The sequence below is a fragment of the Apium graveolens genome, chromosome 2 (assembly GCF_009905375.1).
Source record: "Apium graveolens cultivar Ventura chromosome 2, ASM990537v1, whole genome shotgun sequence".
In the NCBI taxonomy this organism is placed as follows: Eukaryota; Viridiplantae; Streptophyta; class Magnoliopsida; order Apiales; family Apiaceae; genus Apium; species Apium graveolens.
In genome coordinates this window covers 132,441,731-132,513,819 of record NC_133648.1, presented here as the reverse complement: position 1 = coordinate 132,513,819, position 72,089 = coordinate 132,441,731, and the positions used below count along the sequence as shown (strand labels likewise).

The window sequence follows — 72,089 nt, the reverse complement described above, 5'->3', positions numbered from 1 at the left end:
TATGTCTCTCCGTAGTGCTCCACAGTTCTCAACAGATTAGAGTTTCCAGGGTCTAAATAGTGATATGTTTCTGGTTTGTCCATTTTCTTCTTTATTTCTTCCCATTTACTTCCTTTCCTGTTAGCTCGAAGATATGCTTCTCTCTCCTCTCTGTTCCTTTTTCTTTGAATAGCTCTTTGAATTCTTGCTCTGGATCTTTCTATTTCTTCTTGAATTTCCAGATTAGAGCGATTGATTTTCTCTATGATTCAATAGGATAGACAGTCGTCTGAGAAAGCATCTTCGTCTTCAAATTCTTCATCCTCTGTGATGATTATTCTCTCTTCCGTAGCCACTTTTTCAAATCTTGGCTCACACCCTATCGGAACATCACTTTCATCTATTTCACCTTCTTCTAGTTCTTTTTCAGAAAATAAGGGTCTTGGAGCATATATCTGAGACAGCAGATTTCTCTGTGTTGTAATGATTCGGCTCAGATGCCCTGATTGCTCCCCCTGAGATGTTACGCTTTCCTTAGAGAATATTTCCTTTAGGAGCACCCTTTCATCAATTCTCTCCTCTAACTCTTCCTTCATCTCTACTTCAAATTCATCATACGTACCAGTGGTCTGAAAGGCATCTTGAAGTAGATTAATAGCATTGTCCACTTTTTTTTGTTCTACTACCCCTTTCTACCCCTCAGTTGGGTTATGCTTCAGAGCTGGTGTTGATTGAGCATGTCAGGTCGAGACAGGGATCTCAAGAGAAGCAGGCAGTTGCTTGTTGACTGAGGTCTTTGGCCCAGTACTTGCAAGAGTTGCTTCATATGAAACCGGGATCGGCGCCTGCTTGCTAACTGAGATCTTTGGCTCAGTGTTGGCAGTTGCTTTTCCTTTTCCTGTATGAGAGAGAGATCGCTCAACGAATTCCCACAAACTGGCGAATACTGCTTGTTGATGTTCAAGTTGATCGGAAAGACTGGCGATTTGATGATCTCTGAGAAATAGTTCTGTCTGAAAGTGTTGATCTTTAAGAGCCAGCTATTGTTTGAGATTGCTGTCTTTGAATGCTAGCTACTCTTTGAGATAATCTTTAATGACGTAGTTTGATAGATCTATAGGTGTAGTTTGGATGGTAGGTGTCTCACAGGCTTCCCGCAGTGTACCGCTCAGCACTCTATCACTCGGTTTAGGGTCATGTGTTTCACTCGTTCTCACAAGTTCACTCCTCTCAAAGCTCCGAGTTCCAAGTGTACCTGCAGAAGACACCGGAGCCATCCTTAAGGAGGTCAGCAGTGGTGCAATGGGAGTTCGCAATTCCCTATCCTTGTCTGAGACAAGTTGCATATCATCAGGAGATGATTTATCCAGAGTTTGAATCTCTGGGGGGAACACTGGGGCCTTCATATCTGGTATCTGATCCCCAGCTTCCCCTTGTTTCTGTGAAGATACATTCCCCTTAGGCTCACTAGTTAAATCTGGTTCATCGCCAATGGGTTTCCGATCCGCACCTACGTCGGATCCACTCTCTGCAGATGCATCCAAGTTTATTAGTCCTGGGGAGGTAAGTGCTACGCTTGATTTGGCAGCTATTACAGCACTCTCTCCTAACACATGTGAAGGCAGTTGATCCATTGAAGGACCTTGAACAGGATATTCTAACCGTAAAATGGTTGAATTACCTGTCACCGTCAATACTTCCTCACCAAATAGTACTCTTCTAATTGACTCATTTAAAGCTTCAAGAGCTTGGATATTGGATAAGGTGTTTGACTCGTTACAAGATGTCGTGGCTGACGGGCGAATTTCAATAGACCTACCTTGTTGAGAAGATAGATCTGGTAACTGTGTAGTTTCCTTTTTAGCCAGAGAATCCTTTTGAGAAGATACCTGGAGGTTTACAGTTATCTCAAGATGTTCACTACTTTGCTTCATAGGAGACAGAGCTGCGGGTTCACTCACAGTACCTTCCCTATTTGCTGCATCTAGTGCAGTTTCTCCCTCTACTTGCATAGGGTCCTTATACTCTAGGGTTTGAGCTAGGAGAGATGACAGTGTTTGGTTTGGCTCTAGAGGGTGGTTATGAATTTGTGGCATGCCAAATTCACTCCCTAGCCTAGCAACTTGTTCAACAAGTATTTATGTGTGCTGAGAATCAAGGTGTAATTGATCTATGCTAATGAAATCAGAGCATGCTTCAAAAGTACGACTCATAGAAGAAGTACCCATACCTGAGAAGACTGGTCTATAGACAGAGGTATTAGAATGAGTAGACTCAGCAGCTTGATGTAGTGGACTAGCAGCTTCAGGTTGAGGTTGAGGGGAATCTCCAGGTTCAGCTTCTTGTTCTTGTTCAACTTCAGCCTCTGCTTGGTCACCATGTTGAGAAATAGACTGATCTGCTTCTTCATTCACATCTTCTTCAGGTTCATGATCAATGTTTTCCTATGGGTCATTTTCAGCTTGAGGTTCATCTGCAGCTATAGATGCATCTTCAGCTTCTTCTTCTTCAAATTGAGCATTGATAGTGGCAAATGCATCTATCATGTGGTCTGTTAGGAAAGCAACCTCTGAGTTTGGATAGTTCCCTTTCTTGTGTAGCTTTGTTACTACCAGTTGAGATAGGACAGGAGGATCTTGCATTAAGTCACTGTGAGTGGATGTCTTTTGGGCTTCTGACAGTGTTTCATTTAGCACTATCTGAAGAAACCTTGCATATAGCATAAAGTTCTGATGACTTGATTGGTTCTCCAAAATGTGCTCCATGAATAACCTCCCAAAGTTGATGCGGAGATTATTCGCGATAGCAACCCCAACAACTTGATTGAAAATAGTGAGTCCATGAAATCCAGCTATCTTGAGAGACAAGCAATGAGACAGTATATTGAAGAATAGATTCCATTCCTTCGGAAGATGACTTTTGTTGAAGTGCCTTGGTAAATCATCATTCGCTGTCATTGTGCTCCTTATTGCTCTGAAGAAGCTGAGTAGTTCCCAATCTTCTGGAGTGTCATCAAAGTTATCTCGAGGTAACTGAAGAAGTTCATTGAAATCATCCTCTATAATTCTGATGGTATCATCATCAATGTCAAAAGAAAAAGATAATTTTTCATCTTCTGAAGAGTTTATAGCTGTTGTGTGTACATGCCTGAGAAGCTCAACATTCAATTTCACATTAGTCGTTAATGCGAAGCGCACAATTGAGTGTTCGTTTAAAAAACGGATCCAAGTTTCAAAATGTACCATTTTCACGGGATCACATTCAATAATAGAAATAAAATTTGTTTTTGGAATCTAAATATTATTCACCATTTAAATAAAATGAGAATAAAGTTTAGATTTAAATTAAATTAAATTGAGCACTTCGAATTATTAAGAGAAATAAATAGACTCTAATTAAACACACTGCAATTCTAAAGGATTAACCAAACAATGTCTTAAAGAAGAAATTTAATTAAGATTAAAATCCTTAAATGAGTAACCAAACAAGGCCTTAAACATTAAAAAGACAAGTATCTCGATCTGCAAAATTAACCGATGAAATCAAGTGATTTTGATATCAAACTACTCCTGATCAACTGGGCTTTACAATACTGTAAAAATTATAAATTTCAACAACACTTTGATAGGGTTTTAATTAACAAAAAAAATTCCCTCTCCTGCGATTGTGATGCTGTATGTATATAGAAGATAACCAAACCCGATTGTATATATATTAACAGCAAGACAATAAAAAATAATCAAAGGAGCTGTGTGGCGATCCCTTGCTGTGGCGACCACTCTCTGTGGCGACACAGAGTACAGGACATAGAGAATTTCTAAGTCACAATCCTTTGCTACTGATTTATTTTAACCATCTTTTAAATATTGAGTTATTAAAAAGAATGTTAAAATAATAAATCACAATTATTTTTCACTACTTCTACAAATATTATCATTACATTGATAACACTATATTTTGTGAAAAATGATTATGCTGCAACATATTTAATTTTAATTTCAATGAACCCCTTTAAATATTAATTATCTAAAGTCCACTGAGATCAAATTAAATTGATTTATCAATATGAATGTGCTCAGCCATATATATATTTTGTATGTAAGCACAAAAATGATTGAATTACGAGAAATAATTAATGGCATGTAAATTCAGATGTCCTTAATATATAGAATTTAAACAACAAATGAATTTAACCAGACCAAATTGCAGTTACTGACTTCTGAAATTAATTAGAGATATTTAACATCCCAAGTTCACTAACCAACTTAGAGAAAGTGTTTTCATCAAGTGGTTTCGTGAAGATGTCTGCAATTTGATCTTCTGTGGGTACAAAGTGTAACTCCACAGTGCCATTTGTGACATGCTCTCTTATAAAGTGATACCTGATATCAATGTGCTTTATCCTTAAGTGCTGAACTGGATTGTTTGAGATTGCTATTGCACTTGTATTGTCACAGAATATTGGAATCTTTGACACCAATAGACCATAATCCCGAAGTTGGTTCCTCATCCATAAGATTTAAGCACAATAGCTTCCAGCAGCTATGTATTCAGCTTCAGCAGTTGATGTGGATACTGAGTGCTGCTTCTTGCTATGCCAGGATACCAATCTTCTTCCAAGAAACTGACAGCTTCCTGATGTAATTTTCCGGTCAATCTTACAACCTGCAAAATCTGAATCTGTATAGCCAACTAGGTCAAAACCTATACCTTTAGGGTACCAAATTCCAAGATTTGGAGTTCCCTTAAGGTACCTAAATATTCTTTTAACAGCTATTAGATGTGATTCTTTTGGTTCAGCTTGAAATCTAGCACATAAGCATGTTGCGAACATGATATCTGGTCTACTTGCTGTGAGATAAAGTAATGAGCCTATCATACCTCTGTAGCTTGTGATGTCAACTTTCTTACCAGTTTTGTCCTGATCAAGCTTGGAGGCTGTTGGCATGGGAGTCTTTGCTGGAGCTGAATCTTCTAGATTATACTTCTTAAGAAGTACTCTAATGTACTTGGATTGACAAATGAATATTCCATCTTTCCTTTGACATGAAAAGCTTGAAGAAGTGCTAGCAGTTGTATGAAAAGCTTTAAAATAATCAGACATGGTAACAAAAGCACATGGCATACATCCAACTATACCACAAGGTTCATGAAAACTAGGCATGTTACGCATGGCAGGCATACTGGAAGTTGCAATAGATTCTACTTTACCTTTAGTGGATGCATGTGTAAGATGTGTAGCAGAATTGAAATTATTACACAGCTTCCTAGATGCAGATGAGGACGATGCAAAATCAGATTTTTATTAACACCTACCTTTCCATTCCTGTTCTTCTTAGTCTTAAACTTAGCACTTACAATGTAACATCCGGGATATAGCGAGTAATTTTTTTATCAATAAATAATTTTTATATTATTATTATGTGATTTTTGCTGAATTATCAGATGATTGGTGTGAATATGTGAATGCTTATATGTGATACAGTGAAGTTTGTTAATTTTATTATGACCATAATAAAATATAGATAATTACGGTATTTTTCTGGTAATTTTTGGGCTGTTAAATGATTTTATATTGATTTATGAATTTATTAATTATTTTCGGAATAATTACAAAATTATTTTATAAAGGCGGGAATCGTCCGGCTTCAACCGTTTTTACGTTTTTACAACCCGAAACTCTTCCAAAAACTCCTTCCTAACCTAATCTGGTAATTCCAGACATTTTCGATCCGGATTACGGTTTGACCCGTGCGCGGCTTTGTGCAAAATTTTCGATACAATAATCATTTCGATGAATCAACAAAACCCTTATTCTCAAAGGACGGGATAATATTACATTACTTTCGTATAAAGTGTTTTATAAAAAGCCCGGTTGGGATAATTATCCAAAACTGATATCAAATCGGATCGTTATTGCAGTTACTTAGCGGCTAAGCAACTAATTTAACGATCCAAAACGAAGCAATATTTCATAAATATATATAGCCCTTTTATTATTTCATTTTATTCATATAATCATAATCAGTCAGTAAAATCCCGTAAAATACAGAGAAAATGTCGAATTAAAACCGCGTTCTTGAAAATCAAACGCATGAACGAAGGCGTTATCGAACTCCGATTCGGGCGTGTAATATATCAAAACGAAGCTCTCGAAATCTTCTTTCTGAATCAACCATTTGTTTTTGCCCAGAAATCAAGGTATTTTTCTGATTTAATTATTTTATTTTGAATTAATTATGGATTAAAATAGGAATTTATGTTCTTGATGTTGTTTGTGTGATTTGATGGCATAATCTTGTAGATAATCTCTTCCTGGTCATTTTGGTATATTATATGATGAATTTGGAGTTCAATAACATATAGAAAATTGAGTTTGATTCTCGAATTCAATAATTAGGGTTTATGTTCTTGAATAATTTCAATTGAAATTTGGATACTTCTTTGTTAAGGGTTATTGGTTAAAATTATTGGTACCATGTTGTAGATCATTCAAAAAGCAATCGAATCGTATATACTATGTTAACGAAGGATTACCGGAAGTGGTTCGCCGAAAAAAATCGCATGGCGGCGGCGAAAACTTCAGTCGGGTTTTCCGGCGATTCTAGTGATTTGTTGACAATATAATTTATAGAAACGAGTTCCTGAAAGCTCAAGGATCATTTATTGTTATTTTCACGTGGTTCTGGGCAGACTTTCAGGTCACCGGAGAAGGTCCATGGCGGTAGCCATGGAGTCCGACCGGCGACGGTGGGGATGAAGGGGGGACGGTGAAATTACGATTTCACCCCCCATTTTTCAACATATTTACACTTCTGTCCCTGAAGTTTTAAAAATTATAAAAAAAGAGATTTCAGTTTACAAACTTTCAGAAATTGTATTTTATTTTTATTTTAATTTCAGAAAATCAGTTTTAATTATTTTAAATTCATAAAATTACTTTTGATTAATTATTTATTTAAAAATAAATCAAAATTACTTTATTAATTAATTTTATTTATTTTAATTATTTTAATTAATCGATTAATTTATAATTAATTGATAATTAATTTAATTAATTATTAATTAATTATTAATTAATTTAATAATTAGATTTAATTATTTAAAATTGATTTATAAATTTCGAAAAATAGTATCGAGCTTTAAAATATTGTTTAAAATTATTTTCAAGGCTCGATAATTATTATAAAATTATTTTAAAGTCAGATTCGATTATTCGAACCCTATTATTTAATTATAAAATGATTCGGAGTCCAATTTTTATTCCGAAAAGTGTTCAAAAATTCATATTAAATACCTGAAAAATCATTTTGACCCCGAATCTTTTTGAAAATTTATTTTGATTGAATATCTTGCATGCTATATGCTACATGCTATCTGATTGATGTGTTATATGCCTATATGGTTATTGTTTGACTGTTTTAGTCATAACTTTTAATCTGTAAATCGGATTTGGGTAAAACGAAGGGTAGATGAAAGCTTATGATATCTATGTGATGATTAGAATAATATGAGTATGAATAATTGATAGATACTTGTTATGCCTAGCAGAGTCAGCATGGCATAGAAAAGGAAATCAGTGATCCATAAATAAAATCAAAGTGTCGAAAGAGAAGGTAAGTGATTGATAAATAGAAGAAAGGCATAGAAGGAGAAGGAAAGTGGTTGATGAATAAAACTATTAGATGAGCATAAGTAAATTGGAAATCTTCGGTGATAAGGCAAGTACCTCTGAATCTTTTTTAAGATATATTGCAAATATATTCGAACTGTTTCATAATATGTCGCTATTATTCAAAATAACTCATGTTTTATACTGCAAGCACTTTAAACTATTTAATCTTGAAACCTGATTCTTATTGATCTTGAGCCATAAGCCTTGTTCTTCACAAACCATTGATTGTTGAATTCCCAGATACGATCCAAACACATACTATACTACTCCACAAATATATATCTACCATATACTGATTCTGATATTGAGTTTCCTAACATACCAAACCTTATTTCTTGTTTAACAGAAGGCCAATTCTTGGAACCCTTGAACCCTTGGTCTTCTACTTTCTGATTCTTTCCTTGATTGAAAGCCAATCTTTTTGAATTTCTTGTTATACCTACATGGTATTATGAATCACCCTATGTTTCAAGATAAATGTTGTTTATGATTCAACTTATTGATTACATTGGTTATCATTTTGAATTATTTAGAATTGGATGGTTTTATAAATATGGACCAGATTCGTGGTCGGACCAGATTCGTGGTCGGACCAGATTCGTGGTCGGACCAGATTCGTGGTCATAGTAGGACAATGCGTGCCTTGGATCCAGTATATAGAGCAAGCTGTGAGCCTTGCTCGGGGTTAGTGTGTGACTGATCAACAGCCTAACCTTGTTTTTTTAAAACGAAAAGTGAATATCCAATTCTAATCATTGTTTATTCATAAACTTGATTCTTCTGAATCATTTCAATTAATGATTGTTTAACCTCAATTGCTGCTATTAGTACTTGATGAACTAGTAAGCTCATTCTTGCAAAAGTTTTATATTTTCAACAGTTAAAGAAGAAAGTGTTGGTAACGAGGAGTCCCTGTCCAGTGTGCGAGCTAGGATTTCCGTTTAAGTTGGATCGAGCTAGCAGGAGCTTTATATTATAGATGAGTGGTGTAAGATTGTAAGTACGATATCATTAACAATTGTAAGTTGAACCAGTTGGGTTTTGGTATGATTTTAATAAAGGGTAAGGTTGTAGCTTGTTTTCATACTTTAACCTGTTACGATCCATGGTTGTGTACATAAGGGTCTTTGCATATAATACTTTATATACAGGTTTAAATATTGTGGTATGAGCCCCAAACTTCTAACCCGGGTTTGGAGGGCGTCACAGGTTGGTATCAGAGCTACAGGTTATAAGTCACTGAAACAAGCCTAGATTATCAGGAATGAATAGAGGGTTAGGATTAGGATTAGGAAATAGAAAGATAGAACGTCGAGAGGTTGAATGCGGTCAAATAGTAGGTTTTAGTGAGATTCGTGATAAAATTCGACATCCTTATCTAGCAACGTGATTTTCAGATGGCGGTGATGGAAGGTTCTTTTATCCCTGGATCATCTGATCATTCGGAGCCTTCATTTGGAAGACTATCATCTGACTCATGCCTTGCTCGTCCACCGGTATTTGCCATGTCACCTCCTGTTGCGACGGTTGCAGCTTTTCACATTATTGTCTCATTCCCTGATACGAGGCTATCTATTCGAGAATTTTTTCCCCCACATGCTGATTCTGGTTCTACTGGATATTCATCTATGAGAGCATCTCTTCTGTTTCCCTTACACCTTGTTAATACTATCAGTTTTAAAACTCGTCTTATAAAGTAACAACACCTAGAAGGATTGATTCGAAAGCTATAACATATGGTGAGTATACCAGGCATTAAGAAATGTTAGAAGAATCTAGAGTGAGGATACGTGTATTTCGGAAGATAGCGGCTACTAGGTTATAGGGAGCTACTAATGAGTATGCCACCCACGATTATCTTGTGGAGTGAGCTAGATGAATCTTTAAAGAAACTTGAGAGGATTGGAAATCGAGAGTTTTCTTGAAATTATATGATGATGATATGATCAAACATGATACGTATAGAAGTAATGTGATATAAATCGACCTTGTGTTATAAAATAAATCTGACGATTACTGGATAGATTTGTTATACTTAGTAACCGTAAGAGATGAGGATGGGAATATTACCAGTATGGAAGACTAGAAGTGAAGTTACGAATAAGATAGTATGCAACGGTAACTAGAGTTTTGTTGACCAATGAAGGCAAAATGGACCCAATAAGGGGTAGATGATATATGGAAAGGAATGGGCTCTTATCTGATTATTTTTATAATTGGATTCCTTGTGATAGTTGAGAAGGACGACAACCAACTCATATAGTAATGACGACCATGTGTATGATTTTCAGAAATTTAAACCAGTTTTTCCAAAGTCACAATTTTTTTCTAAAATTCCTTGGAACAAAATAAGTTTTAAAAACTTGGTTGTCCAAATACTACTTGAGTTTCTTGTTCGATTCAGATTATCCAGACAAATACTTGTTTTAGAAATTAGTATGGTTCATTTAGAAGGACAAGTGGACCCGCTATTACGGAGAAACTGTGTATCCAATTGTTGAGACGATTAGAGCACGAGGAATATTTCAATTCACGAGAAGCTGAGTAAGAGTAAAGAAGATTAAGGAAATCTCTAAACCTTCTAAAGGGAGAACGTTATTAGCAAAAGAGGCGACAAGTTGAACGATTAACATTATAAGTGAAATTTGAAGTTATGAGTATAAATCTCGTAAGATTGCAAATAAAATCGTATATGAATGTGGAAAAGTGACGCTAAAGATACAAGACCTAGTAAGTGAGAAATTATTTTAATAATCGATTCAAGAAAGTATTTTTGAGAACTTTCTAAAGTTGATATACGACTCGGCATGAGATATATTGATCGGAAAAACGTTGAAGCTGTAAAAAGATAGAATGCAGATGGCGACCAATGATATCAATCTTTCTTATCATTCTTATAAATCTCGAGTAAAGTATGAACTTCTTTTATGATCAGATTTATTAAGGTGATTGTTGAATCCCTTTCAAATCATTCATTCTTCAAAATATTGTTTCCTGGTCGGGATAAACACTGTTATGGTGTGACGATTTATCGAAATGACAAAGAGTCTGGTGGGACGCCACCTAATCATGTGTTGTGTGCCATATGGTATGAAAGACTGGACATCTTGAGTACTAATATGGTTGTCTCACTCCTATTCAAATCATTATTCATTCTTTCTTCTTAAATCCTGATTTGTTTATTCATGAATTTCTTCGATTGTTTCATTGTACTCTTATCCCTTACAGAAAGTTTCAATCAGAATCATACACACAAATTCCTTCTTGTGTATGGTCTACTCTTTGAATGTTTTAAAAAGGAAGCAAAATGAACCCGTGTAGCAGATGGAGTTACGTAAAAAGTGTGGACAATTACAAGCCGATAAATGGTGGACATTTACGTACAGAGAAGAATTAGTATACCGATAACGGCATAGTTGCGAGAGCATCAAATCAAAGGCGGAAATCTGCATACATGATACGCCTCGAGTCTGAGATTTTAGCGTGAATCGGAGTAATTAGAAAACTGTATGAGATAAATTAACTAGAGAACAAGAGAGTCAAGCTGCATGTATCAGATGAGGCAAATGATCGATTGAACAATGAGGGCGAATGAAGAAATTCTTAACAATAACCAGTTAATCAAGTAATACGTTGTGAAGATGAAGCATACCTTAATCATGTGGGAGATATTTATCATGAAGATTCAAGATCGAAGAAATGCTAGATACGGATAAACTTTAAGTGTGTTCATCAAGGGATGGTTGGGCTTTCCCCAACTCAAGAAAATGAGTTGTGGTAAAAATTCACGCTTGTAGCAGGGACGACAAAGAAGGTTCAATATGGAAAGACATAAGGGAAGATGAAGGTATGGCAGTTTGACTGCAACAATTTTTAAGATGTGACGCTTTAAAACCAAACGTACTCATTCGCAAGATTTTAAGAGTGTTGGTTGAAACCAGGTGTTGGTCATCAAATGTTGAACAAGTTAATTAATAAGGACAAGTGTATACTGCCAGGGTGGACTAATTGTTAAGTAGAGAGCTTGAATTGAAACATGAACTAGAAGAATTTTAGAATAATTTGTAATTGTACTCAGTAGTGATATTCCGTTATAATCAGAAAATATGAGAAAAATGTATGGTATAATATGAGCTGTTCGTTATAACCTTAAGTTGAATTAGAGACATGGGTTGTATTGATTAATATTACATGAGGTGATGAATTGGTGAGTTTGGAAAGTGAAGGTGGACTGGTATATTTGAGGGTTGATTGTTGGTTATTTGGTTGATTGTGAGTGTCGGCTTGAGTCCGACTGGTAGTCAATAATATAAAGGAGATGCTGCCCAAATTTTTTTCAGAAAGTACCCTACTATTAAAAAGGGAAAGCATACTTCTCTGTGTTATAGATATTCACGTTGATACTCCAATTACTTGTGATCTCGATTCTCGAAAGAGGTTGTTACATCTAATTCGACTATATATAATTGGCTTTGATTTCATTTAGCTAGTCATCACTTGGTGCAATTGATCAATTAAGTAAGTTAATTGGCCAATTGTACCAACTAATGGTCAGTTACATGGAGATTGATTCCAATTAAATTAATTCAAATTTTGATGTGACTTTCAAATCCGAAATCAAAACAATGAGGAATTGGGGAGAAGTAAGGACGCTTGTAGAATTCAGAAAATTTCTGCAAATGTCTGAGTTTTTTTTACGTGGATAAATACGCCTTCATAATTGACAAGAGAAATAAAAAGTTAATCGTATGGACAAGTGAGAAGAATGTTTTCAAGAGCTAAAGATTTAAGATAAAGCAACGAGAAGAAAGGAAGAAGGGAGGTAGAATAAAGTAGAGATTAATAACTACACCAATATGGATTTCATAAGACGGTCAGGGAGATTTTATCATCTGCAACAAAGTTTTATCAAAGAGCGTCTTGTTTCAAAATTGTTGTGATAATTATACAATAAATGATCTGTCAAGTATTTCTATTTTGGATTAAGTATGAGATATAGTTTTAATTCAGTTTCCAATTGATGTTGATACTTAGGTTGTTAGATATCGAAAGTGGTATTAATACAGATGATTGATGTTTACTTCAGAATGGGATGTTGTGAGCATCAAAGTTTGTATTAATATCTAAGTTCATATGACAGCAAAATAAGTATTAATGTCAGGAGTTCGGTTTTGAATAAGCTATAAGAATGAAGAACGGAGATAGAAAAGGAAGTGGAATCAAAAGGGTGATAAAGAAACTTTATAAGATGCCAGGAAAAGCAAACGAAATAACATATGCATTAAGAAGAAAGGAAAGACCGAATGTGTTGACCGTGTCAGAAGAATCATACAAGGAATTTCAAAAGTTGAAATTGAAAGCCAGAGCTTGCAAACCTAATAATGCAAAGATGTATAGTATAACTTTTCAGCCAGGATTGCTAGAGAAGGTAAAGAAATGTCAAGGGGAAATAATAGATCAAGATATTATCATTAAAGAAAAAAAATATATATATATATACTCAAAAGAATGATCAAGGCATTCCCGGATTTTATTTCAGAATTTGGGATTCCAATAGTGACAAAATTGAAGGATGGAACTTTACAAGACGCTTACAACTCAAGACATTTGGTCCATCCATGAAGTTCCAATGTGTATAGAGATTTAGAGGGAAATTATTGGTATCGAGGAGTTAAGGCGCGACATCAAAGACTAGACGAATATATTTCGCCAAGAAACGTTATGGTGATGCCAACTGAGAACCAAAGGTGGGTTAGTTGCTGCTTGAAGAAATGGTGGTACGTCATCAATTCCAGGAACTAGTTGTAGATGATTAATATTGTGTGATTTGAAATTTGACAAGAATATTCAGAATACGATAAATTATGTCGAACTAGAATGGTATATACTACTTCTAGAGGAATGGATATTAAGTAAAGCAGAACCAAAAAGATAGGAATTTGGTTGAACAATGATAACTCAAGAGATTCAACTTACTCCGAAGGTATGATACGAGACATAGATGTCAAAGAAGATTCTCTGATAGTATGGCATAAAGAAAGAATAAACGTCATATGTGATTAGATGTTAAGGAAAGCATTGCGATCAGTTTCGTATGAGAACTCCTTAGAATCAAAATAGATGATGATATAAGTTAAAAGTATGTCGGTGATGCCTCCAGGATTAGTGTACTTTCTTTAAAAATGGTAAGAGATCTTCGCTCGATAAACCTCCTCGATTGTGCTTCAAGGAAAATAAAATATAGTGATAAGTCTGTGCGTCAGTCATATTCAGTCGAGATTTTCTCGTTAATCCTTAACTCTGGAGTAATCTCGAGAATATTAGAAATCGAATACGCCATAATTCCAGTATATCATTCGCAGATGGACGAGAAGATTAAAAGAACGACTAAAGTGCCTCGAATGCGATTCGTAGTGATTATGAACTAAGTTAATTGAATAGAGAAAAATGTGGGAAGGATATTCAACAACTAGTAGCTATTGCAAACATTCACAAGCACGAATTAATAGAATTACAAAGAAAAGCTAATTAGTAAGCATTATGCTGGTCCCTTTCGAGACAGTAAAATAGTCAGGATAAGTGTAAGTAAGTTGGCTTCATCGCCACATGTTTAGCAGATTCACACGGTATTTATACGTGTATACTCAGGAAAAGTAATTTAGCTCCATTATAATATAAAATGGAGACTTGAGTTGAATAACATGAGCATTAGATAGATAATGATGCCAATAAGAGGCTGATAAGTAGTGAGTGATGTTGCGAGTAAAAGTTTATGAAAAGCTGTATGGTTGAAAGATCAACCTGAGAAAATGGAAGTGAGATACTTGAATATATCATTACCTGATCCTTAGTATGATTCTAAGGACATAATCCTTTTAAGGGGGGCAGGATGTAACATCCGGGATATCGCGAGTAATTATTTTTATCAATAAATAATTTTTATATGATTATTTTGTGATTTTTGGTGAATTATCTAATGATTGGTGTGAATATGTGAATGCTTATATGTGATACAGTATACGTTTGTTAATTTTATTATGACCAGAATAAAATATAGATAATTACGGTATTTTTTCTGGTAATTTTTGGGCTGTTAAATAATTTTATATTGATTTATGAATTTATTAATTATTTTCTGAATAATTACAAAATTATTTTATAAAGCCGAGAATCGTCCGACTTCAACCATTTTTACGTTTTTACAACCCGAAACTCTTCCTAAAACTCCTTCCTAACCCAATCTGGTAATTCCGGACATTTTCCGTGTTTTGACTTTTTCGATCCGGATTACGGTTTGACCCCTGCGCGGCTTTGTGCAAAATTTTCGATACAACAATCATTTCGGTGAATCAACAAAATACGTATTCTCAAAGGACGGGATAATATTACATTATTTTCATATAAAGTGTTTTATAAAAAGCCCGGTTGGGATAATTATCCAAAACTGATATCAAATCGGATCGTTATTGCGGTTACTTAGCGGTTAAGCAACTAATTTAACGATCCAAAACGAAGCAATATTTCATAAATATATATAGCCCTTTTATTATTTCATTTTATTCGTATAATCATAATCAGTCAGTAAAATCCCGTAAAATACAGAGAAAATGTCGAATTAAAACCGCGTTCTTGAAAATCAAACGCATGAACGAAGGCGTTGTCGAACTCCGATTCGGGCGTGTAATATATCAAAACGAAGCTCTCGAAATCTTCTTTCTGAATCAACGATTTGTTTTTGCCCAGAAATCAAGGTATTTTTCTGATTTAATTATTTTATTTTGAATTAATTATGGATTAAAATAGGATTTTTTTGTTCTTGATGTTGTTTGTGTGATTTGATGGCATAATCTTGTAGATAATCTCTTCCTGGTCATTTTGGTATATTATATGATGAATTTGGAGTTCAATAACATATAGAAAATTGAGTTTGATTCTCGAATTCAATAATTAGGGTTTATGTTCTTGAATAATTTCAATTGAAATTTGGGTACTTCTTTGTTAAGGGTTATTGGTTAAAATTAATGGTACCATGTTGTAGATCATTCAAAAAGCAATCGAATCGTATATACTATGTTAACGGAGGATTACCGGAAGTGGTTCGCCGGAAAAAGTCGCATGGCGGCGGCGAAAACTTCAGTCGGGTTTTCCAGCGATTCCGGTGATTTGTTGACAATATAATTTGTAGAAACGAGTTCCTGAAAGCTCAAGGATCATTTATTGTTATTTTCACGTAGTTCTTGGCAGAATTTTAGGTCACCGGAGAAGCTCCATGGCGGCAGCCATGGAGTCCGACCGGCGACGGTGGGGATGAAGGGGGGCGGTGAAATTACGATTTCACCCCCCATTTTTGCACATATTTACACTTCTGTCCCTGAAGTTTTAAAAATTATAAAAAAAGAGACTTTAGTTTATAAACTTTCAGAAATTGTATTTTATTTTTATATTAATTTCAGAAAATCAGTTTTAATTATTTTAAATTAAGAAAATTACTTTTGATTAATTATTTATTTAAAAATAAATCAAATTTATTTTATTAATTAATTTTAATTAGTTTTTAATTATTTTAATTAATCGATTAATTTATAATTAATTAATTAATTAATTTAATTAATTATTAATTAATTTTAATTAATTTAATAATTAGATTTAATTATTTAAAATTGATTTTAAAATTCCGAAAAATAGTCTCGAGTTTTAAAATATTGTTTAAAATTATTTTCAAGGCTCGATAATTATTATAAAATTGTTTTAAAGTCAGATTCGAGTATTCGAACCCTATTGTTTTAAAATGATTCCACGACCCGTTTTAATTCTGAAAAATGTTCAAAAATTCGTATTAAATACCTGAAAAATCATTTTGGCCCCGAATCTTCTTTGAAAAATTATTTTGATCGAATATCTTGCATGTTATGTGCTACATGCTATCTGATTGATGTGTTAGATACCTATATGGTCATTGTTTGACTGTTTTAGTCATAACTTTTAATCCGTAAATCGGATTTAGGTAAAACGAAGGGTAGATGAAAGCTTATGACGTCTATGTGATGATTAGAATAATATGAGTATGAATTATTAATATATACTTGTGATGCCTAGTAGAGTCAGCATGGCATAGAAAAGGAAATCAGTGATCCATAAATAGAATCAAAGTGTCGAAAGAGAAGGTAAGTGATTGATAAATAGAAGAAAGGCATAGAAAGAGAAGGAAAGTGGTTGATGAATAAAACTATTAGATGAGCACAAGTCAAGTGGAAATATTTGGGGATAAGGCAAGTACCTCTGAACCTTTTTCAAGATATATTGCAAATATATTCGAACTGTTTCATAATATGTCGCTATTATTCAAAATAACTCATATTTTATACTGCAAGCACTTTAAACTATTTAATCTTGAACCCAGATTCTTATTGATCTTGAGCCATAAGCCTTGTTCTTCACAAACCATTGATTGTTGAATTCCCAGATACGATCCAAACACATACGATACTACTCCACAAATACATATATACCATATACAGATTCTGATATTGAGTTTCCTAACATACCAACCCTTATTCCTTGTTTAACAGAAGACCAATTCTTGGAACCCTTGAACCCTTGGTCTTCTACTTTCTGATTATTTCCTTGATTGAAAGCCAATCTTTTTGAATTCCTTGTTATACCTACATGGTATTATGAATCACCCTATGCTTCAAGATAAATATTGTTTATGATTCAGCTTATTGATTACATTGGTAATCATTTTGAATTATTTAGAATTGGATGGTTTTATAAATGTGGACCAGATTCGTGGTCGGACCAGATTCGTGGTCATAGTAGGCCAATGCGTGCCTTGGATCCAGTATATAGAGCAAGCTGGGAGCCTTACTCGGGGTTAGTGCGTGACTGATCAGCAGCCTAACCTTGTTTTTTTAAAAAATGAAAAGTGAATATCCAATTCTAATCATTGTTTATTCATAAACTTGATTCTTCTGAATTATTTTAATTAATGATTGTTTAACTCAATTGCTGCTATTAGTACTTGCTGAGCTAGTAAGCTCACTCTTACAAAACTTTTATGTTTTCAACAGTTGAAGAAGAAAGTGTTGGTAACAAGGAGTCCCTGTCCAGTGTGCGAGCTAGGATTTCCGTTTAAGTTGGATCGAGCTAGCAGGAGCTTTATATTATAGATGAGTGGTGTAAGATTGTAAGTACGATATCATTAAAAATTGTAAGTTAAACCAGTTGGGTTTTGGTACAATTTTAATAGAGGGTAAGGTTGTAGCTTATTTTTATACTTTAACCTGTTGCGATCCGTGGTTGTGTAGTGAAGGGTCTTTGCATATAATACTTTATATACAGGTTTAAATATTGTGGTGTGAGCCCCAAAATTCTAACCCGGGTTTGAAGGGCGTCACATACACCAGTCTTAGAGTTGACTATAGGTTCTGGTTTCTTAAGCATTTCAGGTTCTTTTCTATCCACCTTAGTACCTAGGTCAACTATGGATTTAGCTTTCGTAGCTGGAGCCTTAGGGGTCTTAGGGGATTCCTCTACCTTCTCTCTATCTTTAGCAATCAATTCCTCTTTGATCAGCAAACTTACTTCATCCAAAGGTTCTGAAACAGGCTCAGTGAAAATCAGAGATACAACATCATTAATAACATATGGAACTTTTTCTGAGACAAACATGTTTATCTCTGATGTGCCACTATATTTCTTACTGTCCATATAAACATGTTTATCCTATTGAAGTGTTAGATTTAAATGTTTGACTATCTATTATCTCCTTCTGAGTCAAAGCTGCATTCTTAAATTCCTGTAACTTCTTTTCTAAGTCAGCAATTTGGGTTCTAAGAATGGCCTCTATGTCTGCATTGCGCTTAACCTTATTCTCTAGATACTCATTTTTTTGCTTAAGGTCTTCTAGTCCAACTACAAGCAATTCTAGTTCTTCATTCCTAGAGGTTAAACTCTCAGATTTAAGAACTAATTTATCATTTTCCATTTTATATGCAAACATGCTTATATGGACATTATACAATTCTAAAGTAAGTTCATGCACAGTAGATTTGTATTCAGATACAGAGATTTCTATAGTGGTAAGTTCAGGAACCTGAGATGGTCGTGGTGATTCCTCTGCAGAGTCTGCCATGAGAGCCAGATTTACATGCTCTTCCTCTTCATCCGAATCAGTATCATCCCAGCCTTTTCCTTCAACAATGTAGGCTCTCCCTTTTTCCTTTACCACATAAGCATTCAGCTTCTGTTTCAGCTTCTTATTCTTCCTTTTCAGATTTTCATAAGTTTCCTTCCTTTCGTAGGAATCATTTGGTTTAGCTGCCTTGGGCTTTCTGCAATCAGATGCAAAGTTCCCTAATTCATTGCAGTTGTAGCATCTGGTTTTGCTCTTGTCAACCCAGCTTGACTTGTAGCCTCCTCTGGAGCTTGACCCTGATGAGTGGCTTCCTTTCTGAAATCTCCCTGATGAACCCCTTGGTTTGTAGTTGGGCTTTCTTCTGAATCTAACATGACTAAATTTTGCAACCATGTATGCCATCGATTTGTCCTCCAACTGTTCAAGTTCCTCTTGAGTATAGAACTCACTTTCATCTTCTGGCTCACCATGAGTAATTTCAGCTACGACAATTTCTTTAATTGTTGAGGAGGGTGCAACCTTGTTTTCTTGAGATTCTGGTTCACGAATTACAAGTGCAGTGGTTTTTGCAAGTGCCGTACTCTTAGTATCAACAGAACCAGGTCCATAGATAATGGCTCTTTGCTCTTGCTCCAGCTCATGTGTTCTTAACTTACCATAGATCACATCCAGGGACAGAGTGATAAAATTTCATCTTTCCCTGATTGATGTGTCCTTTTGTTCCAGGTGAACTTGGAGCGTCAGCATAAACTTTTTGTTAGACTCTCGTATGGGGTACACTTTCCCTTGCAGCTTTAACTCACTTAACAGTCTTGTATATCTCTCAAAGAGTGAAGATAGTGCTTCTCTGGGTTGAAGTTTGAATGCCTCATACTGAGTCGTCAGAATATACATCCTGTTTTCTTTGACTTCCTCTGTTCCTTCCATCAAAAGCTCAATGGTCTCCCACATATCTTTTGCACTGTTACTTCCTAGAAGCTGATGACTCATATCATTGTCGATTGATTTCACAATTATGAGCTGAAGGCTTGTGTCCAGATTTATCTACTCCTTATCGGTTTCCATATATTTAGACGGATCCCTGGGAGTAGATGTGGAAGGAATTCTTACACCAGTTGCAGTTGTGGATTCAGCAATTACTTCCATCGAAACATAAGGTCCATTCAGTAGTATCCCAATGTAAAGTGGATTCGAAGCTTTCATAAACAACATCATCTTTTTCTTCCATAGGTTGTAATTATCTCTGTCGAATGGAGGAACCTTTATGCTTCCAATTCTTTGGTTATTCATTTTCTTGGCGGAATTAAATTATTTAAAATTCAAAAAAATTCAGGAAATGAGAATTTTTGAAAATTAAAAAATTCAAGAATTTTTCAAGAACTTGTTTCTTTCTCCGAATCTTGATTTGTGTGTCAATCAACAAGCTCTGATACCAATTGTTAGTCCCAAAGTATCGTAGAGGGGGGGGGTTGAATACGATACCTACAATCAAAACCAATTCAAGGAATATATTGTTTTATTAATATAAACTTTGAGGTTGCTACAACCTAATCAAAGTATTGATTAGCTACAATAAATTCAGCAGCATAACATTCTGTTTACAAGAATAATAAATGTGAAGCTTTAATGGAGCTCTCGTAAACTTTCTGTGTCTGTTGTAGAAGATAACTATTGAATGAATTACATTCAATTAATGCTTTGTAGTCTTTAAAAATTCAATGGACAGGTTGCCAATTATTGTCCACACAATTCATTAATTTTTCTACAAACAATTCTGTGAATAACTCATCTATGGCGACAGCTCTGTGGCGACAAGCTTTCCCCTGTGCTTCCTCTGTGGCGACAGTTCTATGGAAACAAGCTTTCCCCTGTGTTTCCTCTGTGTCGACAAATCTATGGCGACAGAGTTGCCTTGGAGTATTTTCTCTGTGGTTACAACTTTTGTGGCGACAGCTCTATGGCGACAGAGTTGCCTTAGATTATTTTCTCTGTGGTTACAACTTCTGTGGTGACAGGGTTACCTTATAGCAGTTTCTCTGTGGTTACAGCTTCTGTGGCGACAGGTAGAGAGAGCTGTCATGACTTAGAATATTTTGGCTCTGTGTCAAACCATTCTTCAATGTATCAATCATTTTACTTCTGTTAATTGAATCAAAATACTTTCTTGAATGCTGATATTTAGTGCATTGGTCTGGTTCACAAACAACTAGTACTGAGAGCATCTTGATTTAATTTATCTTGTGATTCTGAGTTGATACATACTGATGTTATCCATTGCTTCTTTCACTGAACCCTTGAACTTGTAACACTAGAAGTCAATACATACAACTGATACTTAAAGCCCCTTGATGTCTTATTCTTCATGGCTGCTTGAACATAGTAATGAACTTCTTCCCATGATCTGTAGGAGGACCTAATGAATCAATCATATCATTTTGTTCTTTGTGTTTATCCTGTCTTCATCTGAAAGGTTCTTGTGCCTCACAGTTTAATAATGTTTATCTGTCTTTGTTTTCATGTTGAGTTATAAATCCTCGATAACATGTTACATTATATTATGCTTTACAAGAGTTGTCATTCCCAAGAATTTTGGAAAGAAGAAACTTTGGCATAAACCTGATATCTTGCTGATCAGGCAACTAGTAGATGGATGAATCCCCCACCGGTCATCACCCTGGCCGCATTAGGACCTTGTGCTAGACCGCCACCCGGCCTCTTACGCGTTGATGGACTGTCACCCAGCCACTTACACTTTGATAGACTGTACCCCGGCCTGTCGCTTATGCCGACTCATTTAGAAGGACTTACTTCCCGAATGTTGGGCAGGTAATCAAAAGCTCTTTATCAAATTAGCAACCTCGTTAAGATTATAAAATACACCACAGAGCCGGATCCCTTAGGTTTTGAGCGAGTATTTAAATCCCCTTCGAAAGGAAGATCTTAAATCTGAAAATGAGTTTTGGAATCCGCTCTAACTTTTAAAATCATTTTGAAGACTCAAAAACATTTTAAAGAATGTTTAGAGTAATGATGATTTAATAAAATAAATTATTCCCGATATGTTAGAAAATATCTGAATATTATTATTTACATAATATTCCTATAAGGATAATCTTTATAAAAATAATTGAAGTAGAAGTTTTACAACTCATACTTGAAATGAATAATAAATAACAAAAAATATACTTATACGAAAGTACGATCTTTATTTTAATAATCGAAAATAAGTTTGACTATTATTCAAAACTATCGAATATACCTTATCCGATTAATAGTTATATAGAACTATATATATATATATATATTATACTCGGGAACATCGACTCCCGGTTTAGAAAAATGTTCACATTCGAGTCCCCTATACTAAGGATATACGCAGCTACTGCTTATCTCTAGCATAGGTATTATGCAGTTTATAAGCAATTGAATTGATAATAGAATATCAAGATTACAAAACAGGCATGCATATAAATATCATATCAACATGCTCTAATATATCGCAAGACTTTTCTAATAATAACCATGCACTTATCTCAAGATAATGCATCAATATATTACATCACAACAACAACATAACGGGTAGAAAACTTTCCTGAGCGATTGGGGGTGGTAAAAGGCCTGGGGCGAGTCTGGTAACCTATAAACAACATATAAGTTGGAATTAAACCACGGTCGCTTAAGAAAATAGACTTTAACCCATTGGACCCTAACGTTCGCTTTTGCGCTTAACGATTCACATAAGTCGCTCGAGTACCCTCGGCTCCACCATTTTTATAAAATTAATCGTTTAACTTTTTAAGGCGACTCTTTTGCGAATACTCTACCAACTGACCAATTAATCTTACATAATTGTTTCATACTCCAGTTAGTCATTTAAGGACCTTAACCAAGGTTTCAAAGTAAAGCGAGGTGTAATGGTTCGTTCGTGAAACGCCGTTACTTAAAACGGTCGTTTCTCCTAAATCGTACATCGGATCCAAGCGAATCACATATCAAAATGAAGCTTATGACACGATCTAGATAAGCAAGGCAATGTTACAGATTATTCAGTTAGCTTTCTATCCCGAACTCTAAGAACAAGCAGTTGAATGAAAATGGGCATTACGACGGCTATGTTTACGCGATTACCAATGTTTAAACTACTCCAATCAACCACAAACCAACTCATAACCATCAATACAACCAAACTTCATCCAAAAATTACTACATTAGTCCATAACCTCAAGATTTTCCAACTCATTCAATCACAAGCAAGAGCTACTACCTATACTTAAAGTTCAATAACCAATAAACAAGATTCATAACTCAAAATCACTTCAATTCCAACCAAACTCTAAACAAACAAGAATAATGCTTCTTATAAAATATATTAATCAAAACCACTCCTAAATACTCAAAGTAAAGCTAGGGTATGAGGTTTTACCTTCCTTGGTGAGTAGAAGTAACTAAGAAGCTTGAAATAGCCCTTGAAAGTCCTTACCAAAGCTAGATCTAACCAAAAACATAAGATCAAACATTTATAATTCTTGAAAACACTATTCTCTCTCTTCTTCAATGATTTATTGAAAAATATTGTCAAGGAATTTGTGCTTTAGATTCCTAGGATAGCCATAACTAAGCATAAAGGACCTAGGATAATTACCTTACAAATTAACAAAGCTTGGATCTTGATTTTTGAATTTTTCTTCTTCTTGAAATGGGGGAGGCCGAGAGCTTCTTGCTCTTGAAACAAGAAGTCAACTTTGTTGTTTTATGAAATGAATTAGTTGGTTTATTTTCTTTATGGCTTGACTGCTTTTTAGATTTTACCATGGTAACTTTTACTTGGCTAAAAATCATCCAACAAAACAATCTTACTTGTCATGCGTATGTCATCATGATTGTGTCATCTTTTAACACATGTCTTCTCCTTGTGGTGTGATGAAATCATCATCCACTAATCTCTTTGATTAAACCTTAATTACTTGGCTAATGACCACTTATTTGTTATACGGTTCGCTTAAATTTCGTTCTCGTTTATCGTTTGAGGGATCATACCCGAGATCTTATTACTTGGGTTCCCCTAAACCTTTCTCAATATTTTATTTTCATTTTATGATCCTCTCTTATAATCCTTGAATTTAAATCCTTTTAATCATGTTACCTTATACTCAATTCGTTCGGTATCAGGTGGATTTTTGGGAAAAATCAAAGTGTTCGAATTTGGATTCTGACGATCTTTACATACACTCATATACTTTATGGAGTAATAATATGATGTTAGAATTTGCATAACAGTACTCCTATATAGCGTGGTCTGATAATTTTCCTTAATCAGCATCATCAACAAAAAGTTACTATTCATCAGTGTTTCAAGAATTCCAAAAGTTGGGGTTATTACATGTAGTGTCCCTACCCCTTTTGTTTTGTGCTCTTGGAGATGAGCTATTTTCAATAGTTACATCCATTTGGGAGGATGCAACTAGCAATGTGCTACTTTCCTTATTAATCACCACAGCCTGTTGGGAGACTGTGGTGTGGCTAGGCTGGGATTCACTAACCTCTCTTACCTTATCCTTAGCACTTCTTTGATGTTCACCCTGTCCCTCACTTTTCTCACTATCCTTCACACTCCCTTCATTTGTTGTGGTAGTTTTTAAAACTAGTTTCTTTTGAGAGAAACTAGAGTTTGTTTTCTTTAATTTGAATTTTGATACTTTAGGTTTTATGGCTTGGGTAGGCATCTGTTTGGTCATAGTCAAAGATACCATAACCACAGTTGAATGCAAAGAAACTGGAGGTTGGAAACGAGTTGTGACAGAAACAATTACCTCACTTACCTGAGGTGCCTCCGTGATTGGCAGATAGTTGAGTGACACTTCACTATAAAGATTGTTCCTGTTCAAATCAGCAAGTACCCTCTTTTCTTGGACCCAACAATCAAGCTTATTTATTGGGTTCTCAATCAAAAGGTCCTTAAAAACATGATTTGCTAGAATCATAAGAAACCTAGTATAGTTTATGTTTTTTGACCTTTTCATGATATCTCCTAATTTATACCCTAATTCTATCATGAAAGAATTACTAAAATTAAAGTACTTGTCATTTAAAGCATATAGAGCATGTTAATCATTGAATAAGTAACTGCATCAAAGTTGCTAATTTTACCAGAAAAAGCTTTTATAAAAGAATCACAGAGAAGTCTTCATTCTTTTCTAAGGCCTATTCTCCTAATCTCACTTAGTTTGGCAGTATTGAGAGAATAGCTCATAGACATAAGCATGGTGCTCACATTTGTGTCTGTGTGTGGAACAATAGTGTTATTTTCAGGCAAATGGAAGCAAGCTTGTATTTCATCACAATAATACAGTAATTATTACCTTTAAGAGATAAGGCAATGGTTTTATCCTTGGAGTTTTACACAGCTGTAGTCCAGATCTGCTCCACAACTTCACAGTATATTACTGGAGCTTAGTTTGCAGTTGCGAATGAAGTCCATCATCTTGTAACAGTCCTCAGAAGTAGCAATGTTTTTGTCCACCAATGCGACAAAGTTGTTCTTCTCATAGACAAATCCATATTGAGACATAATCTTGAATACAAGTGCCATTTTTGTGATTGAAAGCAGTTATAGAGAAAGAGGGTTTTTGGAGATGAACAGAGTAAAAATGTTTTGATGATGATGAGAAAGATAAAAATAAAATGAAAAATTGCAAGGGGCTTTTATACTTTCTCAGAAATTAATAAATAAAAAATTTAAATACAATAAAGTACCCAATGAAAATTGCCAAAAATAGCCATTTAAAAATGAAATAAACTGTAGAAACTAAAGATTATCCATCGACATATACATACACATTGTAAGTAAATTTGACGGATAAGGTATAAAATTAATGGCTATGATTAAAGCAATTCAACGAATATAGATTAAATAATTATCCGTCGAGATATAAAGTACCCGTAAAAATATTTGATTTTCAACAGATAATGAAATTCAACGGGTATTTATTTTCAACGGATAATGAACATCCGTCGAGATATAATTTTGACTTAGCCAAAATTTCATCGCTTTAGAAAAAGTCAAATTTATTTCTGGCTGCATTACAAATTTCATAGACATCAAAATAACTTAGGAATAATTAAGCATACCTAACTCAATTACCAACCTAGTGAAAGTTGACTCATCAAGTGGCTTGATAAAGATGTCTGCAAGTTGCTGCTCACTTGGAACAAAATGAAGTTCCACAGTACCATTCATGACATGTTCTCGAATGAAATGGTACTTGATGTCAATGTGCTTTGTCCTTGAATGTTGTACAAGATTTTTAGTAAGGGAAATGGCACTTTTGTTGTCACAAAAAAGTAAAATCTTATCCACATATAAATCATAATCCAATAGCTAATTTTTCATCCATTGAATTTGTGCACAACAGCTACCAGCAACAATGTATTCAGCCTCAGTTGTGGAAGTAGAAACTGAGTTTTGATTCTTACTAAACCAGGACACTAGCTTATTTCCTAGAAACTGTTGAGTGGCATCTATGTCACTTTATAACGCTCCGTATAGCTTTGAATTGGTGTTTTGTACTCGAGTTGTTGGCGTTTTTAACGTATTTTGTAGTGTTTTTGCATTACAGGCAATTAACAGGAATGCAGGTGATTTGGCATTGCTTTGATGCTAATATGATGTTAGGATGGTGTCTAGAATAAAAACTTGTGAAAAGACCAACTCAAATCAGCAAGAAAAGAGGAAAGCAGAAATTTTTCCAGAGAGTCAGCGCGCCCGCGCTGTAGTAGTGTGCGGCCGCGCCAGGATGGCAGAAGTACAGCTCGCCTGCGCTGGTCAAGCACGTGGCCGCGCCGGGTCGGGATTTCAGAATCATGATTCTCCTCTGATTCTGATCCAGAAGACTTCTAATCTGCATGAGCTGCTATATAAACATAACTTAAGGTCATTTTTCATAACAAGACATACCAGAGCTTGAGGAGAAGGCGTAAGAAGACCGTAGAGCACAATTCAACCAAGGCGAAGAGGATCTAGTTTATTCTTGTGATTCTTTATTTTAAGTTGTAACTTTGGATGCTAGTTTTCTTGCTTGTGAACGTATACTCTTGTTTCGTACTTGGTTTATTATTTATTCAGTATAAATAATACGTTTATTATACCATGCTTTCATCGGAACCCACGTTGATGATGATTCCAATTATGGGCTAATCGTTATCGTGGGGTTCTAACTGATTTATTTATGGATTTCTTTAGTTAGTTTGTTTCGATGCCTTAATGTGTGGTGATTGCATGATAACCTAGTATTGGTTGTGCTTATTCATCTTATGAGCGTCGCGAACTTATAAGATAGCGTGTTAATCTTTAATGAAGCGAAAGTGAATTTAAGGGTTTAGAACTTGCCATGCTGGCATCTTACTTTCCCTATGTAATCACGATAGATAACTTGTGCATTAAACAGTTATGTTGTCAAATTCTATAGGCATATAGGGTCTCAATATAATTGGTTTCTATTCAGCTTTTATCTCTTTTATGGATGTCTGGTAGTATGGTATTCGTACAATGAAAGTTGGCATTGTTAAAGTTAAAGTTGGCATTGATGACGAACTAGAATTTTTAGTTTATGTGTTTGTCATCATTTGTCGTTAAAGTTCAGTGACTCGGACATTGTTACTTATTTCCTTGTCATGTTTCGAGGTACTCTAGCGAGCGTGTATGCATACGCGTTATCGGTCTTGTAAGAGAACATCGTATCAAGCTGAGGAAGAAGTTATAGTCGAGGAGAAAGATGAAGAAGATATCTTAGTTGAGAAGGAAGAAGAAGAACTTATTGCAATGGGAGAACCATAAGCGAATCTTAAGGCTTTGATGGATTACTCTCAACCGAAGATTAATTATATTCAGTATAGCATTATCCGACCAGCCATCTCGGCTAATACCTTTGAGATCAAGTCGAGCACGATTCAGATGATACAGAACTCAGTTCAGTTTGGGGGTTCTCCGACAGAAGACCCCAGCATGCACATCATAGATTTCCTCGAGATCTGCGACACTTTTAAGTTCAATGGAGTTTCTGAAGATGCTATAAAGCTGAGGCTTTTCCCATTCTCTCTGAGGGATAAGGCTAAGTGTTGGTTGCATTATCTTCCACCAGGATATATTACTATGTGGGAGGATCTTGCTCAGAAGTTTCTCACTAAATTCTTCCCTATGGCAAAGACTGTTGCCATTAGAAATGCACTTACTCAATTTGCTCAGCAATCCGGAGAATCTTTATGTAAGGCTTGGGATCATTATAAAGAGATGCTTAGAAAGTTTCCTCATCATGGGATGCCTGACTGGATGATCATTAACTGTTTTTATAATGGTTTGGGTGCTACTTCTAGACCTATGCTTGATGCAGCATCAGGAGGAGCCTTGTGGGCTAAAAGCTATGATAAAGCTTATGAATGGATTGAACGGATGACTGCAAATGAATACCAGAATCCTACTCAGAAACTATCTCAGGGCAAGGTAGCAGGAACTCTGGAGTTAGATATAGCTAGTACTATAGCTGCGTAACTTAAGGCTTTGACGATGAAGGTGGATTCTTTGGCTAATTATGGAGTTAATCAGATCACTAGTGTCTGTGAGCTTTGTGCTGGTGTCCATGAGACAGAGGAGTGTGCTATTTCTAGTGAATCAGCTCAGTTCATGAGCAACTTTCAGAGGTCGCAGCAACCTGTGCCAGCCACCTATCATCCCAATAACCGCAATCATCCTAACTTTAGCTGGAGCAACACTCAGAATTAGGTTCAGCAACCTTATCAACAGTATGCAGCGAAGCAATACAACCCTCTAGTTTTTAGCAACCGCAATATGCACCAAGACAACAACTCCAGTTGTAACAGTCTAATGAAAAATCTGAATTGGAGGAGTTGAGGCTCATGTGCAAGAGCCAAGCGGTTTCTATCAAGACCTTGAAAAATCAAATTGGAAAAATTGTCAACGCCTTGCTAAATCATCAACCTGGTACACTCCCTAGTGACACTAAAGTTCTAGGAAAGAGGGAAGCTAAGGAGCAGGTAAAGGCAATTATATTGAGGTCTGGGAAGGTTGCGAATCCCGAACACTCTCAAGTTTCGGATGAAGAAGCTGTAACTAAAGAAGAAGTGCAGAAGGAAGCTGAAGTGGAACCAAGGAAGACTACTGTTGAACACACTCCTCCTGAGGGTAATACAGAGAAGAAATAGATATATCCTCCACCTTCCTTTCCTGAGAGGCTGGAGAAGAAAAAGCTGGATAAGCAGTTTGAGAAGTTTCTGGAGGTGTTCAAGAAACTTCATATCAACATACCTGTCACTGAAGCTCTTAAACATATGCCTAGTTATGCGAAGTTTATGAAAGGTATACTTTCTCGGAAAGTGAAGCTTGATGACTTAGAGACAATTGCTCTCACGGAGGAATGTAGTGCTGTGCTACAACAGAAGTTGCCTCTGAAGCTTAAGGATCCTAGAAGCTTCACTATTCCTTGCACCATTGCAAAAGTGTCATTTGACAAATACTTATGTGACTTGGGAGCTAGCATCAATCTAATGCCTTTGTCAATCTTCAAGAAGTTGGATTTACCTGATCCAAAGCCTATTTATATGACCTTGTAGTTGGTCGATCGATCTATTACATATCCACGAGGTATTGTTGAGGATGTCTTAGTAAAAGTGGATAAACTCATCTTTCCTGCTGATTTTGTAATTCTTGATTTTGAGGAGGATAAGAAGATTCCCATAATTTTGGGAAGACCTTTCTTGGCTACTGGCCGAACCTTGATAGATGCGCATAAGGGTAAGCTCACCATGCGACCGCTGGATCAGGATGTAACTTTTAATGTGTTCAATGCCATGAAATTCCCTTCGGAGAATGAGGAGTGCTTAAAGGTGGAGTTGGTCGATTCTGTGGTTACTTCATAACTTGATCAATTTCTAAGGTCAGACGCCTTAGAAAATGCCTTATTGGGGAATTCAGATAGTGAAGATGATGAAGGCGATGAGCAGTTGCAATATCTGAATGCTTCTCCCTGGAAGAGGAAGATGGATATGCCTTTTGAATATCTTATAATGGAGGAGCTGAACAAATCTCCAAAGCGCCTCAAGCCATCCAAGGAAGCTCCTACACTTGAGCTTAAACCATTGCCTAAACACTTAAGGTATGCTTTCTTAGGTGATGCACCCATTTTGCCTGTGATTATTGCATCTGACCTTTCAGGTAGTGATGAGGAAAAACTCTTAAGGATTCTGAGAGAGTTTAAATCGGCAATTGGATGGACTATAGCAGATACTAAGGGAATAAGCCCTTCTTATTACATGCATAAAATTCTGCTAGAGGAAGATAGCAAGCCCACTGTTGAGCAACAGAGAAGGCTCAATCCAATCATGAAAGAAGTTGTGAAGAAGGAAATTCTTAAGTGGCTGGATGCAGGGGTCATCTATCCCATTTCTGACAGTTCTTGGGTAAGTCTAGTTCAATGTGTGCCGAAGAAAGGAGGTATCACGGTTGTAGCTACTGAGAAGAATGAGCTCATTCCTACTCGAACAGTCACGGGGTGGAGAGTTTGCATGGACTATAGGATGCTGAACAAAATCACGAGAAAAGATCACTTCCCTCTGCCTTTTATTGATCAGATGCTTGACAGGTTGGCTGGGCACGAGTATTACTGTCTTCTGGATGGCTATTCGGGTTATAATCAGATTTGCATTGCTCCAGAAGATCAGGAAAAGACTACTTTCACTTGTCCATTTGGTACTTTCGCCTTTAGAAGAGTTTCTTTTGGTTTGTGTGGTGCACCTGCCACATTTCAGAGATGCATAATGGCTATCTTCTCTGACATGATTGGTCAAAATGTGGAGGTATTCATGGATGATTTCTCTTTGTTTGGTGATTCTTTTGATGAATGCTTACAAAACCTTGGCGACATTCTTAAAAGGTGTGTTGAGACCAATCTGGTTCTCAACTTGGAGAAATGTCACTTTATGGTGCGACAGGGCATTATTCTTAGGCACAAGGTCTCTAGTAAGGGTCTTGAGGTGGACAAATCCAAGGTGCGGGTCATTCAAAATCTTCCTCCACCAATTTCTGTTAAGGGAGTTCGCAGCTTTATTGGTCATACGGGTTTCGATAGGCGGTTCATCAAGGACTTCTCAAAAATCTCTAAACCCTTGTGCAATCTTCTGGAGAAGGATGTCTCGTTCAAGTTTGATAATGAGTGCCTAGCTGCTTTTGAGTTCTTAAAGAAGATTTTGATCATGGCGCCTGTCATAACTGCACCTAATTGGAATGAACCTTTTGAGATTATGTGCGATGCAAGTGACTATGCAGTTGGAGTAGTTCTTGGGCAGAGAAAGAACAACATATTTCATGTGGTCTACTATGCTAGTAAGACCCTCAATAGTGCTCAACTGAATTATACTACTACTGAGAAAGAAATTTTGGCCATTATCTACGTTTTGAGAAGTTTCGATCTTATTTGCTTAGGACGAAGGTGGCAGTTTTCACTGATCACACTGTAATTCGATATCTCGTCTTGTAGAAGGACTCGAAGCCTAGATTGATTAGATGGGTTCTTTTGCTTCACGAATTTGAATTAGATATCAAGGATAGAAAGGGTACTGAGAATCAATTCGCTGATGATTTCTCTCGTTTGGAAGATCCAAGTGCAATTTCACAGGATAAGACATTGATAAATGAGTCTTTTCCTGATGAGCAGCTTTTTGGAGTGGAAGAGGAAGAACCGTGGTTTGCAGACATTGTCAACTACCTTGTAAGTAATATCATGCCTCCAGACTTGTCTTATTCTCGAAGGAAGAAGTTTCTTCATGAGGTGAAGTCATACATGTGGGATGAGCCATATTTGTTTAGGCAAGGAGCTGGCCAAATCATCAGGAGATGTATTTCGTACAACGAAATGGGGGGGATCTTGCGAGACTATCATTCAGCTGTTTATGGAGGCCACTATAGTGGAGAGAAGACAACAACTCGTGTCCTTCAGACGGGATTCTTCTGGCCTACATTGTTTAAGGATGTGCAACACTTTGTTTTGAAGTGTGATCGATGCTAGCGTGTGGGTAATATGTTCAAGAGGGATGAGATGCCTCTTAATGTGCTTCTGGAGGTTGAGGTTTTCGATGTTTGGGGAATCGACTTCATGGGGCTGTTTGTCTCATATTACAATAATCAATATATCTTGTTGGCAGTCGATTATGTGTTGAAATGGATTGAAATCAAGGATTTACCGACAAATGATGCGGAGGTAGTGCTTAATTTTCTTCATAAGCAGATATTTACGTGATTTGGGACTCCAAGAGTCATAATCAGTGACGAGAGATCGCATTTTTGCAATCGCAAGTTCACTGCCATGATGCAAAGGTATAATATGAATCATCGCATTACTACAACCTACCATCCTTAGACTAATGGTCAAGTTGAGGTGTCTAACAGAGAGATCAAGCGTATTCTAGAGAAAGTGGTGTGTCTATCAAGGAAGGATTGGTCTTTGAAGCTTGATGAAGCTATTTGGGCATATAGAACAGCATACAAGACTCCACTTGGCATATCGCCATTTCAGTTGGTTTATGGTAAGGGGTGTCATTTACGTGTGGAGCTTGAGCATAAAGTTTATTTGGCTTTGAAGAAGTTGAACCTTAATTTGGATGCAGCTGGTAAGAAAATAATGCTTCAATTGAATGAACTCGAATAATTTCGGCTTCAAGCGTATAAAACCAATAAAATGTACAAGGAGAAAGTCAAGAGGTGGCACGGTAGGGGTCTACTGCTCAAGTCATTTGTGCCGGGACAATAAGTTCTGTTATTTAACTCCCGTCTCTGTCTTTTTCCTGGAAAATTGAAGTCGAGATGGTCCGGGCCTTTCATAATCAAAAATGTGTTTCCGCATGGAGCTGTGGAGATTTTTGAGAATGATCCAGGCCAAGTGTTCAAAGTAAATGGTCAGAGGTTGAAGCATTATTATGGGGATACGGCAACCCGTGAGGTGGTTAGTTTCGTTCTATTGTCTACTTGATCTCGAGATTCTATGTCAAGCTAACGATATAAACCAAGCACTTCTTGGGAGGCAACCCAAGTTTGTTGTACATTAGTAGATAGAGGAAGAAGGAAAAAAGAAGAAAAACACAAAAAAATCAGAAAAACAGAAAAATTCAGTGCCAACTACAGTAGCACGGTGCGCCCGCGCTAAGAAGCTGGGCGGCCGCGCTGAAAAGTTAGTAGCACGGCGTGCCCGCATTGGCATACGGGGCGGCCGCACTGATTTTCCAGAAGCATGTCGCGCTCGCGTTTCCAGGCGGGGCGGCCGTGCTGAGTCACTATTTGTGAAAAAATATAAGGCAGATTAAAGAGAAAATCAGGGACTTTATTCCAAAATCAATTCAAACCCGATTTTTACTCACCCATATCCCAAATTTCCCTCTCCAAATCAAACCCATTATTCCCATAATCAATTCCCACTCCTTTTCCATAACCAATTCTATTCCTAAACTCATATATATATATACACTTATACACAAACTTCTCCATCACTTCTCAAACTCTCAAATACACAAATCTCTCTTACAAACTTCTATTCTCTCAAACTTATTCAATCTCAATGACACCAAAAAGACAGTGAACCCAAGTAAGCAACAACACCACTGATTCTTTGAGTGTTGGTGGTGTGAGGCCTAGACTTTCAACTCCCGAAGCTGAGGCAGAGTATGTGAGGTTGCTTTCGAAGCCTATAGCCAAGGAACGTGGTTTTCTGCCATCAGGGAAAGATGGTAAGTTGTTGGAGATGATCTTGGAGATGGGCTGGGTTGCTTTTTGTGAGACACCCGCTGCTGTGCCCATGAGTGTGGTGCGTGATTTCTGCGCCAATGCTAAGGTGGAGAAGAATGGTTTCACGGTGGTTAGGGGGATAACGGTGGAGTACAGTGCTGAGACTATTCGTAGGGCGATTGAGCAGCCCGAGAGAAGGCAAGATCAGGAGAACTGGAACGAGAAGACGCCGAAGGAGTTTAACTTGGATTTGATTGTTGTTACCCTGTGTATGCCTGAGACTCATTGAAAGTTCAAGAAGGGCATGAACGAGTATGCCACTTTCCCTGCATCGTGCATGAACAGGTTTGCACATGCATGGAATTCTTTTATTTTTGCTAACATCATGCCATCTTCTCACATGCATGATGTCAGTGTGGAGCGTGCACGTTTGTTGTGGGGCATTCCTCAGGGAGACTATGTGGATCTTGGGATGGTGATTCATCAGGGTATTCTGAGGTTCTTGCGAGGGAGTACTACGGCTTCTATACCCTATGCGTCCATTGTGACGAAGCTATATATGGCGGTTGGAGTTCATTGGCCCGCACGTGAGCAGCTGCAGCTCCCGATTGCTCCGATTGATAGTTCGACGCTATTGAATATGAAGGAGTGGTATGGTGGGAAGCCCGATCCTAAGGGTCTTGGATATTCTTATGACCATCTGCCAGGTGGAAGGCCAGCGGATCAGACATATGCTGGTGGGACTTCGCAGGCCCGTCGAGCCGCTTGGAGAGCTCAGTTGGGAGAGGAGGCTGATCCTTCGGGATCGCAGCAGCAGCAGCAGCAGGAGGAAGCACTGGGCAGTGCTGGTTTGAGTACACAAAGTACAGGCGTTTAGCTAGGAGGATGGATGCGATACATGACATCCATAGCAGGTTTGCACATGACCTCACCTAGGCGTTGGGGATTGCATTCAGAGCCACATGAGTTGACATCCAGTGGCCAGTATTCGGTGATGATTCTGTGTATCCGCCTCCAGACACTCCTGACAGTCCACCCCTTGGGGGTGATGATCCTGATTCTGATTAGGTATGCATGATTCCTTGCTATTACCTTCACTGAGGATAGGGAATATTTTAAGTTTGGGGGTAGTAATTAAGGATTATGTGTTTTGTGTGAGTCGCATATAGTTTGCATATTCATGATAGTTTAGTTCATATAGTTTCATATTTTCCATGTAGTAGTTTTTTTTTATTATTTTTGTAGTTTTTTATTTTTTATATGATAGATTGTTGCATATAGTTCATGCATGTGCATAATAACATGACCCCTTAGATGATTTTTCCGATTGATTTGTGATATTAATGCTAGTGTAGTGATGTCGTGCTTAGTGATGTTAAGCCTTATTGAGTTGATTTGCATCCTAGAGACAATTGTATTTCACTAAGTCTTATAGGTTGCTTGAGGGTTCGATCATGGTCATGGTTTGTTTGATTGTCGAGGTTTAATCGCTTGTTTATAATTAGAATTTAGGATATTCTCTTAATGATAAAATAACATGCATACTAAAAAATTGGAGGAATTTGGATTTCATTGCTAGTTTTTGTGGATAGGTGTCAAATGGCTAGTAGCCGATTCATTTTATATGAGTAGTCTAGGGTTGAACGAGATGGAGCGAAACGCACTCGTTCAGAAATTAAAAGAAGAAAAAAAAGAAAAAAAGAGAAGAAAAAAAAAATATATATATATATGTGTGTGTTTATGCATAATTGATCATGACTGAGCTCTTTAATACTCGATTTATTAAGTTCTTAGGGGAATTTATGCCTAGTGACCTAAGGCTTTTTATAGTCTGGGATCTACTAACCTAACGCTCACTACATGGGTATTATTGTATAAGTCTTTTGTGGACCTCACTCATTGCACGGTCAAATAAGCATATTTATGTTATTTTTGTGTTATGAATAAAAGAATGAATCAATGTAAAACTCCGATATAAGAATTGAAGTGTTATAGTTATTTTTAGTTTAGCTTTTATTCTATTTATAACCTTGGGATTTCCTTGATGAGTAGTGAGTCGTGATTATTGATCAAGTTTCGATGGTATATCTGTAAGAATTTGCACACATGCACGTTTCTGGCTTGTAAATTGATTTGTGGGACTTGACTGATCTTTATGCGAATAGCTGCATTTGTTGAGATGTTGTTTATTGATTGGTTTAGTTATTCTATAAGGATCGTTGCATTCATATAGTTTGCATTCATGCATTTTTATTTCTTGTTCTTTAAGTCTGTTTATGCTTGAGGACAAACATCGATTCAAGTTTGGGGGTATGTTGAGTGGCATATATTCAAGTTTGGTGTTTTGTACTTGAGTTGTTAGTGTTTTTAATATGTTTTGTAGTGTTTTTGCATTTCAGGCATTTAAGAGGAATGCATGTGATTTGACATTGTTTTGATACTAATATGATGTTAGGATGGTGTCTAGAATAAAGCTCGTGAAAAGACCAACTCAAATTAGCAAGAAAAGAGGAAAACAGAAATTTTTTCAGAGAGTCAGCGCGCCCGCGCTGTAGTAGCACGCACCCACGCTAGGATGACATAAGTACAGGGCACCCGCGCTGGTCAAGCCCGCGGCCGCGCCGGGTCTGGATTTCAGAATCCTGATTCTCCTCTGATTTTTTGATCCAGAAGACTTCTAATCTGCATGGGCTGCTATCTAAACATAACTTATGGTCGTATTTCATAACAAGACTTACCGGAGCTTAAGGAGAAGGCGTAAGAAGGCCGTAGAGCACAATTCAACCAAGGCGAAGAGGATCTAATTTATTCTTGTGATTCTTTATTTTAAGTTGCAACTTTGGATGCTAGTTTTCTTGCTTGTGAACCTATACTCTTGTTTCATACTTGGTTTATTATTTATTCAGTATAAGAACTACATTTATTATACCACGCTTTCATTGAAACCCACGATGATGATGAGTCCGATTATGGGCTAATCGTTATTGTGGGGTTCTAACGAATTTATTTATGGATTTCTTTAATTATTTTGTTTCGATGCCTTAGTCTGTGGTGATTGTATGATAACCTAGTATTGGTTGTGCTTATTCGTCTTATGCGCGTCGTGAACTTATAAGATAACATGTTAATCTTTAATGAAGCGAAAGTGAATTTAAGGGTTTAGAACTTGCCATGCTAGCATAGGTTCATGTATTTGTGATGCATGATTCGTAGGTAATTTTAACCATCTTACTTGCTCTATGTAATCACGATAGATAACTTGTGCATTAAACCATTATGTTGTCAAATTCTATAGACATATAGGGTCTCAATATAATTGGTGTCTATTCAGCTTCTATCTCTTTTGTGGATGTTTGGTAATATGGTATCCGTACAACGAAAGTTGGCGTTTATCATTTTGGTTTATCTGACTAGTGTCATCACCATCATATGCTAAGGTTAAGAATGAAAAGGCTATTGAATGAAGTATTTAATGAAGTTAGAATCTCATGTTTGTGTCATATAGTATTTAACTCTCTTTATTCTCTTAGTTAATGTTCTTTAGTATAATCTCTTAGTTAATCTTAGTTATAAACAACCTCAATTTGTTATTCGTCTTAGCATTGAATAATAACCATACCGTTGTTGCATAAATACATTGATTAAAATTAATCTAAACCAGTCCATGTGGGAACGAACTAGAATTAATTCTATATTACTTGTGATCACGTATAATTGCATGAATATTAGCGCGTGTTCTAGCTCTAACAGAAACTGATAGGTTCATGTTATACTTTTTCTATCTATTCTACAACCTGCATAACCTGCATCTGAATAACCAATTAGATCAAAACCAAAATATCTAGGATACCAAATGCCAAGTTTTGGAGTTCCTTTAAGATATCTGAAAATTCGCTTAATAGCTACTAAATGAGATTCTCTAGGATCAGCTTAAAATCTAGCACAAAGAAATGTAGCAAACATTATATCTGGCCTACTGGCTGTTAAATATAAAAGAGAACCTACCATACCTCTATAATTTGAAATATTTACAGACTTTGCAGTTGTGTTTATTTCAAATTTTGTGGCAGTGGCCATGCGAGTTTTTACAGATGTGCCTTCCATTAAGTCAAAGTTCTTTAAAAGATCATGAATGTATTTGGTTTGACTAATGAATATTCCATCACTAACTTGCTTAACTTGGAGACCAAGAAAGTAAGTTAGTTCTCCGATCATGCTTATTTTATATTTACTTTGCATTAGTTTGGCAATTTTTTTACAAATTTTTTCATCTGTAAAGCCAAATATAATATCATCTACATAAATTTGGACAAGTATACTAGAGACATTAACATTTTTAAAGAAAAGAGTTTTGTCAACAGTACCTCTTGTCAAATAATTTTCTAAAAGAAATTTTGACAGAGTATCATACCAGACTCTAGGTGATTGCTTCAAATCATATAGTACTTTCAGAAGATAGTAGACAGATTCTGGAAATTGGGACATACACTTCATCCTCCAAATCTATATTTAGAAAGGCACTATTTACATCCATTTGATAGACTTTGAAATTGGCATGGGCTGCATAGGCTATAAAAATTCTGATAGCTTCAAGTCTTGCAACAGGAGCAAAAGTTTTATCAAAATATATCCCTTCCTATTGACAATAGCCTTTAACAACTAATCTGGCTTTCACATCCATCTTGTTTCTGAATACCCATTTGATGTTAATAAAATTCTTGCCTTTTGGTTTGGGTACCAGCTTTCATACTCCATTCCTTTCAAATTGGTTTAGCTCTAATTGTATAGCTAAAACCCAATCAGGATTCAACAAAACTTTTTCTACCTTCTTTGGCTCTTCCTGTGACAGGAAGCTGTTGTATATACATTCATCTTGAGTTGCTTTCCTTGTTCACACTCTTGAAGATGCATCACCAATATTTAGTTCAAATGGGCGATCTTTAGTCTATTTCCTTTGTTATGGTAGATTAGCTCTAGATGAAGAGGCCTCAAAATTGTCTTAATGTGTGACTGAGTTTTGATTAGAAGAAACTCCCCCTGAGTTTGTGGATCTTTGACTTGAGGTTGGGGTCCTTTCTATGTGTGATCTAAAATGACTTTCAACTCCAATTGATGGCTCAACGGATGCTGAATTTTGCCTTTTGACGGATGGTGCAGTTTGTCTGTCAACGGATGATGCACCTTGTGCTTCATGTGTTATTGATTTTTCTGCATTTTCCTTAGAAATTATTTTTTGATCACTTTAATCATCAATTTCATCACAGTTCATCTCAACACTATCAAATTTGAGGCTTTTATGGAAACCTTCATCTTGCAGTCCTTCAATCTTCTTATCATCAAACATAATATATATAGATTCCATGACAATGTTCGTTCTAAGATTGTAGACCCTATATGCTTTTCCCACAGAATATCCAACAAACATACCTTCATCAGCTTTGGCATCAAATTTTCCATGTTGCTCAGTTTGATTCCTTAGAATGTAGCATTTGCATCCAAAGACATGAAAAAAGTTAATTGTTGGTTTCCTGTTCTTGAATAATTGATAAGGAGTCATTCATTTTACTTGGTTGACCTGAAAAATATTCTGAGCGGATTATGCAGTATTTACAGCTTCTACCCCAAAATAAGTTAGTAACTTTGATTCTTCTAGCATTGTCCTTGCAGCTTCAATGAGAGATTTATTATTTCTTTCCACCACTTCATTTTGTTGTGGAGTCCTTGCTGATGAAAACTCATGCATGATTCCATTTTCTTCACAAAACAACCTCATTGCATAATTCTTGAACTCAGTTCCATTGTCACTCCTGATTCTTCTAACTTTGAGATCAGGATGATTGTTGGCTTGCCTTATATGATTGATAATGATTTCACTAGCTTCATCTTTAGATTTGAGGAAATATGTCCAAGTGAAATTTGAGAAATCATCTACAATCACTAGGCAATATTTTTTCTTTGAGATTGACAACATATTAACTAGTCCAAATAAGTCCATGTGCAATAGTTGTAGTGATTCTTCAATTGTGGATTCAAGCTTCTTTTTGAGTGATGACTTGATTTGTTTTCCCTTTTGACAGGCATCACACAATCCATCTTTTAAGAACTCAACTTGAGGAATGCCACTTACTAGGTCTTTCCTGACTAATTTATTCATAGTCTTGAAGTTCAAATGAGACAGCTTCTTGTGCCATAGCCAACTTTCATCTTAACTTGCTTTGCTGAAAAGAACTATAATAGAATATGTATTGGATGAGTTGAAGTCAGCTAGATAAACATTTCATTTTCTCACTCCCGAGAGAACCACTTGGTGTTCTTGTTGTTTGTAACAACAAATGCTTCTGAATTGAAGATTACAGAGTTGCCCTTGTCACATAGCTGGATGACACTCAAAAGGTTGTGTTTGAGTCCATCCACTAGAGCACCTTCTTCAATGATGACATTTTCCTTAGAAATCAAGCCATATCCCACAGTATACCCTTTGCTGTCATCTCCAAAAGTAATACTTGGGCCATATCTCTCCTTCAACTTAGTGAGCAGGGTAGAGTCTCCAGTCATATGCCTTGAGCATCCACTATCTAGATACCACAGACTCTTTTTATTTCCTTGTACACATCAAAATCAATTCAAGTTGATTTTGGTACCCAAGTTTCCTTGGGTCCTGCCTTGCTAGCCTTCTTTTTAGTTTCCTTGAGCTTTTCCTCACTCGAATTATGTGATTGAGATTCAACCTTGGTCATTGGAGTAGGGCTTTGAAAACCATTCATAATTGCAGAATTATCATGCACATGTTGGTTAACATGAAATGGCATATTATGTGCAAACATGTTATTCCAGTATGACATGCTAAATGGCAATTGAGGCATATTGAATGCATCATAGTAAGGATTTTGTGCAAATGACATATTAGCAAATTGTGTATTCAAATTTTGTGCAGGCATAACATTCATAGGCATTGTGGGCATGTTAGGAAATGAGGGAGGTGCATACACGGGTGCAGGCATAGCTAATTTGCAATTAACATACAAATGATTAACACTACCACACTTAACATAAATTTTTCTAGGTGCATATTTATCAGGTGTGCAGTTGTTATGTTTGTTAATTCCTACTTTCCCATTCCTATTATTTTTCCTTTTGGAGTCTTCCTTGACCTCTATTTTCTACAATCTGTCATTCAGTCGCTTCATTGACAGATGCCCCACATTCACTCTTTTGTTCTCCATGAGTTGAATTGATTCTCCTATAACAAAGTTCTTGGAAACTGATCCATATTTCTCATTGAGTTTAGTTAGCTTGGCTTTGCTAATTGGCTTCTGTTCTTTCAACGGATGAGCATCCTTGTTTTTCAATGGATAATTCCTTTTATTTTTTGACGAATACACTTCATCATCCGTTGATTGCACATCCGTCGATAATCCTTCTACCAACTCAGGATCCAGCTTCTCCTTGCTCTTTTTCCAAGCTTCTTCACAGAATGATTATATTCCTTAAACTTTAGCAATTTGGGCATGTACATTTCTTGTTGACTTCCAAGCCTTGGTTACCTCTTGCTCTCGTTCAAGCTGCTTTCTCAAAATTTCCACTTTCTTCAAAGATTCAGTCAATTGATCTTTTGAAATCTTACACTCTATCTTCATTTTCTCAAACTTAACAAATCGAGTTTCTAACACAGTATTCCTCTCACTTAAAAACATATTATTATCTTTAATTTTTGTGTTTTCTTTAGTGAGTGATTTAAATGTAACACGCAAGTGATATAATTCTGTTGACATGTCATTTATAGCATCATTACATTCATCTTTAGAAAGGTATGCTAGATTAGTAGTGATTACGTGATTACTTGAAGAACTGACCTCTGCTTCATCTGATTTGGCTAATAGAGCTAGATTGACATAGCTTGTTTCTTCATCTTCATCTACCCCATCAGCTGCCCAGTGTCATTTTCTTGAGTAAGGAAAGCCCTTTCCTTTTGTTTGAGCAAATCAATATATTTATTTTTGTATTCCACAGGCTCAAACTTTTTTTCTCAGAATCAGGCTTTCTGCATTCATTTGCAAAATGACCACTCAAGCCACATTTGAAACACTTAAATTTAGATGTATCCACCATGTTTCTTTTTATCTTGGTTGCTCAAAAAATCGTTTTGAATTTGAGCTTGGAAAATCTTCTTGATAGGAAAGCTAGATGTTCATTTATGTCCTCCATTTCATCCTGACTAAGATGATCTTCACATTCAGCCTTTAGCCCTTTTCCTTTGCCTTCACAAACCCTTGGGTTTGGTGCAGATTCCACAACTTCAACCTTCATCTCTTTCACTCTCTCTTTTTCAGCTACCAATGCAATATATCCTCCCTTCTTCCTGCCTTTCTCTATCTGTTCATCTTGTTCCAACTTGAGCTCATAAGTTTTTAGAATACCATATAGTCTCTTCAAAGTAAACTCCTTATTATCTTGAGAGTTTCTAAGAGAGACAGTCGTAGGCTTCCAGTCTTTTGTTAGAGATCTAAGGAATTTCATGTTTGAATCTTTTGTCTGGTAGATTCTTCCATGCGGTTTCAGTGCATTTAGTAGTTTTAAACCCTACTAAAAATATCATTTAAAGATTCGTGTCTTCATAATGAAAGTGCTCATACTGCTGGATTAGAAGTTGCATCTTATTTTCCCTCACTTGTCCAATTTCATCACATATGATGGTACAGTTGATGACTTTAATAACTCGCATTTTTTAGACTTTGTAAAAATGTTTAATGAATAGTAACCCTAACAGACGGAGAAAACTTTTTAGCCCACACTATGTTGTGCATGAGCAAATGAGTTTCGAAGTTGATATTATGATTATACGTACCAAATGAGTGTATGTAAACACTATTATTTTTCGAAGAAAACGAACTTTAAAAAACGACCATATTTATGAATCATCGAGGATTACAGGAATCACAATATAATTACGAATTTAAAACCCTACAGATTTATATCCAAGGACGATACTTCAAAACATAAAGAATAAATATGAAAGGATTTACACCGCGAACCGTTTACGAGAAATTATTACGAAAATGTTTAAGCGACCGAACAAATGCGTAAAAGATTAAATAAATGTATCGCACTAATTAAACATGGTAGAAAAGTAACCATGGTTACTTTATCAAATAGTAAGCTAAGGTTATAGGAATGATCATCTAAGGCTAAGAATAGTGAGCTAAAGACTAAAGCGAACTAGGCTAGCTTGTAACCTAGGTATGCTAGCAAGATTTGTCCAAGGATTTGCCAACATAGATCTATTCTAGGACATATAATAGAGAATATACAATCAAATACAATCACTTCTTCAAGAAGCACCCAAGGAAGCAACACAAAATTCTCTCCCTCTCTCCCAAAGCTCTTCTTTCGGCCCTAACACAAAAATAAGAGAAATCAATCTCAAAACTTCAAGCTCTAGCCATGGAAAAATTCCCCCATTAATTCTCAAGCTTCATACATCCTAAACTAAGGTATGATAAATTTTTAAGATCATTCTATCAAGGTTTGATGGGTGAAATAAATTCAAGAAAGATGATAGTGAATAGTGTGAATAGTAACCCTTCTTTGGTTTCTTGATTCTAATGGTTGTTTTAGGTTTCAAAAGCCCTACCAAGCACTCCCAAGACTTCACCATCATCAAGAACACATCTCAAGCTCTTAATAAAGGTATAAATCTTTGACCCATCCTTACTTAAGATTTAAGTTCAAGAATCTTTTAGAACATAGTTGTAAACCTAGTTTTGGTGAATGTATTGTTGTAATCTTGATGTTTAGTTCAGTAGATTTAAGGTTTATGGTTGTTGCCTCAAGAACATAATGTTCTTGAGAGGAGTTAGTGTGGTGATGATGATATGATGATTTTTGGTGGTAGTATAAAGATTTAAGGCGTAACGAAACTCGGATCGTAACCGTAATCTCGCTAAAACAAACAAACGTAACATTATGTTTCTGCAGAAAGTCCTGAAAATATAAACTGTAGTTTCTTGAAAAATGACACTCTATTATGATAGACAATGTTATAAGGATCGTTTAGGCGATTGAATCGCTTGATTCCGATTTACGGATCAAAAGTTATGACCGTTTTACTAAAAGTGATTTACGCGACAAAAACTGCTACGAATTACGAACTTTGGAAATAAATGGGATCATCTTAAAAATGTTCATAAATCATGAAATTTTTACAGAGAGTATTAAATAGAGTTCCTTAACTTCTATAAAAATTTTAAGTAAAAATAATGAATTTTCAATTTTATAAAAATATCAGAGCCGAGACCGCGTGATTAGAAAACCGTAGAATCCATAAGCGGAGCCGACAATGAAAATGAAAACGGGCATAAGGTACTTCGAAAAAGGAAGCGCCCGTAATGTTAATAAGGACTTAAAGAAATAATAAGGGTAATGTAAGTTGAGAGGGTGCATAATAAGTAGCATATGATTGTGAATCGCCGTAAAATAGAACGGGACCTAAATAAACAATTTCTGTTTATGGTTATAGATTTCTGAGCGGATCCTAGAGCATCCTCCACCTCGAGATACCCAGACAAGTTTACGAACCCAACTCCATTTACTGTTGTGTTGTGAAATGATTATTTTATTATCATTGCATAAATACTATGTTTTCCATGAGATTTAGTAATTGAGTTTTCGCATAATGTAGCGATGTTGTACGATACATATATGTCTTAAAATGTTTAACTCCGCCAAAAGTGTGACGTATGATTATAAGACCGAGAGTCGGTCGGGATTTTTAAATAGAAACCACGGAATCATTCCAGTGATATTTATAGGAGGATTGAAGTCCATAGTAGTTACGTTTTAAGGGACTCAACGTCCACTTACGAAATATTAAATACCTCGAACTTTTATTAAAACGATTTCCAAAGATCGTATTCCCTCAACTATATCTTATTGTTCGAATAATAAATATTAATTAACTATTCATTTATTATGGGAGAAGTATTCTCCAATGATTATTTATTTCAAACCTGATTAAATATTAAAGATTATTAAATTACTTAAACATAAATAAGTTGAGGAATATTATTTCAATATTCTTTTAAAGTAAAACTATTCGAGGTTTAATTATTTAACGATAAATATTTAATATTTAATTATTTATTAAATGATTTATTTATGATTTAAAAATCATAAAACCTGATTTAAAATACTTTCTGATTTTCGGATAATCATTCGAATAATTTCGGATAGTCGGAGAATATTCACTCGACTTTTTTAAAAAAAAATTGAATATAGTTTCAAAAGAAACTACCCCTTACTTACTTATCTGTTGACAACGGTCAACTTACATCCTTAGTACTTCCTCCGAAAACTTTCAGAAGTACATACATATATATATATGAGGTAAAGCTGTGCCTATCAACAAGCAAAATGCTTGGGAAACTTCGATATAGTTCGAAGATTCCAAGTATATGATAGGATTCTTAAAATGACAAGGAGGGGTAGAGATCCAGTAATTCATGGACTGGGGAGACTGCCATATTTATTTTCTGTATGAGAAGGTACCATGTGTACTGAAGGACATGCAAAGTATGAAAAATATACCCCGGGTGGAATGGGGAAGCATATAAAGCCTGAACGCGGATTGGGTGACAACCGGGATGTTAGGAAGTCGTCCCTGTAATAACCCCAATTTTTAGAATTTTTTTGAAACCCTTATGAATAGTGATTTTGCTGATTATGCTGAATAAAAAAACTTTCATGCCACACTATGTAGGGGTTCTTCTATTGTTATTCAGAGATCTTATTAGTACTTTATATGAGATATAAGTGTATGCAAAGATCGTCAGAATCCAAATTCGAACACTTTGATTTTTACCGAAATTCCACCAGATACCGAAAGAATTGAGTATAAGGTAACAAGATAAAAGGGATTTAAATTCAAGGATTATAAGAGGGGATCATAAAAAGGAATATAATGTATTGAGAAAGGTTAAGGGAACCCAAGTAATAAGATCCCGGGTATGATCCCTCAAACGATAAACGAGAACGAAAGTTAAGCGAACCGTATAACAAATCAGCGATCATTAGCCAAGTAATTAGGAGTTAATCAAAGAGGTTAATGATGATGATGTCATCACACCAACAAGAAGAAGATAAGTGTGGGAAGATGACATAAGTGGATGATATAAGCATGACCAAATGAGAAGGTATTGTTGGTTGATTTCAAGCCACACAAATTTTACCATGGTAAAAGGTTAATTAACAACAAAAATAAAGCAACCAAGACAAAACAAATCAAAAACACAAAACACAAGTTGACTTTCACTTTCAAGAACATCAAGCTCTCGGCTTTCCTTCATTTTCAAGGAGAAAAAAATCAAAATCCAAGATCCAAGCATTGTTAAATCATGAGGTAATTATCCAAGGTTCCTTATACATAGATATAGCTATCCCATGAATCTAAGCTTCAATTTCCTTCACAATCTCTTCCAATAATTCAAGGAAGAAGATGGTGAATGGTAACTTTCAAAAAATAACTTTAGTTTTCTTGAATTTTTATGAAAGTTTAAGGTTATACAAGCAAGGATCAAGGTTCTTTTAGGCATTCAAAGCTGTTGTGTTGTGTTAAGAAGCTTCAAGAAGGTATAAACTCCAAACCCTAGCTTTAGTTTTGAGTAATTAGGAATGGTTATGATTGATATAGTATATGAGAAACATGATGCTTGTTTGTTTAAAGTTTGGTTGAGTTTGTAGAGATTTTGATGGTTGAATCTTGGTTATTAGTTAATGAACCTTAGTATGGTTAGTAGCTCTTGTTGTGATTGAATAAGTTGGATAAAACATGAAGTAATGGACTGATGTGGTGAGGTTTGGAGGGATTTTGGTTGTAATTTTGATTGTGGGTTGAATTGTGGACTGATTGGAGTGGTATAAACTTTGGTAATTGCGTAAACATAGTCGTCGTAATGTCCGATTTACTTTAGACTGTTGTGTTCTTAACATCAGGACCCGAGAACTCCCTGTTAGGTTTTGACCATTTCCATGATTAGATATTTCATGTTACGAGCTTCGTTTTGATATGTGGTTCGTATGAATCCGATATACGGTTTAGGAGAAACGACCGTTTTAAGTAACGGCATTTCGCGACCGAACCATTACCCCTCGCCTTACTTTGAAACCTTGGTTAAGGAATTTAAATGACTAATTGGGGTATGAAACATTTATGTAAAGTGGATTAGGCAGTTGGTAAGGCGCTCGCGAAAGAATCGCCTTAAAAATCTTAATGGTTAATTTATTAAAAATGGTGGAGCCGAGGGTACACGAGCGACTTAAGTGAATCGTTAAGCGCTAAAGCAAACGTTAGGGTTCAATTGTATACATATGTATATGCATTATCTTGTGATAGATGCATGTTGGTTAATTAGCAAATCTTGCGATATATTGGAGCATGTGATATGGTATATATGCATGTCTATTTCGTAATCTTGATATATATCTATTGATTCAATTGCTTATAAGTTGCATAATACATATGCTTGAGATAAGCAGTAATTGCGTATACCCTTAGTATAGGGGACCCAAAGGTGAACATATTTTCTAAATCGGGAGACGATGTTCCCGAGTATATTAAATATATATATATATATATATTTATATATATATAAATAGTTTTCAAAACTATTATTCGAATAAGGTTTATTCGATAACTTTATTTCACTTAATGAATATTATTTTGAATATTCATTCGAGGACTTATGACTCCGCTTATTTTATTCAATGAATATTATTTTGAATAATCATTCGAGGACTTATGACTCCGCTTATTTTATTTAATGAATATTAGTTGAATATCCATTCGAGGACTTATGACTCCGTTTATTTACTAATTAATATTCTTTATTTTATTAAAGAATAATGTTTCGATAATCAAACTTATTTTCGATTATTCAAATAAAGATCATACTTTCGTATAAGTATATCTTTGGTTATTTAATATCCATTTCAAGTATGAGTTTTAAAACTTTTACTTCAATTATTTTTATAAGGATTATCCTTATGGGAATATTATTTAAATAATAATATTCGGATATTTTCTAATATATTGGGACTGATTTATTTTATTAAATCAGCATTACTCCAAACATTCTTAAAAATGTTTTCGAGTCTTCAAAATGATTTTTAAAAGTTATAGCGGATCCCAAAACTCATTTTTATATTTAAGATCTTCCTTTCAAGGGGATTTAAATACTCGCTCAAAACCTGAGGGATCCGGCTCTGTGGTGTATTTTATATTCGCAACGTGGTTGTTGTTTTGAGACCACAATTTGATTACTTGCCCAATGTTCGGGAAGTAAGTCCATCTGATTGAGTCGGCATAAGCGACAGGCCGGGGTACGGTCTATGAAGGTGTAAGAGGTTGGGTAACAGTCCATCCACGCGTGAGTGGCCGGGTAACGGTCTAGCGCGAGGTCCGAATACGGCCAGGGTGATGACCGGCGAGGAATTCATCCATCTACAGTAGAAAAGGTTACTTATTGGTATCTTTGCCTGATCAGCAAGATATCGGGTTTATGCCAAAATTCTTTTCTTTCCAAATTCATTGGATATTGCAACTCTGTTCATACTTTACATGACAGAGGTTTTCAGGAAATGTATGGGAGATATATATGAATATATATATCGTGACTTAATGAAGTATCTCGTAACTTCATTTCATTCAATAATATTTCAAAGATTGAATCTATTCAAGTCTTATCTTGTAGTCTCATCTGTGTAATGAACTTTTGAAACTAATTATAACTTGAACGGTGGTAGTTCAAGTAGTATTCGGAAAAGATATAAGTATATTGGAGTATCTTGTAACTTCATATTTTAAACTTATATCTAGTAAATGATTATCTTGTGCATGTCAAAGATTTTCAGAAAAACGTTGAGACAAGGTTAGATATATGAGATCACCTTGCAACGATATTTTTATACAGTTATAAACTGGAACTCTGTGTATATTATACATGTCAGAGGATTTCAAAGATTGTGAAAAGTATATATATATATATATAATGAATATTTTGCGACTTGGTCGCGTTAAGATATCAACTTGGTTCATTTCTTCTTAACCAAGGCTTTCTTGAGTACTATACAAATGCTCATATATTGTAAATTATTATACATACTATTTCGGTGGGCTTGTTGCTCACTCTTGCTTTCTTCTTTCATCACACAACATCAGATAGACAAGATGAACAGGACCAAGCTCCCAATTCGCGAGTGGATAGGAAATGTTCCGCAGTTTCCTATAGGCGTTGATGTCGCTGTAGCTGAGGTAGGAACTACCAATAGGCTAGGCTTTCAACTTTTGATGTACCAGACTTATGTATCTTTATGAATTGTAATAATGGCAAAGAAATGTAAATTTATTCAAAAACCCTTTTAAGGTGTAATGGCATATAATTGTGGAATAAAATGACTCGTGTTATTTTTGGATATTCATCTCTGAGACTAAAACTTGTGGTGTGTGTGTTTATTGTGGGGTCACAGTACGGAGTAGTTGATTGTTTATTAAGATTGGGTGTTATTAAGGGAAATGGAACTCGTGACAACCCGGATCCCCGACCCCAGATTTGGGGGTGTTACAGAAATGGTATCAGAGCTAAGCGTTATAAACCTCAGAGATGATGTGGCGTTATGATAATAAGTTCACTAAGATAATAAGAACTCTTGCCAAGTTCATAGTCGGACTACTTAAAGTAGCACTGACAGTTAAAACCCTTACGGGAACCCTTATAAATATCGTGATAGTAACATAGTTCATTCTCGTATAGGGCAGCGGGACACCGAACCCTGAGGTTCAGGAGCATCAGCATGAGGATGTTTTTTTACATGTTGGAGATCAAATTGTGAATCCGATAGAGTACCCTAACGAGGGACCGGATGAGATTCATATTGAAAATGTTGCGGTCGAGGATGTTATCCCAAAATGGATAGTTGCTGGGGAGGATCTCGTGGAGGATCCTGACGAGAATGAAGAGAGGATCGCTGAGGAATTAATGATCGTAGTCAGGGCGACTACCAGAGCAAGAATGGCCGCGAGGGTGGCACTAGAGGATGAAGAGTTACCAAGGGCACAAAGGTTAATGAGGGCAGAAGGGGTGGGGCCTTCCACGACACCAATTATACCAGTATCAGACCCTCTTCCAGAGGTTCCTGAAGACATCCATGAGGTTCCACCAATTCCTGTTCCCTCCCCTGTACAGAGCCCAGCACCTACTGAGGAAATGCCACCTTTATCTCCAGCACCATTGTCACCTGATACCGTGCTTGGTTATCCATTTGGATCCCCTGGGCCTGCACCACCTGCACCCCATGGACTGCTAGATGCTACCACTCAGGCTTCTCTTATCGCCGATTATTATATGACTTTGGGTGGCCTGTCTGAGGCCCGTAATGTTAGAAGTGATCTGTTGGATCGACTTACTGCACCAAGAATTGAGGGCGGGGTACTTCCGGCAGGACTAGCTTATAGCATGGAAAGGATTTAGGCTACCACCTGAATTACAGCTAGAGGCCATCTTGAGGGTCAGGTTGATCCAGCTCTACTTGCAACTATCTTAGACCTCATCACCTCTGTGATGGAGCAGGTTAGGGATGTCGTGCATGCCCGCATTTCTTGATCCATGGTAGTGTGCAGAGCCAGACTGATCAGACAAGGGTTTCATGTAGCACCGCTTTTGGAGGATTAGCCTAAGTTATGAATGATTAGTTTTAATGACTAGATGATTATCTATGGTAGTACTCTTGGGATAGAAGCGATCAGATCAAATGATGTAATTCTCTTTAATGTGTTCAGTTGTTGTACCCTCGAACAAATGGTTATGTATATATTCGTTAATTTCAGTTCAGATCAGTTTGTTTGTGATAAGTTCATATTGTTAATTGCACTATTAACACTTAAGAGAGTGTCATGAAGTTTATAGAACTTGAGAATTCATAATTTGCAATCATGCAAGGACTGAACGAGGGAAAGACTTAAGCAAAGTAAGTAAGAAAAATATCCAGAGATTCTCAAAATTTTTCCAAGCATTATGCCCCCACGAGGAATAAGATTAAGGGCAAACCTTGAATGTGATAATCAGGGAGGTCGCAATTAAGATATAAGGAACCCAGAACATAATGAAGCGGAAAACAAGGATTTTAACATATAAGATAACTCCAAGTATGGGAGAAGGATGAAACATTTCATACTAAGGAAACAGAAGGTCGAGTAAGGAAAGGAGACCCGAGACGGTACTCCTATGTGGCAATTCATGGACCTGTCTAAAAAGAACTTAGACTATTATCCCCAACCACCACCCTGAGGAGACAGTGCGGTGGGGAATTCTTTCAGGACCTTTAAGTCGCTAAGCTCTCAGAATTCCCAGGAACAAGCGAACCCAGTAGAGGCGAGAGCCTAGCTAAAGGAAATATAGGAATCATTTGAGATTCTAAATGAATGATGAAGCACAAAAGACTGTTTTTGTCACTTACCCTCCTAAGAGAGAGACCACCTGCTGGTGAAAGACCAAGAAAGGCACGGAGCCAGAAGATATAATAAACTGATTAAAGTTCAGACAATTATTTTCGGGAAAGTACTTCCCAAGGCTATGGAGGTAGTGTAAAAGCTTTAGAGCCAAAACAAAAGCGGACGAGTATGATGAATTAAGAATATAAGTTGTAAAAGTTGTAAAGATTCGTTCTGAGGACAAAAATCCCAGAATGACGTGATGTTTGAAGTAAATAATTAGTGGGTTCATGAAATGATTGTAAAAGAAAGGAAAATAAAAAAAAACTGAAGTGGAAAGGAATATAAAGGCGATAGAGTTTGAGGAATGATAAGGGAGTGGGGTGTGAGGAAACCCTAAAGAATCATAGTAATAGAATTAGAAAAGTATGTGATCGTCAGGATGAGGATGATTCACTATGAGTTAAAGTTGATGGTTGAAGGCATAAGAGATGTACATATTGTACCCCCTTTAAGTTGGGAAAATTCGAGGAAACCTTGAGATAGTTCGAAGGATAAATAATGAGACGCGGATAGACTGAGGAGACAAGGAGGTAAGAAATTAGGAAAATTGGATGAAGGAAGTGACCTTCAAGAATGTGGAGTGTAAGACCGGTGGCTTGATACCCAGGAAGGGAGATGCTAGGAATGAGAGATATCCCAACATTGAGATGACTGTTGAGATAAACAACAAAAGTAAATACGGAATTATTAAGAAGAAGTTCACGTTGAACACGACCAATATCTTCCAGAACATCCTTGTTATCATTACCGAATCAGGCAAGAAAAGTGGATAACCGTTATTGTCTTTTGAAGGCCATATGGATTGACCTCATTTTGGATAAGGATATTATTATGAAATTAGGCATATACTATCGAGGTGGGAATGATTGAATAAAGACACCCTCATCAGGGATATATGACTTGATTTATCCATGGAAGGATGCATGTACCTTTTTAAAGGTTGAATTAAGGATAGAACCTCGATAACTTGAGATGAATCATAGGGGAATGCATAAAGGTTGGCATTTCGCCCTTAATAGGGACATCATGAGTTTTGGCAGTATGAATTGGAAATGATTAAGGTAACAACAACCTTTAAGAATCAGTGGAGAAATTTTTCAGAAGTATATAGACAATGATTCTGGTATTAATAAATGGTATCTTGATATGCCCTGTATCTAGGGAATACAGGAGGAACGATTCAAGGATAACCTTAGAGGTTTATAAGGAGAAAGGTAATATTCAAAATTCTCAGGAATAAAAATGTTGATAAAGGAAATATGACGTAATTATAATGATGCCAAGTGGGGCACGTGTTAAACCACGAGAAAGTATGGATCGAACCAGTAAAGGCCGAAATTGTTCAGGGCAATTAAGACCTAAGATAAAAGATGTTCTAAGTATGACTGAGAGTCATTCGTGACAGTGATTAACCTCTAAAGACTGAGGTAATAACTTATGGAAAAATGGTGATATTTTTTTTACTCATCAGATTTTAAGGAAAACATCTTCACATAAGCAGTGATTGAAATAAGGTAGAAAATTTATTTGGAGGTGGTTAAAATGACATTGACTATAAGGAAATTTTACTATCAGGAAAGGCCAAAGAGGTGGCCGACACTTTAAAGGTAAGAGGATAATTATAGGCGCTTGTGCCAAAGGAATACAGTGATGATGGTTAAAGCTGTGAAGGTTGTATTATGGTTTAGAAGATTGACATTCCTTCTGATGATTATGCAATACCCAACCGTAATAGTAGTTGGTAAAGGTTTAATTCGTGTAATCGCCATGAGCGGGCTATCTATCTCAGAAGGTACTATCTTGAGATAAGCCAGGACCATGTTTCAAAAAGGACTAGACGAACCTTTGAGTTAAGTCTTCTATTTAAGGCATATGATTAAGAATGGTATTAACCTGCTATCGTTGCTTTGATTGAAACTCTTCTGTAATTTTATCTGCTTCATGTCATGAAAGTACGTCAGAATTTGGAGTGTTCTTCATGAATTATGAATGGTGATTATGTTAACTCCTTAGAAGAATTCTATACGACATGTATGCACTCCATATGGTTATATATTAAGATTTCATGGAAAGTGAATGACGACAGTAAGTCAGTGGTGGACCATAGTAATGCAGTAATGATTCTGCGAGTAATGAGCTGATTACAACCGTGAGAGTTGTATTGGAATGGATGTTGAGATTGAGTACCACTAATCGGGTCGTGGTAGTGTATAAGTTATCATTGATAGACTAATTAAGTAGAGTATCTACCTATTGAATATTTATTTCCTCTTATAAAAAGAGAGTCGTATTACTATATGTGGAAGGTTGCGGTGCAAGCATATAATTCTAGTAACGATGATGTCTAGAATGATATCCCAGATTCGATTTTCGATATCAAGGGAGTTTCAAAGGTGATTGTGTATAAGCTCGAGGAAGAGCATGGGTCCATAGAATGATGGACGGAATAGCAAAAATATTTAGGCATGTGAAATACGATGCTATAATACTTGATGTTGATATAAATACATATATGTTTTATTCTCCTATGACAAACCTCTATAGTTCAGAGGTAGATTCCAAGCCAGATATTTGTGGCAGTATTTTTTCATATACAATTCTCTTCAATTCGTTCTTTTCTCTTCTTTTCATTTCATGTAAGTTGAGAAGAACAACCCTTCCAGAAGGGGAGGTATTGCCGAATGACTATCTATCTGTGTGATAGAAGCCTAGTAGGATACCATCTATTGTTTAATTTCTTGTCAAGTACTAAAGGCTGGCCACCTTCTGTACTAACTATGCGATGTAACAAGTGTTCATGATCATAGTGATCTCTCAATAAATTCTTTTACTTCTATATGATTGATCAAACTTTGGAAAATAGAAATAGCTGAAAAAGGAATAGTATGAATATGGTGGTATTCGTAATGAAAACACATTCGTGATACTAAGGTTGACGCGTGTATTAAAAGGTTATAGAATGCTAACGAGCAAAGGTGTAACCAGTATAATATTAGGAACGGAAGATAGTAATGGCTACGAACTGGAAAAGAATGGGTATTTAGAAGCAAAAGTTATAATGCTAGAAGCTATGATGAGAGTCTGTGCAATAGACTTGAAAGAATTTTGGTCACTTAACACGGATTGAGTTTTCTTACGACAATAGATCATATGTCAGTATTGAGATATCGCCTTATGAGATCCTTGAGGGAAGGCAATGTCGATCTCCCTTATGATAGGATGATGTTACAGAGTGCAAGATGCTCAGACCAGTAGTGGTCCAAAGGACCAAGGATATAATAGATCTAATCAGAGGGCGGCTGGTAGTAGCCCAAGATGGACATAAAAAGTATGTTGATTTGACACGAAAGGACAAGGAATATGAAGTAGGGAACCTAGTGCTATTATAGGTATTCCCTTGGAAAGGATGGATGAGGTTCGAAAAGAAAGGAAAGCTAAGCCCACGAATTGTTAGACCCTTTGAGGTATTAAGACGTATTAGGAAGTTAGCATATGAGCTAGCCCTACCCCCGAACATGTAGCAAGTTCATAACGTGTTCCACGTATCAATATTAAGGAAGTATAATTCGGATGCCAGACAAATAGGGGCATATTAGCGCATAGACATGCAACCCGACGTAACCTAAATGGAGCAACCAGGAAGGGTTATAGATTGAAAAGGAACAAGTGCTTAGGAGAAGGGTCATCAAACTAGGCAGAGTTTGGTGGTAGGACCACAATGTGGGAAAATTTACTCGAGAGTTAGAAAGTGCAATGCTAAGAAAGTATCCCTACTCATTTTCTATCTGATTCCGGGAAGGAATCCTTTTAAGGAGGGGAGACTGTAATAACCCCAATTTTTGGAATTTTTTTGAAACCCATATGAATAGTGATTTTGCTGATTATGCTGAATAAGAAAACTTTCATGCCACACTATGTAGGGGTTCTTCTATTGTTATTCTGAGATCTTATTAGTACTTTATATGGGATATAAGTGTATGTAAAGATCGTTAGAATCCAAATTCGAACACTTTGATTTTTACCAAAAATCCACCAGATACCGAAAGAATTGAGTATAAGGTAACAGGATAAAAGGGATTTAAATTCAAGGATTATAAGAGGGGATCATAAAAAGGAATATAATGTATTGAGAAAGGTTAAGGGAACCCAAGTAATAAGATCCCGAGTATGATCCCTCAAACGATAAACGAGAACGAAAGTTAAGCGAACCGTATAACAGATCAGCGATCATTAGCCAAGTAATTAGGAGTTAATCAAAGAGGTTAATGATGATGATGTCATCACACCAACAAGAAGAAGATAAGTGTGGGAAGATGACATAAGTGGATGATATAAGCATGACCAAATGAGAAGGTATTGTTGGTTGATTTCAAGCCACACAAATTTTACCATGGTAAAAGGTTAATTAACAACAAAAATAAAGCAACCAAGACAAAACAAATCAAAAACACAAAACACAAGTTGACTTTCACTTTCAAGAACATCAAGCTCTCGGCTTTCCTTCATTTTCAAGGAGAAAAATATCAAAATCCAAGATCCAAGCATTGTTAAATCATGAGGTAATTATCCAAGGTTCCTTATACATAGATATAGCTATCCCATGAAACTAAGCTTCAATTTCCTTCACAATCTCTTCCAATAATTCAAGGAAGAAGATGGTGAATAGTAGCTTTCAAAAAATAACTTTAGTTTTCTTGAATTTTTATGAAATTTTAAGGTTATACAAGCAAGGATCAAGGTTCTTTTAGGTATTCAAAGCTCTTGTGTTGTGTTAAGAAGCTTCAAGAAGGTATAAACTCCAAACCCTAGCTTTAGTTTTGAGTAATTAGGAATGGTTATGATTGATATAGTATATGAGAAGCATGATGCTTGTTTGTTTAAATTTGGTTGAGTTTGTAGAGATTTTGATGGTTGAATCTTGGTTATTAGTTAATGAACCTTAGTATGGTTAGTAGCTCTTGTTGTGATTGAATAAGTTGGATAAAACATGAAGTAATGGACTGATGTGGTGAGGTTTGGAGGGATTTTGGTTGTAATTTTGATTGTGGGTTGAATTGTGGATTGATTGGAGTGGTATAAACTTTGGTAATCGCGTAAACATAGCCGTCGTAATGTCCGATTTACTTTAGACTGTTATGTTCTTAACATCAGGACCCGAGAACTCACTGTTAGGTTTTGACCACTGCCATGATTAGATAGTTCATTTTACGAGCTTCGTTTTGATATGTGGTTTGTATGAATCCGATGTACGGTTTAGGAGAAACGACCATTTTAAGTAACGGCATTTCGCGACCGAACCATTACCCCTTGCCTTACTTTGAAACCTTGGTTAAGGACTTTAAATGACTAATTGGGGTATGAAACATTTATGTAAAGTGGATTAGGCAGTTGGTAAGGTGCTCGTGAAAGAATCGCCTTAAAACTCTTAATGGTTAATTTATTAAAAATGGTGGAGCCGAGGGTACACGAGCGACTTAAGTGAATCGTTAAGCGCTAAAGCAAACGTTAGGGTTCAATTGGTTAAAGTCTAGTTTCTTAAGCAACCGGGGTTTAATTCTGACTTATCTTGTTGTTCATAGGTTATCGGACCCACTCTAAGCTTAAGTCTATCCGGGAGCACTCAGGCAAGTTTTCTATCCGTTATACTGTTGTTGTGATGTATACATATGTATATGCATTATCTTATGATAGATGCATGCTGGTTAATTAGCAAATCTTGCGATATATTGTAGCATGTGATATGATATATATGCATGTTTGTTTCGTAATCTTGATATATATCTGTTGATTCAATTGCTTATAAGTTGCATAATACCTATGCTAGAGATAAGCAGTAGTTGCGTATACCCTTAGTATAGGGGACCCAAAGGTGAACATATTTTCTAAACCGGGAGACGATGTTCCCGAGTATATTAAATATATATATATATATAGTTTTCAAAACTATTATTCAAATAAGGTTTATTCGATAACTTTATTTCACTTAATGAATATTATTTTGAATATTCATTCGAGGACTTATGACTCCGCTTATTTTATTTAATGAATATAATTTTGAATATTCATTCGATGACTTATGACTCAGCTTATTTTATTTAATGAATATTAGTTGAATATTCATTCGAGGACTTATGACTCTGTTTATTTACTAATTAATATTCTTTATTTTATTAAAGAATAATGTTTCGATAATCAAACTTATTTTCGATTATTCAAATAAAGATGATACTTTCCTATAAGTATATCTTTGGTTATTTAATATCCATTTCAAGTATGAGTTTTAAAACTTTTACTTCAATTATTTTTATAAGGATTATCCTTATGGGAATATTATTTAAATAATAATATTCGGATATTTTCTAATATATTGGGACTGATTTATTTTATTAAATCAGCATTACTCCAAACATTCTTAAAAATGTTTTCGAGTCTTCAAAATGATTTTTATAAGTTAGAGCGAATCCCAAAACTCATTTTTATATTTAAGATCTTCCTTTCAAGGGGATTTAAATACTCGCTCAAAACCTGAGGGATCCGGCTCTGTGGTGTATTTTATATTTGCAACGTGGTTGCTGTTTTGAGACCAAAATTTGATTACTTGCCCAATGTTCGGGAAGTAAGTCCATCTGATTGAGTCGGCATAAGCGACAGGCCGGGGTAGGGTCTATGAAGGTGTAAAAGGCTGAGTGACAGTCCATCCACGCGTGAGTGGCCGGGTAACGGTCTAGCGCGAGGTCCGAATGCGGCCAGGGTGATGACCGGCAAGGAATTCATCCATCTACAGTAGAAAAGGTTACTTATTGGTATCTTTGCCTGATCAGCAAGATATCGGGTTTATGCCAAAATTCTTTTTTTTCCAAATTCATTGGATATTGCAACTCTGTTCATACTTTACATGACAGAGGTTTTCAGGAAATGTATGGGAGATATATATGAATATATATATATCGTGACTTAATGAAGTACCTCGTAACTTCATTTCATTCAATAATATTTCAAAGATTGAATCTATTCAAGTCTTATCTTGTAGTCTCATCTGTGTGATGAACTTTTGAAACTAATTATAACTTGAACGGTGGTAGTTCAAGTAGTATTCGGAAAAGATATAAGTATATTGGAGTATCTTGTAACTTCATCTTTTAAACTTATATCTAGTAAATGATTATCTTGTGCATGTCAAAGATTTTCAGAAAAACGTTGAGACAAGGTTAGATATATGAGATCACCTTGCAACGATATTTTTATATAGTTATAAACTGGAACTCTGTGTATATTATACATGTTAGAGGATTTCAAAGATTGTGAAAAGTATATATGTATGTATATACTGAATATTCTGCGACTTGGTCGCGTTAAGATATCAACTTAGTTCATTTCTTCTTAACCAAGACTTTCTTGAGTACTATGAGAATGCTCATATATTGTAAATTATTATACATACTATTTCGGTGGGCTTGTTACTCACTCTTGCTTTCTTCTTTCATCACACAACATCAGATAGACAAGATGAACAGGACCAAGCTCCCAATTCGCGAGTGGATAGGAAATGTTACGCAGTTTCCTATAGGCGTTGATGTCACTGTAGCTGAGGTAGGAACTACCAATAGGCTAGGCTTTCAACTTTTGATGTACCAGACTTATGTATCTTTATGAATTGTAATAATGGCAAAGAAATGTAAATTTATTCAAACCCTTTTAAGGTGTAATGGCATATAATTGTGGAATAAAATGACTCGTGTTATTTTTGGATATTCATCTCTGAGACTAAAACTTGTGGTGTGTGTGTTTATTATGGGGTCACAGTACGGAGTAGTTGATTGTTTATTAAGATTGGGTGTTATGAAGGGAAATGGAACTCGTGACAACCCGGATCCCCGACCCCGGATTTGGGGGTGTTACAGTCCCTCTACATGTAGAAAAGGTTACTGTTACCGTTATACAATTGATCATCGTATCTAGGGGGCTCCAATGAATGTCCTAGAATTTTCCAATTGGAATTGTGATGCGATACCGTAACCCAAGCCTATGTATTGGGTTTACCATTAAGGTATTTGCAGGATAATAAATCCATTAAAGAATTGTTTTCAAAAGAAGGTGTGCATCACCAAGGAAAACTATTTTTGAATAAAACGTAATTTTCATATATGATATTTTTACTTGAGTTTATCATATAGTCATTTCATACTGTACATTATTATGCTGGGCATTATAGCTCACACTTGTTTTTCTTAAAATTCGCACAACACAACAGTGAATCAAGATGCCTATCATGAGACTTACAGCCAGGAAATGGGTAGGAAATGGCCAGCTGTTCCGTAGGATGTTTGGTGTTGTACCACAGGTAGATCGAATAAGCTGGATTATTTTTCAGTTGTTTTTAGTCCGGCTTATTTACAAGTATGACTTCTGTAAGATAAGGAATAAGAAATAAATATTTTGCCGACGGACTGGCCTTACTTAAAGGTTATTTCCCCGGTAAGACTTAATTACTTTTGGGTTGTAATAATGATCACTTTGTGGATTGATTTACTCTAATAATGAATGGTTCGTTTCCAAGATAATAACCTTTAAGTGTGTGTGTGTGATAAGTGTGGGGTCATAAAAGTGTGAATATTTATATATTGTGATACGAGGTATGTGTTATATAGTATTCAAGATGGCGTGGCGTCGTAGATCCTTGACCCCAGATTTTGGGGTGCCACAATGACATTGTCAAACATATCTCCATCAAGATCATTGAACAGAATGTTAATTGCCTTTTTATCTTTGTGCACTTGCTCAATATCTTCATCTGTCCATTCTGATTGTGGCTTTGAATGCTTTGCTCATTGCCTACAGCTCCTTCAACATCTATAGTAGCTCTTCGAGGAATATGAGGGTTTTTCTCAATGCAATCAACATACCTTTCATCTTGAGAGAGAAGATGCAGGTGCATTTTCACCTTCCAATGGTGATAGTTGTCTTTATCCAGAAAAGGGATCTTCACTCCAACATCCTTCCTACTCATGTTGTTAATTGTTTTGATCTTTAAACTCTTAGTGTGTCAAGAGCTTGCTCTGATAAAAATTATTATTCACAAACAATCTAACAATAGAATTATAGAAGGGGGTTGAATGTAATTCTTGGTTTCTTTTGGAAATTAAGAAAACTATTTACCAAAATAAATCCGTGTTTGAATATGCAAGTGTGCGAAAATGAAATATATAAGTATTCAGGACACAAAGTAATTAAACACAAAGATTTAAAAATATTTCTGGTGGATTGATCTTTTCCACCAAAGATATATATTGATTGAGAACTCTGTGATGCAAGAATGCACACAGCTGCTTACAAGTAAAGTTACAAACAAAGAACATAGAAATTCCTAACAGATGTAACTTTTTTATTTCTCAGTTCAATCGATAAGTTAATCTACTTGCTACTCTTGGTTTATATATCACCAAGTTACATATGAAAAAGACAAACATATAAAACAAAATATCTAAGTCTAATCACATGTTTCTTCATCTCTCTGTCCAGCATCTTTGTATTTTTTTAAGTAAGCATGGAAATAAAAATACTTGTTTGTTCTCATAAACCTGCAAATAGGTTGCCACATTCCTTTTGTATACAATCAACCCTTGTGACTGTCAAGTCGCTTTTATATGTTTGTTATCCATTGAAACTTTGTAGATTATCCGTTAAGTCTCTATTGGATCATCTGTTGAGAGTATCTTGAGTCATCCATCGAAGCCTTGTAGAATCATCCATTAGAAGTATTTCCATATAAGTTGACATAATTTCATTTATGCAAAATTACAAGGCATCTAATATTTATAATTAGCCAACCAATTGTTACATATTGACTTCTCAATGATCAGAAGAAGCTCATGATCTGGCTGTTTGGATGTCATCAGGATCTAATGTACCGTCAGGATTTGGCATGTCATCAGTATTTGAATGTCATCAGTTTTTGAAGAAAGTCAGCATTAGAGGATTTGTTTCATTCCTTATAATATGAAGCAGATATATGTTACGTCTGAGTTATAGGACTTTATCTATTTAGTTTAAGATATATATCAATTTCAGTTAGTTTTTGATAATGCATATCTTAGATTAATTTGTTGTAGTTGTGTAGTATATAAACACAATTTAGGTCATCACTTAGTGAAACACACTCGAGGATCATTCGACCTACCAGCTCTTAAGAACATCGGTATTTCTTGAGAGGATTTTGTAACAGTTTTTATCAGATATATAAAAAGCTGTTATATTTTATTACTTGTTTGAAACATTTATAAAACTGTATCCAACCCCCCTTAAACAATTGTATCTTTACTGGGTTACAATTGGTATCAGAGCTCACTGATAAATTTACAATCAGAAACGATCTAAACATGTCTCTGCACAAGTATGAAAGCATTAAGATTCCCATTCTGAAAAAGACTGAATATCCAACATGGAAGGTGAAGATGCTCATGTACCTGGAAGCTACAGATCCATATTATCTAGACGTAATCAATGATGGACCCTTCATGCCAACAAAACTGGTGCCTGCAACTCCTACGGTTGCTGAACATTATCAACTGAAGGAGAAGACAGAATGGACACCAGAAGAGAAAGTAGATGTGGTGAAAGATGCAAAGGTAAGAAACATTTTGCATAACAGTCTTGATTTCGTGATGTCAAACAGGGTTATAGCCTACAAGACTGCCAAAGAGATCTGGGATGCTCTTGAAACTCAATGTCAAGGAACCATGGCCATCAAGAAGAACAGAAGGGCTATTCTAATTCAAGAATATTAACACTTTGAGGCCAAGCCTAATGAAAGTCTCACTGACATATATGACAGATTTCTGACCCTGCTAAACAATCTGTCTTTGGTGGGAAAGGTGTATGATCGAGAGGATTCAAAAACTAAGTTTCTGAGAGCCTTAAGTGAAGAATGGGAGACTCAGACTTCAATCATACGACATCAGTATGATCTGGAAGTAATTACTCTGGATGAAGTCTATGGCATTCTGAAAAGTCATAATTTGGAAGTTCAGCAAAGGAGGGAGAGGAAAAGCAACAAAGGGAAATCTGTTGCTTTGAAAGTGAATGATAAAGCTTCAAGAGAAAAGTATGTTGGAGCTGTAAGAAAGAAGAACAATTTTCCAGAATCAGATACTGATGATTCATCATCAAATCCTAATAATGATACTGATTCTGAAACTGATGAGAGCATGAAAGATTCTGATGTCATGCAAATGGCCGCATTGCTGGTTAAGGGCTTCAAGAGGATGCAATTCATGAAGTCTAAGAACAACAGAAGCTTCAGAAAGAAGTTTACTGGAAGTGAAAGGAAGTCAAATGGGAGAAAAGATGGAAAAGACTCTAGAGCTGGGAAGGTAGACAGGAGAAATATCAAATGCTACAACTGTGATGCACCTGTTCACTTTGCCACATAGTGCAAGAAAATAAAGCATGACAAAGGGAAGAGCAAAGCCCTGATCACATCAAGCAAGAATTGGGTGGAATCCTCTGATTCTGAAGATGAAGACACATGCTATGCACTTATGGCCAGTCTTGATGATCCTGCTGCTTCTGAGCCTAAAGTACAAAATCCTTTCTTCTCTTTTGATACTGAAAACATATCTGAATTGAAATCCATTCTTAAATCTTTGCAGGGTAATTTTAAGAATAAGACTCTAGAAAATGATAGACTTATAACTGAAATTGAGATCCTGAAGTCTGGGAATGAACAGTTATACTTTGACTTAATAAATCAGATAGATTTGAAGAAATAATGTGAGAGAGCTAAACATTCAGTTAAGATTCTTGAGGCTAGATATAGTATGTTAGAAAAGGATCTAGAAAATGAGAGAAAAACTCTTAAAGCCTGGACTATTTCAGGCAAAAAGGTTCATGAGATAATCTCAAAGAAAAACTGGAAAGAATGCTCAGGCTATAAAGATGGAGTTAAGGATGTTGACACTGAAAATAAAATCACTCTTAAAACTCCTGTTAAGTTTATCTCTTCAGAAGCTGATGAACCCAAATCCACTTTTGAAAAGGGTTCAACATCAGTATAACAAGAAAAACTGGTAAGTGATAAAACTCAAAGAAAGAAAAGCAAGGAAACCATTAAGACTGTTAAGAAAGAAAAGAACATAGGACTTTTGTCAGCAAGACAATTGAAAAAGAAAATATCAAAGGTTACTGACAAAACTCAAGTAAAAAGTCCTAAAAGAAACAAGAATGGTAAGCAAGGTATTTCTAAGGATTCAAATTACAAGGTAATTTCCAATGCTTCTAGAAAAACTTGTTTTAACTATAGAAATACTAATCATCTTGCTATTGATTGCAGGAGGAATAAGAAAATAAAAACTGCTATTCCTGAGTCTGATGTTAGGGGTAGATCAGTATTTTATAAACCACAAAATCCTTGTTTTCATTGTGGTAGTAGTTGGCATTCGATTTATACTTGTAGTTCCTATCACAAGTTGTATCACAATTACTATGAACCTTTGCCTAAGTTTAATAAGGTTGCTTGTGTGCTTAATTCTGTTGGTTTTACTAAATTTGCTTTTGACAAGACAAATCCTGACAAAGGAAAAACTGTCAAAAGTACTCCTGACACACAAAGGCTTAAGTTGTCCAAAAATAGGGCCCAACAAGTGTGGGTCCTTAAAAATCCTTCTAATTAATTATTATTCTGATTGCAGGGTAACAAGAAAAATACACTTGTCTTGGATAGTGGATGTTTAGGACACATGACTGGAAATAAATCCTTGCTGTCAGAATTTGAGAAGAAGGTTGGCCCAGATGTATCTTATGGAGATGGAAATGTAGGACATACTCTGGGATATGGTAACTTGATAATTGGAAAGGTAGCAATAGAGAATGTAGCTCTGGTGGATGGACTAAAGCATAATCTTATGAGCATTAGTTAAATCACTAACAGAGGTTATCATGTGATATTCTATGACTCACACTGTGAAGTTATTCATAACAAGTCAAAGAAAATTGTCTTGATAGGATACAGACATAGTAACATTTATGAAGCAAGGCTACATGGATGTCTTGAAAAGAAAGCTACTTGCCTTATCTCTAAGGCATCAGTAGATGAGAGCCGGAACTGGCATAAGAAGCTCTCACATCTCAACTTCAATTCAATCAATGAACTTGCCAAGAAGGAGCTTGTAAGAGGATTGCCAAACATGCTATACTTAAGTGATGGACTTTGTGATGCTTGCCAAAAGTCTAAACAAAGAAGAGTATCTTTCAAAAGCAAAACATAATTCTTTATCTCTGAGCCATATCACATGCTGCACCTGGACCTTTTTGGACCAGTGAACATAATGTCCATCAACAAGAAAAGGTACACACTTGTAATTGTTGATGATTTCACTAGATATACAAGGGTTTATTTTCTACACAGGAAGGATGAAACTCCAGAAATTCTTCTGGACCACATAAGGCAAACTGAAAATGGATCTACTCACAAAGTGAAAATTCTGAGAAGTGATAATGGCACTGAATTCAAGAACTCAAAGATGGAGGAATTCTGCAAGAATAAAGGCATAGAGCAACAATTCTCAGCTCCTGATACACCTCAGCAAAATGGTGTTGTTGAGAGGAAGAACAAAACCTTGATTGAAGTTGGCAGAACTCTACTAGAAGAAGCAAAACTACCCACTTACTTTTGGGCTGAAGCAGTAAACACATCATGTTATACTCTGAATATCACTCTGATAAACAGACATGGTGTTACTACTTATCAAATGCTAAAAGAAAAGAAGCACGGTCTCAAATATCTTCATGTATTTGGATGTAAGTACTTTGTTTTGAGAACTCATACTGATCAACTTGGAAAGTTTGAATCAAAGGCTGATGAAGGAATCTTTGTTGGATACTCACCATCAAAAGCATACAGAGTGTTCAATCTGAGAACATACACTGTAGTAGTCTCCATAAATGTATCTTTCGATGATAAAAAGATGCCTGGTTTTGAAAAAGACACTCATGAAAGCTTAATCTTTGCAAATGAAAATGGATTGTTGGAATATGGATAAAACTCTAATGAACTATCAAATTCTGATGATCCAAATCCTGACACTCCTTCAAATTCTGAAGATAATCACTGTACTAATGATCCTGCACATGTTGAGAGGGAGCAACAACAAGGGTCAGTTAATGGTGCTAACACTGAAGAATCGTCTCAAGATTCTTCTCAATCTAATATCTCAGAATCCAATACTGATTAAACATCAGATGAACATGAGTCAAGTCCCAATATCTCATCAAGAGATAACATAACAGATTCAGGGGGGGCTCAAATATATTTGAAGAGGCATACAATTCAGGAGGAGCATCTAGCTCCAGAAGGACACTTCCTAGTTCCAGAAAATAGACTAAAGATCATACTCTTGATCTAATCATTGAAAATCCTGATGATGGTGTAAAGACAAGAAGTGCAACTCAGAATGAATGTTTCTATCACAATTTACTTTTAAAAGAAGAGCCAAAGAAAGTAGAAGATGCAGATTGGGTCATGGCTATGCAAGAAGAATTGAATGAATTTGAAAGAAATGAAGTGTGGAAGCTGGTGCCTAGACCTAAGAACAGGTCAATTGTGGGCACAAAGTGAGTCTTTAGAAACAAGACTGATTCTGATGGAACAATCATTAGAAACAAGGCAAGGTTGGTGGCTAAAGGATATTCCCAATAGGAAGGTATTGATTATGATGAGACATTTGCTCCTGTTGCTAGGTTGGAAGGAATCAGAATCTTCTTGGCATATGTTGCTCACAAGAAGTTCAAGGTCTTCCAGATGGATGTCAAGAGTGAATTTCTCAATGGAGAACTTGAAGAAGAAGTCTATGTTGAACAACCACCAGGATTTGTGGATCCTAAACATCCTGACTATGTTTACAGATTTGATAAAGCACTCTATGGACTGAAGCAAACACCTAGAGCATGGTATGAAACCCTTGCTCAATTTCTACTTGAAAGTGGATTCAAAAGAGGTACAATAGATAAAACTCTATTTTATCTGAATAAAGGTAAAGATTTGCTTTTAGTCCAAATTTATGTGGATGATATCATTTTTGGATCAACTAATCAAACACTGTGTGATAAGTTTTCAAACTTTATGCAATCAAGATATTAAATGAGTATGATGGGAGAGATGAGCTACTTCCTAGGCTTGCAGATTAAACAGACTGATAATGGCATCTATATAAATCAGTCCAAGTACACAAGAAATCTACTGAAGAGGTTTAATATGCAAGAAAGTGCAACTGCAAGTAATCCTATGGCAACTGCTACAAAACTTGATCCAAATGAAGGTACAACAGTTGATGTCACATCTTACAGAGGTATGATTGGTTCTCTGTTATACCTAATTGCTAGCAGGCCAGATATTATGTTCGCCACTTATTTGTGTGCAAGATTTTAGGCAAATCCAAGGGAGCCACATCTAATTACAGTAAAGAGAATTTTCAGATACCTCAAGGGTACTGTTTCACTTGGACTTTGGTATGCAAGGGAAGCTGATTTTGCATTATGTGGTTATTCAGATGCTGATTTTGCTGTATGCAAAATAGACAGGAAGAGTACATCAGGAAGCTGTCAGTTCTTGGGAGGTAGATTAGTCTCATGGTTCAGCAAGAAGTAGAAATCTATTTCTACTTCAACTGCTGAGGCTGAATATATTACAGCTGGGAGTTGCTGTGCTCAATTGTTATAGATGAGAAATCAGCTCATGGACTATGGATTATCATTCTCAAAAATTCCTATCTATTGTGATAATCAAAGTGCTATTGATATGACAGGAAATCCGGTGTAACACTCTCTTACAAAGCACATCAGTATCATATATCACTTCATAAGAGACTATGTCATGGAAGGAACCATAGAGCTTCATTTTGTTCCTACTGATCAGCAGCTGGCTGATATCTTCATAAAGCCATTACCTGAAGCAACATTTACAAAGCTTTTGAATGAACTTGTAGGTGTTTCTTGAATAAGACAACAAACTTTGATGCTCTTCCATGCACTTCCCTGAGAATTGGGTACTCTCTTCTTAACTCTGGTAATTTTAATTATGGTAATACTATATTATCATTCATAATTGCTAGAAGAGTAGATGCTTCAGGAGTAATAGGGTATACTAAATTTTTGCAACTGATTTTCAATTTTCTATGCCCTAATGCTATGTTTGATGATGATGAATTACTCCCTGTTTTTCAAATTTCTGAAAAAGCAATCATTGATCATATTAAAAGGGATGAAAAGAATAAATTTTCAGGACCACCCTTTCTTCCTAGAGAGGTCAGGCAATTTCTATTAAGAAATAGACCTACTCCTACACAAGTGCCTGCAAATCCTGATGCTGGCACCTCTGTCACAGTACCTGATGCTAAGGCTCAAGAAATCACCCATCTTGTTTCTAACCCAAGCATTTCTTCTTCCAAATAGTAAACACAACAAGCCTCTAAATTAGCCTCGCCTGCTGTCTCTCAAAAGACATCAGTTGTAACAAAGAAAAGGCTGTTTAAGAAATCTGTCACATCTGGACAGAAAGCTAAACATGTCTCACTGAGTGAGAGTGAGAAGAAAGAAGACTGCTTTCCAATCAGGAAAAGAAGACTGATCATACAAAAAGATTCTGAATCAGATGATCAGATGCCAATAGGGTCCCTGTCAAAAATCAAGAAGTCCATTGATCAAAATCCTGATGACTTGATTGACACTACTAGAACCAAAGAGCCAACTACTGATGTTAGTGCTATGGTTGACAAGCTTCTAGTAACTGAAGCAACTGCTGAACACAAGAAAACTGTAAAGAGCCAGTTGAAAATTAAAAGTGAAGAAGTAATTGGATACATCAGAAAGAAGAAGAAGACTCAGCCTCTTGACAAGGATGTTAGTACACAAGAACCTAGGTCTCAAAGGGATTTAACATCTGAAACACATCCAGTCACACGAGAACCATCTTCTCAAAGGGAAGATGCAGACACTGAGGCTGCACAGATCATTGTTAATATTGCTAATAGTGATCTTCTTGCTGAGTCTGTTCCACTACTACAGGAAAAGTAAACTCATCAGGAGATACTGTCAAAAGTGGATGCAATCATAAATGAGAAGAGTACACAAGAACCTTCACCAAGCATTGCTGAAGCAGCTCACATGTCTCAGACTCCACAAGAACCATCAGTTCAAAGTACCGATGTTGGTCTTTCACCTTCTCCAGACAGATCAAATCCTGATGATACAACAGCTCCTACTGAGTATCATCCTTCAACTGCACTAGCTACAATTGATGATCCATTACTAATTGTTAGTTTGAAAAAGCATCCTGATGTGCTATTTGTTCCTCCATTTTCATCACTTTCACTTGAAGAATCACCTTCAAGTATTGCTAAATTCTCATATATTCTCATGTTTGTATGATTATAAATAGTCTCTTATTTGAGGTTACCTCTATTTATATGACAAGCATACAACTCTTCTCAGCCATCTCTTATTTCTTTGCTATATATGTGATTGAGCCTTTCTGTGAGACTGTGTGAAAATATCATATTTAAAAAAAAGGAGAGGAAAATATTTTGAGTGGCAGTCTCCTGTATTGGCAAAAGGAGAGGTATTTTTTAGACAAGAATCTTATTAGGTTTTTCTTTACTTATAAAGTTTCTTCTGTGAGAATAACATTACTTTTAAAAGTAATATGTTGTGTGAGAAGTGATAAGATCACTTAAAAAGAATAGAGAGATTTAGGGGTTACCATGTTTCTGTTTTAAGATCCCATCAGCCACATGCATCTCTTGCAAAGAATCTGGATAAAGGCAACACAATTCTGCCTGGTTCTGCAAATTCTTCTGATGGCTTGTCTGATTCTGATCATGAAAGTGATGCAGATGATTCTGATACAGCTCAGCTTACAACTACGATTGATGCATCTAAGAATTCCAATATTAGTTCTTCTTCGCACTTCACTGAAAATCCTTCTTATTACAAGCCTGATGCTGAGTATTTTAGACAGACAGAATGGGATTATAAATAGAGACTTGCAAATACTTTTATCTCGTCTGATGTTGGCTTGCAACACATTCATTATGCCTATGATGAAATTCAAACTCCTGATCTGAAGTTGCATCTTAAGGACTCAACTATTTCTGTGAAAGGAATTCACTCTGAACTTGATGAAATGAAGAAGTCTCATGCTGGTGTCAAAGAGAAAATTGATGGATTTTCGCTTCACGCACCTAACTCAGCTGAAATCAAAAGTGTGAAAAATACCCTAAACCCTAAACCTCGGCTAAAATTGAGCATTCTATCACAAAAATAGGACTCCATAGGTTAAAGCACGTCCTTGTACAATACTTAAGGACTGCAATGAGCAGAAATCTCACTTACCGGCCTAAACGACGAGCAAACACTCTAATTAACTTGAAAACAACTTATTCTTCTTATGTGTTTTCTTGAACTTGTGCATCAGAAATTGAAGCTTTCAATTGATGCACCCATCAGTTTACCTTCCTCTGGCCTAGGAGGAGAATAGTCAACCAACATTGGGTGCTTTGTTCATAGTGAGACACTTGCTTGTTTAGGTTTTAGCACCACAAAGTTGTTGAACTCATTTTTGGTTGAGGGTTCACCTTTATCTCCTTTTGCTAGCTGCATATCATCCATGATGATTGGCTTCAACTGTGTAAAATGCTTCACTGATTGATCCTGAGTAGCAGTTGAGCCAAAAACCTTCTCAATTCTGTCATCAATCTTCTTCCTTTGCTCTTTTATCTTGAGCTCACCTACTGTAAGATTGATTAGATCAATACTGTCCAAAGGTGGTGGCTTAGAGATAGTAATAGCTGGTACTATCACCTTGCTGACTTGAATATGCACATCCTTCTCCCCCTTTTTGTTATCATCAAGTGAAACAAGGTTTGAAATTTGAGCAGCCACCAACTGTTGAAGTAATTGAGTTTGAGTATCTTGGTTTGAAAGTATCCTGTCCACTGAGTTCTCAATAACTGTCATTCTGGAACTTAAGGTCTCAACCTTCCTATTCAGATCACTTTCCTTTCTTAATTTCTGGTGAATATCCTTCATTGTTGAGTCAAGAAGCTTGATCTCTATTTTTTTATTGAGGTCTTTCTTGACTGTATCAATAGTGTTCTTAAGCTCATCCACATCTTGATTCTGTTTAAGAGTCTGAATTCTGTGCAGTTGTAGAGATTCAAGGTGGGCTTCTAGAAGACATCTGGTACTAGCATTAGTGGTGGCTTGAATGGCTAATTCAGTTTGAGAAATTAGTTTAAACATTGTGAAGTTAAAATGATGATAACTGCAATCCTTTATTAGCATCCAGGTTGGAATGACTGCAGACAAACTTGGGCCTGCAGCTCCCCCTAAGTTCATGCCAGCTTCATCAATATCTTCCCCATTTGACTCATCGCGAAAAGATTCACCAGATCATACTTAAAATCATCACCAGCTATAGGTGGAAGAGAGTTGATTGCATCCTTTGCTCTTAGCATTGAAGCTGTAGTTTGTACCAGATTAAGAGTACTCTCTACTTCCTCATTTCCCTGAACAGCCAATGTTTGGTAGGTTGTAACAGGATGAGTAAATGTCTCAATATCTAGGGAAATAGAATCTATAACAACTCTGTATGCTTGCTGATATATTCTGTTCTTTTTTTCCTTATTGACATTTATTGACTCACTTGCAAAGGTTTCCAACCTTATTCCTTCTGTACCTGCTTTTCTCTCGATGTCTCTCTCTGTTTGCATCAAGGGCTCCCCTTGGCTCCCCACCCTCACACTCTTACCTTCACCATCTAAGGTGGGACTCCTCTCACTCACTTTTACCATGATGGAAGAAATAGCATGTGGAATTTCACTCATTTCCTCTACTTTTTCTAGAGAGCTACTCAGCCTCTCAACCAAGTCACTCCCTTCCCTAAAACCTAGGAGTGATTGTACAACTACTAAGTCATCTACACTTGTCACAATTTTGGAAATATTAAGTTGTGTAGAGACTGTCAATAGATAAGTGATATCCGTCGAAGTAGAAGTTATGAGTATCAACTGATAAATGTTGTTAAGCTTATCCGTCGAGGGACAATCACTAATCAACGGATGAGGAATATCCGTCGAAGAGATAGAAATAAAAGAGTTAGGAGTTGAAACTATGGTTGAGTCTATGGAGAATGATTTTAGATTTTATGCACAGACTCATCATTAGTTTCAGAAAAAAAAGGGCAAGTGAGCCAACAGATCATCAATAAGATGATGCTCACTTGCTGTAGATTTTTGCTTCTCCAAGAATTTTAAAGATGGAGAATCAGGAATTGATGTGTTTATCATGTCCACATCCAGTGAGTTTGTGGGAATATTGTGTGTGTATGGTGTATTGATAATGAGAGATTTTGGCTGTGACTCCACATTTATTGGAGACATGTCAATCAGAATTTGAGATGGTGCAATAACTGAGTCTTTGACTGCAGTTGACACTGTGTGTGCACCCTGTGACTCCCCCATTGGTTTTGATTTCTTCTTTCTGATATAAGTTTGAGTTTGGTCTGTTCCCTTCCCTTTTTAGCCTGTGCTCTTGGTTGAGAGCTTGTTTCAATAGTTACATCCTCTTGGGACGATGTAACTAGCAATGAGCTAATTTCCTTATTAAGCACCATAGTCTGTTGGGAGACTATGGTGTAGCTGGTTTGCGTCACATATACCTCACCTGTGATGCCCCAAAACCCGAGGTCAGGAGTCTCGGAAGCCACGCCATCTAAACTCACACAACTCACACTACAATATGTAAATACTCACGCTTCACGACCCCACACTTATCACACACACACTTACAGGTTATTTTCTTGGAAACGAACCATCATTACTAGAGAAATTTTATTACAGCCCAGATATAATTAGACTTACCGGGGAATAACCTTTAGGTAAGATTAGTCCGCCGGTCAAATATACGTTTCTTATTTCTTATCTTA

The 72,089-nt window shown here is 36.1% G+C and overlaps 1 non-coding gene across 1 annotated transcript; it reads right to left on the bottom strand.

Annotated features, from left to right (window-relative positions):
• Window positions 1-27,999: 27,999 nt before the first annotated feature.
• Window positions 28,000-28,106, bottom strand: LOC141709367 (small nucleolar RNA R71). Its single transcript, XR_012569949.1, has one exon. It is a non-coding gene; the product is annotated as a small nucleolar RNA R71 (small nucleolar RNA).
• Between the last annotated feature and the right edge of the window lie 43,983 nt (window positions 28,107-72,089).